The following is a 72,089-nucleotide window of genomic DNA, read 5'->3' on the forward strand; positions in this document are numbered from 1 at the left end:
CCCGTGAAACTCACCGGGTTCACATCCGTAGGCGTTAAATGGTTCCCAATTTTGCCCACAAAATCCTTCTTCCACACACCTTCATTAATTATGGTGTAAGGCGACCCTGAGTCCGCATACACATCAACCTTGATACCACCCAAAGACACCTCACAAATAGGTTTCCCTTCCACACAATTGTCTACCACATTCAACATATAGTTCGTTTGTAGGCTTTTAACGCAGGAGTCTTCTTCGGCTTCCACGTCTTCTTCCGTCTCCTCCTCCACGTCATTTACCATTTTCACACTGGTCCTCCTACGACACATTTTACTGAAATGCCCTATGAGTTCACATATGCCACATTTTTTCTTTAACGCAGGGCAACTCTTACTAAACGCTAGATGTTGTCTGCTATCACAACGATAACATCTTCTCTCCTCCCATTTCCTTTCTCCAAATGTACTCTTTTGCGACTGGTTGCGCCACTGAGCATTCACATTTGTTCTCTGAACTCTATTTTGACCTTGCACTTTAAACACTCCTCCTGTCTCTTTCTCTGACTCTTTGACAACTGTGGCACACCTCCCTGACATCTCAGCTTTCCTTACGATAGCCAAGATATCTTCCAAAGGTGCATCCCCATTCACCCACAACCGATCTTGTAAGGAGGAGTTTTTGCTGTGCATCACCAGTTGATCGCGGATCAAGTCATCATGTAAGTTCTCAAACTTACAGTCAATTGCCAGCCTTTATAAATCATCCAACCAATCATCCACCGATTCCTCTTTGCTTTGCTTCCTCTGAAAAAATGTATGCCTCACTACTCCGATGCACACTTTAGGTGCAAAGTACTTGTCTAAGTCTTTTAATGCAGCTTCAAACACATTCTCCTCTCGCACTTTTAGACACTCTAGAATAAGTTTTTATGCCTACTGGACCCAAAGAATGAAGTAAGATCCTCTTCTTCTGTTCCGGTTTCATCTTCCCCGCTTCATCAACTGCTTCGATATAATTCACAAAATACTCCTTCCATTCCACACATTTGATGCTGGGCTGAGGACCACTTACCCAAAAAGCATGTGGGTTACTGATAGTAAAATTCTGCTGAGCCATAACTTCCTCAGTTACTTGGTCTCCTTCATCCATGTATTTATATATTATACACAGTCTCTGTCCCTACTCCAAATTACGTACAGTGTTGTGGATCCAACAATAAAATCAACCAATATTCCTTACTTTTCATATAAAATCTCCAGTTCCTTATATGCTTCTGTGTATTATTATTCCCCTTCTTTTTTTTTTCAAAAAAAAAAAAAAAAAAATATTTCGACCCCCGACTCTCTCACCTGTTTCTTATGCCATCCCTTAGTGTTCGCATGGAATTAATTTATTTTCCGACATCTTTTCCGATTCAGTGCTTGTTACGATCTTGCCGTTTGTTTCCTCCGATTCCCAGCGCTTCCGTGTGAAGTAAACAATTAAAAAAAAATGGACGCCACGCAAAGGTCACGTACGTGACCCTGCGCTGTGACGTGTCTCACCCAAAGCGCATGTGCGGAACTCTGTGTGCGTTCTCCTCTCGCAGTGGCGTGTCAGTCTGTCAGTGCGCCTGCACCGAACTTTGCCTGTGTTCCAGCCTCGCACCCGGCAGGTCGAAAAATGCCGCTGTTGGTCTCCAAGGTAACCGGTAACTTGCTTAGTTTGCTCTTTAATCTTTATTCCTTTCGAAATTCACTCCGCATACATCACCGACATCACCAAAGATCCCGCGACAACACGATCCTTGCCTCCTGTGTGTAATTCAGTTACACAAGGTGCTTCACACGACGGCAATTAAATTCGTGCCTCTTCAATCGTTCCACGCTGTCCAAGATCACAGCCTTTCCTTTATCCCAGCTCGTCGCCAATTGTAAAGATGAGGGAATGCCAGAATAATCTTAATTGTAAGTTTATTGGCAGAAATAGGTGAGCGCCAGACAGTACAACCTTCAGCTCAGGACTCCAGTAGCAACTGACGCCCTGGCTGGAATGTAGGATATAAACAATGCACATTCTACCCCACGCTCCAGATAAAAGACATAAAGGAAGTACACATACATACCAGTGAACACCACATGTATTTTTACATTATCTCTTCACACATTACAATTATTCAATGCCAATACTACCATTTTGAACCAGTAATATATATAATATCTACAGGCAGTCACCAGTAGGTATTTATAGTTAGGACCTAGTTTCCATAGGAAGAGCGTTTTTTCATGTGCCAATAACTTTGGCCTCGTGTGACGAATCCTTGCGGATTTTTTAAAATGAATACCCCAGTCACTTCAACTCCTGCCTTAAAAATTTCGGGGTGATCCATCAAGCGGGGACCAAGAAAAATGGGAGGTCCCAAAATGCATTTTATCTATGTTAATTTCCATAGGAAAATGAAGACATGGATATAGCCCGAACTGCCAAACGGAATTACACCAAATTTGGCAAAAAGTTTTCTCTTGGTCCAGAAAGCGCTCTTTTTGTTCATGGTGTAAATCCGTTCAGTAGTTCTTTAGAAATTTAAATATTTTTCAGTTATACAACTTTTTTTATCATGTGTACAGCTAAAAGCAATCACAGAAAGAGGGTTACTTCAAACCAAAGATAGACCTGAAAACCAACATCTTCCATCCAACAAGTCCTTCCTGTCTACTTCATTCACAACTCCAAGGCTTAGTAAAACATAAAGCTCACACAATCTCTACCAGTCGCTCAAAGTGACATAAATAGGATAAGTAGTTCACTACTTACGTGCAATGCAGATTCCAACCCCCATAAGTAATCAAACTTTGCTACACCCAGGGAGTAGAAATCCTAATTGGCCCAGATGTATGTATTGTGTAAGCTCAAAACAGTGTAAAATCCAATCACATAGCCACAAAGAGTGTTGGCAATGAAACACATAAGTGCATACATCACATGTGCTAATTAGTTCCTTAAAAATGAATTTATTTATTTATTTATTTATTTAGACATTTGTAAAGCGCGAAACGAAGGCCCGTGGGCATCTCGGCGCTAGGTAACTGCAATGTTTAGCCAGAAGGGAACTGGGAGGTCAGTGATTAAAAAGCCAGGTTTTGAGGTTTTTTCGGAAGGACCAGAGGGACGTGCTGGTCTTGATGAAGTGAGGCAGTGTGTTCCACAGTTTTGGAGCAGCCACCAGAAATCTTCTGTCACCCCAGTTAACAGATTTGGTTCGGGGGATCACCAGATCCAGGGAGCTGGAAGAGCGCAGTGCTCTGGATGGACAATAGGGGATAAGGTTCTGAGTGAAGAACGCTGGGACAGCGTTGTGTAAAGCCTTGTATACCAAGCACAAGGTTTTGAACATGATCCTCTTCCTCACCGGAAGCCAATGGAGTTGTTTCATGGTAGGTAGAACCGGATGGAATTTGGGGATTCGCCCTAGGAGCCTGGCGGCCGCGTTCTGTATGGACTGCATTTTTGTTAACACTCTCTCCTGGGTCCCTAGAAACAAAGCGTTACAATAATCTAGGGTGGAAAGCACCAGGGAGCTTACCAGCGTTTTCGCCTTGTTTTCAGGTAAGAAGGGCAGAATTTTTTTGATGAGCCTCAGTTTATAAAAGGCTGAAGAGGATATTTGATTGGCGTGTGGTAGGAAATTCAGACGGTTGTCAAACATAACTCCCAGGTTTCTCACTTTATCCACCGGAACTGGGGGCTGGCCCATAGATGACGGCCACCAGCGGGAGGACCACTCCGGAGAGTGATTGCCGAAGATTACAACCTCCGATTTGTCGGAGTTTAGCTTCAGACAATTGTGCGACATCCAGTTCCCGATGGCCGACATGCCCTGATTGAACATGTCGGCTTTCTGAAGGCCGTCATTTTTGACGGCTAGGACCAGTTGAGTGTCATCAGCGTATGAAGTAAGGCTCATCCCATGTGCCCTGATGACATTGGCAAGGTCCGACACATAGATGTTAAATAGTGTCGGACTAAGGGATGAGCCTTGGGGAACTCCACAAGGTAGTGACAGAGGGGAGGATTCAAAAGGTCCCACTGTGACGACCTGGGTCCTGTTGGCCAGGAAGGAGGCAAGAAGATTTTTGGCGTTACCTTGGATGCCTATGCTCTCAACACGGTGACACATTCATCAAGGCCTTCACAATGGACTTGCTTTAGCACCTTTCCTGGGAAATACCAGGGTGAAAATATCAATGTACTTTCCATCAGTATTTTGATCAGCCAGCTCCTCACAGAAGGCAACAATGGACTCAGAACAGGCCGCAGGGATGCGGTTTTAAAACACGGTGTGCTTTTTCTTGGTCACATCCTTGAATCTGTCAATTCTCTGAGCAGAGCTTCTCCTTTCAGAACTATTCATGCTCCCTCGTACATCATCAAAATTAGACTCTTTTTGTGATGATGGCTAGCCGCTGTTGTTGGTTTCCTTAGCCATCAAATATTGAAAAGACATTGTTGGGACATATATATATATATAACACTATTGTAATTCACACAGTTACACTTTTGCTAACTTTGCACATTATATTAACATTGTAGGAGTTTATGTTATGTTGAGGATAAGGTCTTTTTATCAAAACAGTTAGGTTGCCCGCATCTTAAGTTAGCAAATATAGAAATCGGCACGGCTATTAGATCATGGCCGTTAACTGGCATTTATGCAGTAATATCAGCATTACCGGATCATTATGTATAGGTAGCAGATTGAAATGACAGCGACTTTGCACACATAGTATTATTAATAATATTACTGAATGGTTTTTAATATTCTTAATATATTTATATATTTATATATTTTATATTTCTATCTTGTTACAGATGAAATTTATATTGAGTGGTTGCAATGTGCCGTCCATACAACTATATATTGTGAGATTTATCTCAGGATCTGGTGTTCCCGATTATGAGAAGAAATTCAATATGAATTCTCAATGACTTTTTCTGCATACGATGTGTGGACATATATTAATTTTGTTTTCACTCTAACCAAATAAGATGTTAATTCAATATAGCAATACCATTGAATTAAGGGGCACGTTTTTGTAATGAAATGATATTACTGCAAAAAGACTGTGACATCCCTTGAGATATATACCTTTCATTCAAATGTATGCAGTATTTTGTCTATGTTTATTCACGTTGTGTGGTCACATGGGTGTAGCATCACAATTTAAAAATGGCAATTTTACCTCTATTTCGTTGATGTGAACAAGGGCGAGTGCCGCCCGAAACGCTTCTTCAAAGGATTCTACCGCTGAAATAAACTTATTGCTGCTTTAAATCCGTGGTTCGTGATTCCTTGGTGACTGGGCCGGCGAAAAGGAAAGCTGCAAGCTCACTAAGGACCGGGTGTGTTTATATATATATATATATATATATATATATATATATATATATATTCACTGAAAAAAACATAAGTTTCAGGGACGTTATAGTTGCAAATTAACATTTAAAGAACCTTTGAAATTCACTGAAAAAACCATAGATTTCAGGGACGTTATAGTTAGTTGGACATTTCACTCATACAAAACCATAGAAATTTCGCCATTATAGTTAGTTGAGCTAACAATAACGTGTACTCCCGCAATGCACTGCTGATGACGTCACATATTACATCATTCATGACATGGTCAGTGACATCACTGATGACATCTCAAATGACACCACTGATGACATCCACCAGTGAATGTGTTTTTCTTTAAAATTTCAATATCTATTATATAAATACCAAGCTGTATTGAAGAATGAGTGGATGTATAAGTGTCTGGATGGAGGATTTAGTAGGTGTGTGACTCACTGTTTCAGTAAGTGATTAAATGTGTCTTACTGAATACATGGGTTAGTGACTACTATGTGAATGTCTGTATCAGTCTGTCTGTTGTTGTATAACCCACTGAATCAGTTGGTCAGTAACTCCACGGGTGTCTATATGGGTTATTGATTAGTTGCCGGAGTAATTGTATGGGAGACTGAGTGTGTGTGTGGTTGGGTGGGGGGATGTGACTGTGCATAGATGTGTGAGTGGTTGATTGACTGGGTGTATGACTTTAAGAGTACATGTGTTAACAGTTCTATGGGTGAGTGAGTGTGTGTATGGATGTGTTGGTGAGTGACTGGATGTCTCAGTGGTAGATGTCCAAGTAAGTTCAAAAGTAAAAGGCAGTGTATGTGAGAGTTGGAGTATATAAATGACTATATGTGAAAGTCAGTGATTGTGGGAGTGGCTATATGGATGAGTGTATACTTGTATTAGTGATTATATAAGAGAGTATGTATGCGTTAGTATCTGTATGAATAAATGAGGTGGTGTGTGTATAACTGTGTAGGTGAGTAAATGGAACTGTGATTGATTCTTTGCATGACTGACTAGGATAAGTCACTGACTGACCAGTATGAGTGGTGGTGTGTGAGTGTCTGTATAGGTGTATGAGTGCTAATGATAGTGTTGTATTGGTCAGTGACTACATGTATGAATGGTTGTATGGATGAATGAGTGCATATGTCTGTAGACCTAGGAATTATTGAGTGCGTTTGTAGTAACTGGTATTGGTGTGTCAATGGTTTTGAAAATGGTAGTCTGTATTTTACAGGGGGTGTATCAAAGGTTATATTAGGGTATGAGGAGGTGTGAGGAGGTGCATCAGATTGTCACGTGTCATTTGAGATGTCATCAGTGATGTCATAAGTGATGTCACTGACCACGTCATGAATTATGTAATATGTGACGTCATCAGCAGTGCATTGCAGGGGTGCAGGTTATAGTTAGCTCAACTAACTATAACAGCGGAATTTCTATGGTTTTGTATGAGTGAAACGTCCAACTAACCATAGTGTCCATAAAATCTATGGTTTTTTCAGTGAATTTCAAAGGTTTTTTAAATGCTAATTTGTAACTATAGCGTACCTGAAGCCTATTGTTTTTTTCAGTGAATTTAAATGATCACTTTATTGTCAACCTAGTGAAAACAGCCAATAGCACCCGTTTTCCAGCAATAGCTTCCACAATTGTTTTTTGTCACAAATGAGAATAACAACTAACAGTAATAAAATACAGAGTAGACGTCCCGTGCAAAAATTAACATAAAAGTACCAGTTCTCGATATTTTCAACGAGCAGCCAAATCTGGAGTGTGATCCAAAAACAGGGAATAAGCCACATTTGCAGTAGGTATCTAACATCTGCATTTTACTGGTGTAAACCAGGATGACTACCTACAATGTGAAAGGGATCGCAGCCCAGAATCACATCTCAAGCGCAACATATGTCATAGAGTTACTGATCACGCAGCTCAAACACCCATGAAGGCCACAACACTCATTGCCACCAGCCTCAGGACGTCCCCCCGGACCAGCCCCCTCCCTACTACTGCCGAGGCAGTGCAGAACAGGACAGCAGACCTTCCAAAAACGGCATGGTCCCTCAGCCACACAATACTTGAATGTTGGCAGATATGTGTGAAGGACGCAACTCATCCATCAATAATAATAATGCACACAATACCAAGTGTAGTGGGGATGTGCTGGACAGACCTCACTATACAGATCATAAACCTCTCTATCTGTACATATACTGCTGGTGCTTGTAGTGTTGTGCACAATAGACGCAATCATGTTACCTCAGGCAGTGGGGAAGATCTCAGACATGTAGCTGTGTTGTCCTCCCCTGGAAGTGGACCGTAAGAGCTGGTCCAACCTACGCCACTCCAGCGTAGAATTATCAATAAATAAGCTGGGGCTCTGGGCATGGTTCACTTGTGAACTGTGAAGACCAACAAGTCTGCCAGAGCAGTGGGCCTCACCCTGCCACGTGGCTGCCGCCATGACCGTGGTTCTCCTTGACACAGGCCCCCTGCGAACCCAGCGGCACAGCACAGCAGACTTATGTCTGTTCAGACTACTGCCTTCGATCTACACTGCGGACAGCAGGCATCACAATTCAGATGGAGTAGCGATTGCAGATGATGCAATCCAGTGCTTCAGGTGCCACTAACTCAGTGTGCCACAAGTCATCGCCATGTGGCTTTATTGAGGCAGAATTCAATAGACAAAAGACATTGGTCCGAGTGCGGCCCTCCCGGACCAAGCATCATCGCAGGGTACATACAAACTGAGCGCCAAAGGTACTACTAACTCAGTGCATCATAATTTATCGCCACGTGGCCTTATTAAGGCAGAATTCAGTAGGCAAAAGATATTTCTCGCATTGCAGCTCGCTCGGACGACGCATCATCGCAGGGTGCGCACACGCTGGTTGCTTCAGGTGCCACTAAATCAGTGCACCACTTATCATCGCTGGCTGCACACACGCTGAATTGCCAATAACTGTGCAGCTCTACTGAACGCCATGTGGCTGTGGGCCCTTGCTAACCACTGCCTCTGGCCTACACTGCGTTCAGCATGATTCACAATTAAAATTGAGTGTTTATTCATTAATTACAGAATCCAGTAGGCAACTAACTACAACGTCTTTGAAACCTAAATACTATGCTTTTAGTATCCTTGCTTCAAGAACTTTTTTGATAACAATTATAGCTTTAGCACAATCACAAAATTCATCTTGCAAGTCCAAAGGAACACTGAATGGCAGTCTACACTGTGGCCAGCAGAGCTCACAGTTCGAATTCAGTCTTGATTCATGAATTTCAGAGTCCAGTAGGCAACTAACTATAACGTCCCCGAAACCTACACATTTCGACAATGTATTCCATACATATTTCATCTTTTGTTACGTACACTGCGGTCAGCAAAGCTCACAATTTACATTGAGACATGATTTATTAATTGCAGACAGAATTGTACTCTATGTCCTCGGATTTTGTCAAGAGGAAGTGACGAAAGCATTCCTCGATGTCTGTGCTGACTACTGCCTTCCATCCACATTGCGGATAGCAGGACTCACAATTCACATCGAGTCGCAATTGCAGATGACGCAGTCCAGTAGGCAAGAGACATTGCTCCCAGTGCGGCACACCCGGAACACGCATCATCGCTGGCTGCGCAGACGCTGAATGCTTCTGATACCCCTATCTCAGTGCAGCACAACTCATGCACCCTTTCTGATACAATATTTTGTGTATAATTTCACATCTGTTGTCCTACCTCAGTGTATCACAAGTCATGAACCCTTTAGGAAATAATTTTTTCTCTATGATTTCATATCTGGTACCCGTACCTACAATGTGAAAGGGATCGCAGCCCAGAATCACATCTCAAGCGCAACATATGTTATAGAGTTACTGATCACGCAGCTCAAACACCCATGAAGGCCACAACACTCACGGCCACCAGCCTCAGGACGTCCTCCCGGACCAGCCCCCTCCCTACTACTGCCGAGGCAGTGCAGAACAGGACAGCAGACCTTCCAAAAACGGCATGGTCCCTCAGCCACACAATACTTGAATGTTGGCAGATATGGCAAGCAAATATGTGTGAAGGATGCAACTCATCCATCAATAATAATAATGCACACAATACCAAGTGTAGTGGGGATGTGCTGGACAGACCTCACTATACAGATCATAAACCTCTCTATCTGTACATATACTGCTGGTGCTTGTAGTGTTGTGCACAATAGACGCAATCATGTTACCTCAGGCAGTGGGGAAGATCTCAGACATGTAGCTGTGTTGTCCTCCCCTGGAAGTGGACCGTAAGAGCTGGTCCAACCTACGCCACTCCAGCGTAGAATTATGAATAAATAAGCTGGGGCTCTGGCATGGTTCACTTGTGAACTGTGAAGACCAACAAGTCTGCCAGAACAGTGGGCCTCACCCTGCCACGTGGCTGCCGCCATGACCGTGGTTCTCCTTGACACAGGCCCCCTGCGAACCCAGCGGCACAGCACAGCAGACTTATGTCTGTTCAGACTACTGCCTTCAATCTACACTGTGGACAGCAGGCATCGCAATTCAGATGGAGTAGCGATTGCAGATGATGCAGTCCAGTGCTTCAGGTGCCACTAACTCAGTGTACCACAAGTCATCGCCACGTGGCTTTATTGAGGCAGAATTCAATAGACAAAAGACATTGGTCCGAGTGCGGCCCTCCCGGACCACGCATCATCGCAGGGTACATACAAACTGAGCGCCAAAGGTACTACTAACTCAGTGCATCATAATTCATCGCCACGTGGCCTTATTAAGGCGGAATTCAGTAGGCAAACGATATTTCTCGCATTGCAGCTCGCTCGGACGACGCATCATCGCAGGGTGCGCACACACTGGTTGCTTCAGGTGCCACTAACTCAGTGCACCACTTATCATCGCTGGCTGCACACACGCTGAATTGCCAATAACTGTGCAGCTCTACTGAACGCCATGTGGCTGTGGGCCCTTGCTAACCGCTGCCTCTGGCCTACACTGCGGTCAGCACGACTCACAATTAAAATTGAGTGTTTATTCATTAATTACAGAGTCCAGTAGGCAACTAACTACAACGTCTTTGAAACCTAAATACTATCCTTTTAGTATCCTTGCTTCAAGAACTTTTTTGATAACAATTATAGCTTCAGTACAATCACAAAATTCATCTTGCAAGTCCAAAGGAACACTGAATGGCAGTCTACACTGTGGCCAGCAGAGTTCACAGTTCGAATTCAGTCTTGATTCATGAATTTCAGAGTCCAGTAGGCAACTAACTATAACGTCCCCGAAACCATTTCGACAATGTATTCCATACATATTTCATCTTTTGTTACGTACACTGCGGTCAGCAAAGCTCACAATTTACATTGAGACATGATTTATTAATTGCAGACAGAATTGTACCCTATGTCCTCGGATTTTGTCAAGAGGATGTGACGAAAAGCATTCCTCGATATCTGTGCTGACTACTGCCTTCCATCCACATTGCGGATAGCAGGACTCACAATTCACATCGAGTCGCAATTGCAGATGATGCAGTCCAGTAGGCAAGAGACATTGCTCCCAGTGCGGCCCACCCGGAACACGCATCATCGCTGGCTGCGCAGACGCTGAATGCTTCTGATACCCCTATCTCAGTGCAGCACAACTCATGCACCCTTTCTGATACAATATTTTGTGTATAATTTCACATCTGTTGTCCTACCTCAGTCACAAGTCATGAACCCTTTAGGAAAGAATCTTTTCTGTATGATTTCATATCTGGTACCCGTACCTTAGTGCAGCACAAATCATTGACCCTTTATGATTGAATCTCTGTGTCTGATCCAATGCTTACTGTTGAACTTGATGCCAGCACCAACCATTCCCGGAGGGTTGGCTTACAAGCACCCCACATGCATCCACCACAGACATCACTGGACATGTGACCCTCATAATAAAAAGGAGTCGAGCGCACGTGTCCAGTTCCACTATCTATCTGTGTCCGTGTATTCATTATGTATGCAACATGCTGCCCCTAGGCCCTACCACATTACATAGTGCTCTGGACAGTGTATGCAACCATCTTACCTTTGACAGTGGAGAAAAACTTTAGTTATGTAACTTTGTCTCGGTCATTGTACAAGTAAGTATGTAGAGACTGCATCATTACAGTACTGCAAACAGAGTGTATAGTGAATTTGTAAGTGCGTGAGGCTCATCACAGTGATTGAATAAGTACAAATGTTGGCGCAGCCTAACTCCGACAACGAGCTTGTCTCAAATTGGCCGCCCCCATGTGCCAAAAACTGAAACTTCAACTTTACATTGCCCTGTATTGCTACAGCTGCAACACTCCACTGAATGTGCTATAAACATTCATATCCAGACAGATGTCTCATGTCCTCCATCTTGTATGGACCTATGGATGAATATAGGGTCAGTAATTCCCGTACCTTCCATGTTGGCCATATTGTTGGACTTGGCTCACAGAGTGACACTTTGGCTTTTGCAACCCGGGTGACGGAATCACTCCAACACGGACACCCGCATCCAGTGTTGTCAGATTTTTTAAGCTTTCTATAGCCCAAAGCCAAACAAAAAGTAGACCAAATTAGCCAAATATTGCTAGTTTAGGGAGGGAGGGGCTGGGACAGCGTCAAGCAGGTGGTGAATGCATTGGAATTGATGTTGCAGCAGGATGCCAAGTATATATTTGTCTAATAAACATACTACTTTGCTGGAGCGCTGTATATATATTTATAATCTAGCAACTAGCACAAACCAACATTTTACCACACAAAAGGCAAAATATAGCCCAACTGTGCGTGATCTAGCCCAATCTGGCAACACTGATGCCACAGCCACTCCCTCATGGCTGGTATACACCCACACCACACCCATCCAGCACAGGCGTCACAGGACATGTGACCCGACTAATTAAAAAGACCGGGCGCACGTGCTCTACACCATTTTAGAGTTGCTCGCAACGCATGTACTGCGGCCGGCAAAGTCACATCACCACAGTGATGGCCCGTCCCGGTGGTCCAGACACTTGATGTTTTGTGTGCTCTGCTGCACCGCAGTGTAGGCCTGAGCCCAACAGCGAGGGCCTACCGCCTCATGTGTGGCCTCACTTCTCACTGAGTTAGTAGCACCGTGACCGTAAAAAGTTGAACAGTGAGGCCTTGGTGTGCAGCGTCTGGCAGATACCTCTGGGTGGATGGGGTACAGCAGCCTGAATACAGAAAGAAGGCAGAGCGATTTAGGCATATGCACTTGTATATAGTCTGCCACAGCGTCGGATTGGTAATGCGGGCACTGGTGCAATGCCCGAGGAGCCGGTGCCGAGTTCCAACTGTGGGCTGCTTTTTGGAGCAATCTGGGGGGCACATTTGGCGGTGTCGCTGCTGTTCGGATACAGCCAGTGGCCCAGTGGGTGTCTGAATGGCCTTTTTGGAGACCGATGGGCGTCATTACCTCACGTTTAGCAACAGGCAGAGGTGTCACTTTCTTTCTCCCACAGGGCCGCCCATTAATGTATGCATACCAAGCAGGGTAGGGGGCCTGAGCAGAAGAGGCCTCACTTGTTTTTAAGTCACCAGTGTAAACAAATCTGTTTATTTGTTTGTATCTCCCCCACCCCCCTTTTTAAAAACAATTTCGCCAAAGCTGTGTTTTGAGGAAAGGCAATATGCAAATGTGGGCCACTTTGTGTTTTTAGGGTGCCCGGGCCGATTTTGAATTCTAATCCAACGCTGCTCTGCCATTACTAAATCTGTACTATCTTTCAGATGTGGGAACTTGAGAGTTCCACTAGGTCGTGGCATGTGGTTGGAGACAGAGCGGTGGCATAAAGGTAAGCTGTGACGGTTTTGTACACAGTGTGGGCACTCTTTCTTTCTTTTTCTCTCTGTCTTCCTCTCACTCTTTCTTTCTCTCTCTATCTCTCTCTCTCTCCTTTGGTGGACGCATGATGCACAACCTTATCTTGCTTTTTGTCTAGCAGTCCTTTGATGATGCGTGGCCTTCCTGCAATCAACACTCAAACTGAATCATGAGCTCCGCTGTGCCGCGTGTACACAATGGGTGAGGAAGTTTCTTCAGCACGTGGTGGACCCTCTTTGACACACACCGGTGGCAGAAAGGTGAGCTCCACAGTGTAAACACTCACTCTCCCTCTCCATCTCTTCCTTTCTGTCATTTACACTCTTTCTCTCTCTTACTCTCTATCTCTTCCTTTCTTTCTCTCACAGTATTTCTCTCTTTCTCTGTCTCTTCTTCTCTCTCTCATTCTTTCTTTCTCTCTCTCTTCCTCTGTCTCACTCTTTCTCTCTTTCTCTTCTTCTCTTTCACACTGTTTCTCTCTTTCTCTCTCTCTCTTCTTTGTATCTCACTCTCTCTCTCTCTTTCTCTCTCTCTTCCTCTCTCTCTCTCTTTCTCTCTTTCACTGTCTTCCTATCTCTCTCACTCTTTGTCTCTCTCTTCCTCTCTCTCACTCTTTCTCTCTTTCTCTCTCTCTCTCTGCTTTGCTGGACGCATGATGCACCATCTTATCTTTCTTTTTATCTTGCAGGCTGTGATTCACAAATTGTGCACTTGTATGTACTCATCCATTACTGATTCCATACTATGTTTCAGATGACTAAGCTTGAGGGCTGCCCTATATCCTGGTATGTGGTTGGAGACTCACTGGTGGCACAAAGGTGAGCCATGAAGATTGTCTCCAGTGTTGAGGTTCTGTAGCGATCCGAACCCGTGATTTCGGTATCGTAGTACTGACACGATTTCGGTACCAATGAACCGCAAATGATCCATTATATGCATGACAGTGTTTTCGCTACGCAACTAGCATGAATTCACTGAGAAATAGGGCATTCTGTTGTAAGTCATGGCATCCATTTTAGTTACGGCATCCATTTTGTTTCTTGCCCTCACATAGTCAATGAACGGGTGATGACCCCGGCAGAGTCACCTTGTTAAGGACACGTAAGCTCGAGCCCCGAAAAAGGCTGACGCTGCATGACTAGGCAGAATCAAGCTGCCTCCCTTGCCTGAGGGCAGTCCTGCTATACTGGTTCTCGTGTCCGTTGTCCTAACTGAAAGGCCGAAGATGGTAGCCATGCCCGTTTATGATCCATAAACACCTCTTATCCTACTCTTTCAATCCTTTGCACCTGGCTCTGCTCCTCTCCTTCTGGGCTTTTACAATGGGGAGGTAACGATTTTTACGATGGGGAGGATCGGGCAAAGAATGGAAAACTGACAAGGGGACCTGATCGAATACCGAAAACCTACGATTAGTTATTGTTTGATATCTATTTACTGTTTGTTTGGGATACCGGGTTGGGCATGAGAAATATTCGTGTAATGTTGCCTAAAGACATTTTTCGTGTATTTAAGGAACAACCCACTTAATACAATTTGAACAGTCTCGTAGATTCTGCCTCTGTGTGGTTCCTATGATTTCTGTGTCCCTGCAGTAAATAAATCTTGGTCTCTGACGCCACCATCGAGAAACCCGCGTCTCTGTTTATTTGTGCACCGAGACAGGAAGGAACTCAGGGGTCTTCGGGTGTTGTTTCCCTGACACCTCTGGACTCTTAAAAGTCCAGAACCTCAAATTGGCGCCAAACGTGGGGCGACGTCATCCGGTACCGGTCCAAAGCCTGAAGAGTTCGAGAAGTTTCGTGTGAAGATTCCGGAGGGAGGTACCCCGCTTCATCGATCCCTGCATGTCGTAAAAGTGGCCCGACGATCTCTTCCACGAGGGTTCCCGTTCCCAGACGGCTACAGAGGACCGCTGCCCTGACTGTCGCCCTGTCTTGGACCCGAGGTGCAGACCTTAGTACGGCGAGACGTAGACGGGTTCTCCTTGGTGACGTCTTCCACATTTCAGTTAAGTATTAAGTGGGTTACGCTCAGTTTGGTTGTTCTTTGTTGCTCTGGTTTAATTCGTAGATTATCATTGGTTGCTCTTGTTTAGATAATCTTTGTTTTGGTATTAGTTTATTTTGATAGGCCTAAGTTCTCTGCGCATTTTGCTTTGTTCGTCATGACTACCAGTAGTAATTGTTTCCTGTCCTGGTTACGTTGCAACGGGGATTCCCGGTTGGAGGATTTGTGTTCGGTTCCTCCGATTGGAACTCCTACATATGAGCTCTATTGTAAACATGGTGTGGGTCCTATTACGTATAATGAAGTATGGGTCCGTTATACCAGGAAAGATGGTGTCCTTAGTTGGCCACCGCATGGTAGCTTCGAAAGCGAAATACTAGACAATCTAGAAATGAAGTTGTTTAAGAAAAAAAGCCCGGCCGGCAATGTTTGATTCTTTTCGCGTATGGCGTAAAGAAGCCAAACAGAGAGAAATTAGGAAGACGAAGAAAGAACGGAAAGAGAAAGGGTTGACTTTAATGGAGTCTGCTAGGCAGTTTCATGTCAACGAGACTGAGAAAGCAATAGAGATGGCGAATAGAAAATATAATTTGGCAATTGATAAATGTTACCCCATATTGCCATCTTGTCCTACTAAGCCGAAGGAGGATCATGAAAAGGATCCTCTGTTGTCTTACCTGTTGAATTCACCTCCACCGTATGCACAGGGTATTACAACACCACAGTTACTACCTGTTGTACAGCCAGCTGCTGGTCAGCCTGGAATAGTTGCTCCACTTCCTTTGATTCCAGCTCCTGTCCTTCCCTTGGTTAATGTTCCTTCGGCACCCCCTCTTCCTGGGTCGCCTGTTCCGCCTTTGCCTGTCGTTTCGCAAACTGCTTTACCTGCTACTCCCACCCTTACTACTTCATCTGCTTCAGCTGCCCTGTCCCCGAACCCTGTGAACATTCTGACTCCGCTTTCCATTCGTCGGAAAATAACCGACTCTGTAACTAATATCTTAACTCCTCTCTACAGGTCTTTAATTGGGACCCCCGTTTCTGACTCTATACAGAGATGTAGCCAGCTTCCTGGTCCCCAGGAACGAGAAATGTTAGATTCGACAGCTCTTAGGTGGATGTCGAAAGCTGTAAAGTATGATGCACGTAGAGTGTTAGATACCTTTATGCAATGGAATGAGCCAACTACACGTTACGTTTTTGACGTGATATGTTCTCTTGTGCGTGAAGAATGGGAAGATGATGACTTAGATTCCGTCCCCTCTGATCTGATAAATGTTCAGCAGAAATTCGCCGCAGGAATGGTGATAGGTTCAGAAGTAAGAGGGGCGATAGAACTGATTTTAGCTTATAGGGATGATTCCCCTCTTCGAACGCTAAGGGACCCTGATGGTTCACCGTTTACTAGGAAAAGACGAGGTCAATATCCGATGAGGGAAGTTCCACCGATATGGCGTGATGCAGTTCAAGCTGATGCGGCTCAGGGTATTTTAGCTGCTCCGGCACAATTCCAGAGAGTGTGGATACACATCCCTTGGAAGCGGGCCGAAGTATTAGCAGTAAAACAGGCGTTGCCGGACCCGCGTAAAAACCCTGCTGGTTATTATAAAGAGTTAACGCAGACAGTTCAAGCGTGTGTCATGAATCTGGCAGACATTGAAATGCTATTTGGCAATGTAGTGCCACAGCCTATATGGGCCAAGATTCGGCAAGAGAACCACCCAGTCGCCTTAGGAGGTGATTGGCCAGCTATTGTAGCAGCAGATGCGCAACAAGTTGGCGGTGCTAAACCTGAACCTCTGATTGCTGCCTTACCTGGCAGAATAATTAATCTGATGAAAACGCTGATGCCAGCGTTACGAGTAAATTGGGATAAACTATCGGCATGCAAGCAGAAGAAGGACGAAAGCGTCTCTGATTTTTTCACTAGATTTGAAGAGACCTTCGTAGACCACAGTGGGCAAGATTTGAGTACTGAGGGAGGCCAGAGGTTATTTGTCGACAAGTTCGTGTTTAATTTACTACCTGAGCTTAGTAACAAGTTAAAGGATTCTGAAAGTGCATGGGCAGTGTCGACGACAGCACAGATACTTGCAACTGCTCAGTATTACGAGAATAGAGAGAAAGAAGAGAAGGAAAAGTCAGAAAAGAAAACGAAAGATTTAAAGACTAAAGTTCTATTGCAACAGGCGTATCCGCCTCGCTCGAATCAGTCAGATTCACAGCAGCGACCCCAGTTTCAGCAACAGCCACAATTCCAGCAAGGGACGTCCCAAAGATTTAATTATGGTTTCTCCCGACAACAGTTAGCATGGAATCAGTGTGCCTATTGTAAAAAGGAGGGTCACTATAAGAATGAGTGTCCGGTATTGCACGCACAGACTAGTGGTGTCCCAGCTCAGAGAGGTAATGTTGGGTTTATGCAAGCTCCTAGAGGTAGAGGACGTGGTCAAATGACACCACAGGCTGATCGCCCTTCAAATTATTTCGATCAGCGAAATGTACAACCTGCGCAACCAGGTAGATCTCCACAGTATCATGTTGAAGATTATTATGATCATAATGAAGAGATTCAGAGAAGCGTGTACTAGGACAGCCACAGGCAAAGAGAGGGAGTAGTATCAGTTCCAGTTGATCAGAATGGACCTTATGTCGCAGTAGTTACATCAGGTGTGGTCGAACCGTTTCTGTTGGATACTGGTGCGGCAAAAAGTTCAATTATGCATGCGAAACTCCCTGGCGCACCTTTGTCTGGCTTAACGAACACTTCAGTAGGTTTCTCAGGCGCCCCTGTTCACAATCCTGTTTCTAGTCCTTTATCAATATCTGTTGGGCCATGCAAACTAGAAGCACCCCTTATTCTAACAACCGGTTGTAATGAGAATCTGCTTGGTTTAGATCTGTTGAAACGCCTGCATGCGACACTGTACTGTTCTCCTTCAGGAGTACAGCTCACATTAGGCAAAAGAGTCATCTCTCCAATGTATATGTCGATGGATAAGCTCCCACCGGAGCTGCGTTCTCTCCCTGATACTCTTTGGGCGACTGGTCCTAACGATGTAGGCCTCTTGGAAATTCCCCCTTATGTGGTAAGTCTGAAAGCAAACGTTAAATTCCCACGAATCCCACAGTATCGGATTTCGAATGAAGGTGAACGTGCACTCTTACTGATTGTGAAAGACTTAATACAGAAAGATGTGATAGAGGAAACTAGAGGAAATGTCTGCAATAGTCCTGTTCTGCCGATTTTGAAACGCACTGACCCGTCCAAACCTCCAATCTACAGATTTGTGATTGACCTCAGAGAAGTTAACAAAATAGTGATTCCGCAGTTTCCTGTGGTACCAGATATCACTGCATTATTGACGTTGATTCCTGCCTCAGCCTCATGGTTCACAGTGATCGATTTGAAGAATGCCTTTTTCAGCATTCCGATAGCTGAGGAAAGTAGAGACATTTTTGGTTTCTCCTTAGGAGGTCGCAGTTTCAGATTCAAACGCGCTCCACAAGGTTATTGTGAGAGCCCTTCAATTTACAGCCAAGCATTGAAGAGTCAATTAGATGCTCTTGTGCTTCCTCCTGGCGTTGCTCTGATCCAATACGTAGACGATCTTTTACTGGCTGCTGATGACAAGGAAACCTGCAAAATAGCTACAATTTCTTTACTACGTCATTTGTCAGACTTACATCACAAGGTTTCACCTTCCAAACTGCAATAGTGTTGCCAAGAAGTGACCTACTTAGGTCATCTTTTGTCAAAGGAGGGAAGAAGGTTGACCCCAGAGAGAATCAAAGCAATTTCGCAGATGACTGTACCAAGCACACAGAGAGAAGTACGTGCGTTTTTGGGTATTACGTCATACTGTAGGCAATGGATCCCAAATTTTTCTCTCATGGCAAAACCATTGGTAGCCCTGACTGGAAAAGGTGTTCCGAGCCCTTTGCCATGGTCTGATGAATGTCAACAGAGCTTCTCCGACTTACGTGATGCGCTGTGTTCAGCTCCTGTGTTGGGTACTCCTGACTACAGTAAGCCGTTCACTTTATATGTCCATGAAAGAGAAGGTTGTGCGTTGAGTGTTTTAACGCAACAATTCGGTGACAAACAGCGACCTTGTGCATATTTCTCATCCACATTAGACCCGGTAGCCAGAGCATTGCCAAGTTGTTTGAGAGCTACAGCAGCAGCTGCTGTGTCTATTCGACAGTCTGCTGGACTAGTCATGAACAACATGTTAGTAGTCATGGTTCCACATGCTGTAGATACACTCATGAATCGAACAAAAACTCAGCACCTCACCAGTGCTAGACTATCAGGCTATGAGCTGACGCTTTTGGCAAGTCACATTCAGATCAAGCGATGCAACATATTGAATCCAGCAACGCTGTTGCCGACTACCCAAGAGTCGAGTGATTCAGAGCCTCATGATTGTTGTTTCAGAACTGAGGAAGAGACAAAAGGTAGGATTGATTTAAAAGATACTCCGTTGCATTAACAAGAGCGTGTGTTTTAGCTGAGGGAAAGAGAGTGAATGTGTTTACTGATAGCCAATACGCCTTCGGCGTAGCACATAGTTTTGGACGTCTCTGGAAAGAAAGAGGTTTTCTCACGTCCCATGGGACTAGGATCCAACATGGACAGTTAGTCAGCGATCTATTGGAATCCCTGACCCTACCGAATGAAGTTGCGATTGTGAAATGCAGTGCACATCGAAAGATTACGGATGATGTTGGCCGAGGGAATGCGTTTGCTGATGAGGTCGCTAAAGAAACGGCCAAGAACATGACGAGCCGAATATACGTTGCAACGTCTGCGAGATGGATTGCTGAAACAGGGATGTGTGAGAATACTATTGAAAGTGTGAAGGCAATCCAGAATGAAGCAACTGAAAATGAGAAGAATGAATGGAAGGAGAAAACGGGTAAAATGGATTCAAGTGGATTTTGGGTTGATTTGTCTGAGCAGCAGCGTTGGATGTTACCTGATGCGTATGTGCTTGCAGTAGTCACGATGGCGCATGGAGCGGCGCACATCAGTTCGAAAGGGATCTGTAAAATGTTAGCTCCAATATGGAAGAATGATGGAATTACTAAGTGTGCGGAAAGAGTGGTGAAAAACTGCATGATATGCCTGATGCATAATCCTGGCAAGGGAACCCCAACCCCAACTGGTCATTTTGCTCCCCCTTCTTGTCCCTTTGAAGTGATTCAGTTGGATTTTATCCACATGGACAGGTGTAATAATCTTAAATATGTCCTAGTGGTAGTCTGTGCCTTTTCAAGATGGATTGAGGCATATCCGTTAAAGGATAACACTGCTATGTCCACTGCCAAAATCCTCCTCAAAGAATATTTCCCCAGGTATGGTATGCCACGGATTGTTTGGTCGGACAATGGAAGTGAGTTTGTAGGGAAAGTCATGAAGAGTGTGTGTACGGGTCTGGGTATTACCCAGAAATTTCACAGTGCGAACCACCCACAGTCAGCGGGTTTGTTTGAAGGGTACAATGGCACCCTGAAGCTGAAACTTGGTAAAATTCAAGCTTCCACTGGTCTATCTTGGCCAGATGCACTGCCTTTAGCTCTATTGTCCACCAGAGCGACTGTACACTCTCGAGTAGGGCTGAGCCCATATGAGATTGTGTTCGGTCGTCCTGCTAATGTTTGGGGAGTCCCTAGGCCAAAGGAATTCAAACAGATCGAATACCCAATGTTGATTGATTACCTTTATGACCTGACTGCTAAACTAAGCCTTATTCATCAACAGGTATTCGAATCCTTGCCCAAACTGCCAGAGAGTCCAGGTCACACGTTGAAACCAGGCGACCAAGTTGTGGTGCGGAATTTTGAGCGAACTCGGAACCTCCAGCCAAGATTCGTGGGTCCGTTCCAGGTACTCCTAACAACGAGAACTGCTGTACGCCTAGCTGGAAGGAAGAATTGGATGCACGCTAGCCATACGAAGCGTGTCCCTCTCCCACTCCCCTATGACAACTGGGTTAGACAGGGATTTGGTGTATCCGAGACAGAACCTGTTCCTAGGCACATCCCTTTCAGTGATGCAGAGTACATGACGGACCCACGAACTGAAACGCAGAACTTTGACACCTCAGCAGGAACCGCTCTTTTGAATCCTGGACCAAGTGTTGTACAAAGTGAACATTTGTCACCTGTGGAGTCGAACATTTCCGCACCTGTAGACCAGCTATTTCAAGATCAGACAAGACCCGGAAAGTACAGATATAATCTACGTTCTCATGTTATGAACTAATGACATTGCATAATTACCTTCCTGTTTGAAAACTGTTTTGATCTTATTGCTTTCCATTCAGTCAGGAAGTTTGCTCTAAATTTTATTTTTTTTGTTTTTTCTCTCGCCTTGCCGTCTGGGTTACCGTAGGGTCGTAACGTGTGCCTTGTTTTAATTTGCAGGGAACCAGACACAAGGTCGTTTTTTTTCTGTTTATTTTGGGAACTCCCAGGGTAAACAGAGGCAAGTTTTTAACAGGTACAAACCATCCGTTGCGAACGGTTGTAGAAGATGGAGCTTCCTGAACTGCGACGGGTTAACGTCATAAATGTGCATAAGACAAAACTATATGACATATTGTATAGCAAATGTTTTCTAATGCAATGTACTCTGACACTTCTAATTGTTTTTATAACTGTGGTAGGCGGAATTATTTTTGGTATTCAGTTGATTTTTACACCTGTTACATCTACAGTATTTCCCCATGCTCCTGTTTCTCCGACTGTTGCTTCTCTTCATTCCTTCCATCCTTTTCCTGCCCACGAGCAAGCTCGACGCTCTGAGTTTATAAATAACACTTTCATTCAGCTCTTGCACCAACATCAACTAGTGGTTAACACAACAAACTGCTGGGTGTGTGGCTTGATACCACATACCATGGACAAGGGCATCCCTTATCTGGTTCTGCCCTTTAGTTATAATGGATCATTCTGGGCATTTCAGACCATGTTCGCTTATGCCCTAGAGACCTATCCTCCACGACCTCCGCGTTCCACTAGGTATAACTCTGCTAATAGAGCCTTGGTAAAAGGAATCACCGACATGGTTAGAGATGTCAATAACACTCCGTTCATTCCCAAGGATGAATTGCGAGTTTACATGGGTTGGAATGTTACGGAATATGGCATTACTTTGGGTGAGAACAAACGTAAAAGCTCGACTCCGATCTGGGTCGTACCCCACCAAGGTCAGGTCTGTTTGCAAGGAAATGGGAGGAATCCGAAAGCTCGACTAGGGAAGAGTGACTGTATCGAAACATATGTTTTCCCGTCACAATCTTCCCCTGCATTCTTAGCTGCTAAGGGTACCTATTTTGTTTGCCAAGACAGAGCATATACATGGCTGCCTGCTGACTTTTCAGGCTCATGTTATATCGCTCAACTGTTGCCTCCGACATACACTGCTGCACCGGATTATCACAAAACTAGAGTTGTGAGAGGCGTTTTCAGTAAAGAAGATACTGCTGGCCAAGAAGCAGGAGACTTCTTCAAAGGTTTCCTTCCATTCTGGGGGCCTATGGCCAACAGTAGAAACTTACGCCAACTAACACGGGTAGTTGAATCCACTATCACTGAAACTGCGGGTGCCCTTAGTAACCTGACAGCGGAGCTTCAAGCGGATCGCCTCATGACGTTACAGAACCGTATGGTCCTTGACGTGTTACTTGCAGATCGAGGTGGAGTATGTAAGATGATCCAATCGAGTTGCTGTGTTTTTATCCCAGATAATGCGCCAACGGTATACAAGGCCATCTCTAAGTTGCACAAAATCTCTGACTCTATTCACGTAGAGGAAGGTGACTGGTCATTAATGGGATGGTTCTGGAGCCTGTTATCTGCGTGGGGATGGAAGGTTCTAATAGTCACTGGTGTTGCGTTGGTATTTTTATTTTCGTGCTGTCTCATTGTTCAGTGTGGTCCTGCCTTATGTAATCTCTGCGTTTCAACATGCGTAAGAAGACCACCTGTCTTTAGAGATATGCCACGGGATAGAGTAATGCTTCAACAACATATCAGTGACCTGATGAACATAGAAATGGACTCTGACATAGACTAAGCTATTGCCTATGTAAGGGCAAAAGGACAGTCTGAGGTTCTGTAGCGATCCGAACCCGTGATTTCGGTATCGTAGTACTGACACGATTTCGGTACCAATGAACCGCAAATGATCCATTATATGCATGACAGTGTTTTCGCTACGCAACTAGCATGAATTCACTGAGAAATAGGGCATTCTGTTGTAAGTCATGGCATCCATTTTAGTTACGGCATCCATTTTGTTTCTTGCCCTCACATAGTCAATGAACGGGTGATGACCCCGGCAGAGTCACCTTGTTAAGGACACGTAAGCTCGAGCCCCGAAAAAGGCTGACGCTGCATGACTAGGCAGAATCAAGCTGCCTCCCTTGCCTGAGGCCAGTCCTGCTATACTGGTTCTCGTGTCCGTTGTCCTTACTGAAAGGCCGAAGACAGTAGCCATGCCCGTTTATGATTCATAAACACCTCTTATCCTACTCTTCAATCCTTTGCACCTGGCTCTGCTCCTCTCCTTCTGGGCTTTTACAATGGGGAGGTAACGATTTTTACGATGGGGAGGATCGGGCAAAGAATGGAAAACTGACAAGGGGACCTGATCGAATACCGAAAACCTACGATTAGTTATTGTTTGATATCTATTTACTGTTTGTTTGGGATACCGGGTTGGGCATGAGAAATATTCGTGTAATGTTGCCTAAAGACATTTTTCGTGTATTTAAGGAACAACCCACTTAATACAATTTGAACAGTCTCGTAGATTCTGCCTCTGTGTGGTTCCTATGATTTCTGTGTCCCTGCAGTAAATAAATCTTGGTCTCTGACGCCACCATCGAGAAACCCGCGTCTCTGTTTATTTGTGCACCGAGACAGGAAGGAACTCAGGGGTCTTCGGGTGTTGTTTCCCTGACACCTCTGGACTCTTAAAAGTCCAGAACCTCAGTGTCAACACTCCCTCTCCATCTCTTCCTTTCTCTCTCTCACACGTTCTCTCTTTCTCTGTCTCTTACTCTCTCCCTCATTCTTTCTTTCTCTCTTCCTCTCTCTCACTCTTTCTCTCTCTCTCCCTCTCTCTCCCTCTTTCTCTCTCTCTCTTCCTCTCTCTCACTCTTTATCTCTTTCTTCCTCTCTCTCACAATGTTTCTCTCTCTCCCTCTATTACACTATTTCTCTCTTTCTTGTATCTCACTCTTTCTCTCTTTCTCTATCTTCCTCTCTCTCATTCTTTCTCTCTCTCTCTTCCTCACTGCCACTCTTTCTCTCTCTCTCTTCCTTCATTTCGCTCTTTCTCTCTCTCTCTCTTCCTCTCTCTCACTATTTCTCTCTCCCTCTCCCTCTTCCTCTCTCACTCTTTCTCTCTCTCTCTTCGTCTCTCTCACTCTTTCTCTCTGTCTCGCTCTCACTCTTTCTTTCATTTTCTCTCTCTCTTCCTCTCACTCCCACTGTTTCTCCTTTGCTCTTTGTCTTCCTCTCACTCTTTCTTTCTTTTTCTCTCTGTCTTCCTCTCGCTATTTTTTTCTCTCTCTTTCTCTCTCCTTTGACAGACGCATGACGCACAATCATATTTTGCTTTTTATCTAACAGGCTGTGATTCACGAATCGACGTTCACCCCCAACACAACCAAAGATGAACGTGTGAAAAATCTGCGATGATGCCTGGCCATCCGGACAACGCCTCAGAAAGTTGCTTCGACACGTGGTGCATCCTCTTACACACACCAGTGGCATAAGGTGAGCAGAGAGGCTTCTTTCCGCAGCAGAGGGCAGTCACCTCTGGGCAGTGGGAGTGGACAGTGTGCAGCAGCCTGAGTGTGCATTGCCGAAAAAGAGAATTAGGCATTTGCAGTTGTATGTACTCTGCAATTACTAATTCTATACTATCTTTCAGATGACTAAACTTGAAGGTGCACGTGGTTGGAGACACACCGGTGGCACAAAGGTGAGCTGCGAAGATTTTCTCCAGTGTCAACACTCCCTCTCTTCCTTTCTCTCTCTCACACTTTCTCTCTTTCTCTATCTCTTCCTCTCTCTCACTCTTTATCTCTCTCTCTTCCTCTCTCTCACACTGTTTCTCTCTTTCTATCTTCCTTGTATCTTACTCTTTCTCTCTTTTTCTCTCACTCTTTCCCATCCTCTCTCACTCTTTCTCTTGTTGTCTGTCTTCCTCTCTCTCACTATTTCTCTCTTCCTCTCTCACTTTCTCTCTCTCTCTTCCTCACTCTCACTCTTTCTCTCTCTCTCTTCCTCTCTCTCACACTGTTTCTCTCATTGTCTTCTTCTGTGTCTCACTCTTTCTCTCTTTGTCTGGCTTCCTTGAAACAGAGAATTACGCATGTGCAGTTGTATGTACTCTGCAATGACTAAATCTATACTGTCTTTCAGATCACTAAACTTGAGGGTATACTATGTCCCACCACGTGGTTGGAGATACACCAGTGACACAAAGGTGAGCTGCGAAGATTTTTTCCAGTGTTTACACTCCCTCTCCATCTCTTCCTTTCTGTCACACTTTCTCTCTTTTTCTGTCTCTTCCTCTCTCTCATTCTTTCTTTCTCTCTTCCTCTTTCTCTCTCTCCCTCTCTCTCTTTATCTCTCTCTCTTCCTCTCTCTCACGCTGTTTCTTTATCTCTCTCTCTTCCTCTCTCTCACACTGTTTCTCTCATTGTCTTCTTCTGTGTCTCACTCTTTCTCTCTTTGTCTGGCTTCCTCTCTCTCACTCTTTCTCTCTTCCTCTCTCACTCTTTCCCTCTCTTCCTCTCTCTCACTCTTTCTCTCTCTCTTCTTCTCTATCACACTGTTTCTCTCTTCCTTGTAGCTTACTCTTTCTCTCTTTCTCACTCTCACTCTTTCTCTCTCCCTCTCTCTCACTCTTTCTCTCTCTGTCTTCCTCTCTCTCACACTGTTTCGCTTTCTCTCTTCCTTGTATCTTACTCTTTCTCTCTTCCTCTCTTACTCTATCTCTCTTTCTCTGTATTCCTCTCTCTCTCACTCTTTCTCTCTTCCTCTCTCTTGCTTCCTCTCTCTCACTCTTTCTCTCTCTCTCTCTATCTCCTTTGCTGGGCGCGTGACACACCATCTTATCTTTCTTTTTGTCTTGCAGGCTGTGAATCACAAATGGACCAGCGATGACACACCATGGCTGTACAAAGTTTTATTTTTTGTTGTTTTGTTTTAATAAAATGTTTTATATGTAAATCGATACATGACTAAGATTCTTATTTCTCCAACCTCACAAGCATCTTTTAATTAATAGTTCATAGAGGACACTTCCGGGCCCAAGAAGGTTGTTGGAGGTATGCTGGTGATGTGGGAAGAGGGTGAGTTACCTGATAATGTGGGGACATGAAGCGTGAAAGGGGTATCTCTCTCAGAAAGAGCTCCGATATGTTTTCAGGAATGCCTCGGACAGATGTCAGCTGACACACTGAATCACAAAATGGCTTTTCAATGCTCATATAGTGTGACTTATGAACAGTTCCTACCCAGGCTCACAGAGGGACAACTGCGGCCCGTCCGCTTGACTCAGAGAGGCAGAACTATGAGCCGTCCGCTCCCAAAGGAACAGCAGCGTAGTAGCTCGCAGAGGTACAGGCACAGCAGCGTACTATCTCGCAAAGGTAGACAGCTGCGAGTTCACGGACTGGCTTCTAATGGCATAGCTGCGAAGTGGTGATGTTGGGCACAGGGAGCGTGAAAGGGTTATCTTCCTACTGGTGTCCTGAAGTGGAAGTCGTGCTGCCTGGTGCTCACCTGTTTCTCCTTTATTGTTAATAAATCTTAAACCTTCAATGCGTCCAAATCATCATTACAGAGAGCTTCGCTCCCCCGGAACCTTTCTTTTATATTTTCCCTCGATGCGAGGCACAAGATGGCTGCTAACAGTTCCTGGTTTGAAGTGTTAGCAGCCAATTATAGGACACTTCCTGCTTTGAAGTGTTAGCAGCCAATCAGAGGCAAGCTTGTGCTCGGGAGTTAGGCACCGACCAGATATATATCTTGATTTTTCCTTTAATATCTCAAAAACTACTGAACGGATTTACACCATTTCTACAACACCGCACTTTCTGGACCAAGACCTTTCTCCCTGCCAAATTTGGCGTAATTCCGTTCAGCACTTTGACCTGTAGCCTTGTCTAAAGTTTCCTATGTAAAATGCAGTGAGAAAACACGTTTTGACACCCCCCTTTTTTCTCAGCCCCCCCCTTGACCAATCACCCCTAAACTTTCAAGATAGGAGCTGATCAAAAAATGTAAGCGTTTTGGAAAATTTAGTAAAGAATTGTCAAAGAACGCCAAAGTTAAGAGCAGATGGAGGGCTCCAGGAGGGGGGCCGCGCAACCGCCCTCCCAACATGAGTGAAGCCGCGAGACTGGGGCTTGGGCCCCCATAGCCCCGGCGAGCCCCCGCTAATATTTTTAAGAAATGCCCCCGGGACCTTGCCCACCCCAGGGTCTCATTAAAATAAAACACGGGAACCCGCGACCCCAGTACAAATTGTGGCGATTTTTTTTAAAAATGTTTTTTTTACCCTGGGGGTCCTTCTGGGACTCCCTGAGCAGGCCTAGGGGGTGTGGTTGTTTCTACCCCACCCCCTTCTCTTCTTTTCTACCTTTCTTTCTCTGTTTTCTAGCAACTCGCTTCTACTGAGCCACAAGATGGTTGCCAACACTTCCTGTTTTGGAGTGTTGACAGCCAATCACAGTGAAGCTTGTGCACAGGACTTAGGCTTCGCCCAGATATCGAAACTTTTATTTTTCTAATTTCTCAGCAACTATTGAACGGATTTACACCATTTGAAAAAAAGGTCGCTTTCTGACCCACGCTCTACCTTTGTGCCAAATTTGGGGTAATTCCGTTCAGTAGTTTCAGCTGTAGCCTTGCACAAAGTTTCAAATGGGATATTGATTTGTTGACTCTTATTTTTTGAATGTCTCAAAAACTACTGAACGGATTTATACCATTTAAAAAAAAGGTTGCTTTCTGAACCAAGCTCTACCTTTCTGCCAAATTTGGGGTAATTCCGTTCAGCAGTTCGGGCTGTAGTTCGTCGCAAAATTTCCTATGAAAATTAACATCGGGAAAACGTGTTTTGGGGCCCCCCTTGACGAATCACCCCCAAACTTTCAGGATAGGAGCTGACCTGGATAGACTTTTTTGGGGGATCATTTTGCAAAGATTCATCGAATGACGGCAAAGTTATTAGCAAATCAAAAAATGCTTTTCCTATGGAAACTAGTTTGTAACTATAACTATATATATATATATATATATAGGTATATATATATATGTAGTGATTAAGGCGGTTTGCCATCGAAAGGCGTCTAGGTCTATGTAGGATTAAACCTTCTTTGTTGTCACCATATCACGGAGTCAGTGCCTGTCTGTTCGCCGCCGTCAGGATTGGTACAAAATATATATATGTATATATCACTGTTAATTTAGTTTGTTGTGTTGTACCTGGAACAAATGGTCTTAGCTAGAGAGATATTTAGCTCTTTCTCTCACCTCAAGTCATGGAAAAAGTCATAAATAAAGAATACATACAAATATAAAGTGGCTTTGGATCAGCCCTCTTCATCTGTCATTCGCATTTTGCTTCCGTCTACTTCAGCACACAGCATGAGGCAATGGGTAAACCATTGGCACGCTTGCACTGTGAGTGATTGCATTTTGCTTGATCAACTGTGCACATCCCATAAAAAATAGACCTCAGTGTTAGAAGTCATGGGTCAGTACTTCACAATGTTAGTGTTTGATTTTTTGTTCATCTTTGTATTTTCAAACTATTTCTTCACATTACAATTATTCAATGCCAGTAGTACCTTTTTGTAGTTGTAATATATATATATATTCATAGTTAGGACCTAGTTACTATAGGAAGAGCATTTTTTCATTTGTCAATAACTATGGCATTGTTTGACAAATACTTGAGGAATTTTCAAAACGAATACCTCAGTCACATCAGCTCCTGCCTTATTAATTTTGGGGTGATCCGTCAAGTGGGGAGCAAGAAAAAGGGGAGGTCCTTTTTCTCCATGTTAATTTCGATAGAAAAATTTAGACACGGATACAGCCCGAACTGCTAAATGGAATTACACCAAATTTGGCAAAAAGGTGGCTCTTGGTCCAGAAAGCACTCTTTTTGTACATGGTGTAAATCCGTTCAGTAGTTCCTGAGAAATGTAAAGATTTCTCAGATGTACAACTGTGGCCACGGTTGATCCGCGAACCCTCCCGATCTTGTGCCTGAGATCTGTTTTGCTGCCAACACTTCAAAGCAGGAAGTGTCGGCAGCCATCTTGTGACTCGGTTGAACCGAGTCACAAGAAAAAACATTAAAACAGATAAGTGGGTACGGTAGAAACACCCTGACACCCTGGGCCTCTTGGGGAAATCCCACTGGGAAAAAAGCATTTTTTTAAAAAAAACAATTTGTCTAGAATCATGGTGGGTCTGTGAATCCCGCCAACATTTTTTTAAAAAACAAAGCTCTGGTTTCTGCACATTGTTTAATTAGGCCCCCGTGTGGGCCAGGGCCCTGGGACAGCTACCTACCTGGGGTTAATTGATTGAAATGCAGGGGAGACTTGCAGCTCCCCACAGCCCCTGGGACCATCACATCCCTGGGGCTAATACATTAAAATGCGGGGGCCAGGCTCACCCCCACTGCCCAGGGGACCACCACCTCCCGGGGCTATGACAAAATATAATGCATGGGGGCTCCAGCCCCCCACGCAGCCCCAGACACTGCCATTTCCCTGGGGTTCTGCAGAAGATAGGAGGGGGTGCTTGCCCCCCTCCAGGAGCCCTGCAAGGCCCTGGGGACCACCACCCTCCAGGGCCTGCTCCAGTGATATCCCAGAGTGCCCACCCCCGGCAAAGTGGAGTTTGCTATGGGAGTGCTCCCGCCATCCCATAGCAAACAGTTTGCTCTGTTTTGCTCTCGCTTGGTCAAATCAGAGCACACTTTACTTTTTACACACAGGGAGCTGCAAGTCAAATGGGTGTAAAAATCAGTTCCCAACCAGCTGTCCATGCCACAGGGAAAAGAGTTACTGGGCCGAAAATGGCACAGGAGGTGGGCCATTCGGCCCACCTCCCTCTTCAGATTTGTTTTTTTAAATGGCCAGGCCCAGGGTGATGGGGTCCCCGGGGCCAAAAATGGTCCAGGAGAGGGGTCACACGGCCCCCCTCCCCTTTAAAAATATATTTATAAATAAAGAACTAGCCCCAGGGGATGGGGTCCCTGGGGTTGAAATTGGGCCTCCTCCCATTTCATTGAATTAAAAAAGGAAAGAATCGCTCAAGGTAGTTAAAGTTAGGACCTAGTTTCCATAGGAAAAGCTTATTTTGACTTTCTTATAACTTTGGCGTCGTCTGACCAATCTGCATGAAATTTTCCAAAACAAGTGTCAAAGAAGGCTGTGTGTCATGGAATGTTTGGGGGTGATCCGTGCAGTGGGGACCCAGAAATAGGGCACGAAATAGGGGTGCATTTGTAATGTTAATTCCCTTGGGAACGCATTGTCAAACCTACAGCCCGAACTGCTGGATGGAATTACACCAAATTTGGCAGAAAAGTAGATGTTGTTATGCAGATTGTGCTTTTTATTATTTGGTATAAATCCGTTCAGTAGTTTTTCAGAAATGTAAGTTGAAAATTATAGTGATATCTCTAGTCGCAAAGTCTTCGTGAAAAAAGACGTGAAAAAAGACGAGTTTGTGCAGGGATATGTACAGCTCTGATTGGCTGCCAACACTTCAACCGGGAAGCGTTGGCAGCCATTTTATGACTCAGCTTCACTGAGTCCAAAAACAAAAATATGAAAATAAAAAAAAGGGGACAGATTAGGAATACCCTGTCCCCAGGTCATGGTGTTGGTGTCCCATCCTTGTATTTTGGTCATGTTCGTGCTATATAAAACCTCAAATAAAATAAAATACAATAAAAAATAAAAGCATTTTTTAAAAATACATTTTGCTGCGAAATCGTGATAATTGCTCCCGTGCTCGCTTCACAATAACCCCCAGGTGGGCCAGGTATCGGGGGCATAGGATCAATATAGGAGGGGGGAAGGGCACCCCTCCTTGGGCTTATTAAAGCCACGGGGACCGCCACCTCCCTGGGGCACAAAAACACAAAAATTAAGGGGTCTGTTGTGGACCACCCACCCCGGGGACCAACACCTCCCCGGCGCTTAGTTACCATTGGAAGGGGGCCATATGGCCCCTCTCATGGAGTCAAAGATGGCCCTCGGGACCGCCACCACCCAGGGCCGGCTCCAACAATGTCACTGGGTGTCCACACATGGGACATTGCAGTTTGCTATGCCTTGGCAGGAGCACCTCTCCAGCCATGCCATACATAGCTGCTCTTCTTTCAACAAACACGAGCAAAAATGCTCTCCCTTGTTGAAAGCACAGCAGGTCTGTTTCCATGTCTGCTGTTAAGCAAGCAGGGAAACAGGACAATGCTTTGGGAACTAGAGAGTAGCATGTGCGAAGAACAGGTCCCCAATGAAGAGGCCAGGCTACGCGGATGGGGTCCCCAGGGCTGATATCTGCCGGGGAGGGTGGCAGCACGGGCCCTCTTCCCCATTTCAAAAAAAAGATGTAAAGGCCTGACCTGGCAAATTTGGTCCCTGGGGCCAAAATCAGCCTGGGAATGGGGACCATGCGGCCCTTCTCCCCTTTAAAAAAAAAATATATATAAATGCCTGGCCCCAGGGGATTGGGTCCCAGGGCTAAAATTGGTCCGGGATGGGGGCTGTAGCCCCCATTGAAAAATAAAAAGAAATTAAAAAAGAAAGGCCCCATCCCCCTGGGCCAAAATTGGCCTGGGAGGATGGTGCGCGGCCACCCTCCCTTTTTTTAAGGGGAAAAAGTATTCAAAAAAAGGGGAAAGCCCAGGGTCCCTGGAGCCCAAAATAGCCCAGGCCCCCTTCCTAAAAATGTTTAATTAAAAAGCTGCAACTCACCGGAAGCCCCATCCCCATTCCCCACAACTCTGCAAATGTGCTTTCTGGCACGCTGCTGGTTGGGGATGAAGTCCACTTGGTTGCTGAGGGTCTCTGTACTAAAGTGGCCTCCAGTAAGCCCCACACAGTGGGATTGCAGAGAGGTGGCCCGAGGCCATGACCCCTTTCCCCACTACTCTGCATACTTGCTTGTCAGTGCACTGTTGGTGGGAGGATGAGGTCCCCTTGCCTTCTGAGGGACTCAGAAATTAAGTGGCCTTCATCCTCAAGCAGCAGTGTGCCAGGAGTAGCGTTTGCAGTGCAGAGGAGAAAGGGGATGTGGCCTTTAGCCACGTCTCAGCAATCCAGCAGTGGGGGTCTTACTGGAAGTAACAAGAGGCCTAGTTGGCACCCAAGGACCCTAGCCAAGGGGACTTCATCCCGCTGCTAGAAGTGCACCAGGAGGCACATTTGCAGAGTGGTAGAGAAAGGGGGTGTTGCCTTCTACAAGGTCTCAGCAATCACGCTGTGTGGGACTTCCTGGAGATAAAAGGGGGGTAGTTGGTCCCCAAAGGACATCCTTGTGAGCAAAATACCACTCCGTTACCTCCAGTAAGTCCCACACAGTGGAATTGCTGAGAGATCTTCACAGGCCATGCCCCCTTTCTCCACCACTCTGCAAACTCGGCTCCTGGTGCAATACTGATTGGGCGACGAAGTCCACTTTACTCCTGAGGGACTTGGTGGCCAAGAAGCCTATACAGTGGAATTACAGGGAGCTGGTCAGAGCCCAGCCCCCTTTCTCTACCACTCTGCAAACAAGACTACTAGTTAAACAACTATAGATATTCACTGAAACAACGTAAGGTTACCGACTCATTATAGTTAGGAAATGGAATTAAAAAAACTTAGAAATTCACTGAAAAAAACCAAAGGTTACAGAGATGTTATAGTGAGGTTAGGTTTCACTCATACAGAAATTCATCAGTTATAGTTAACTGAGCTAACTATAACTCGGGCCCCCGCAATGCACTGCTTATGACCTCACATATTATATCACTGATGACATGGTCAGTGATATCACTGACGACATCACTGATGGCATCTCAAATGACATCACTGATGGCATCATCCAGTGACTGAGAGTGTTTTTAAAACGTTTATGAGTGATAAATATATATACCAAGTGTACTGATGAATCAGTGTGTGTATAAGTGCCTGCATGGATGATTCAGTTGGTGTGTGACTGACTGTATAAGTGAACGATTAGGTGTCTCAGTGAATGTATTGTTGAGTGACTAGGTTTTCTGAATGTCTGAACGAGACTTTCAGTTTGTATCTAAGTGGCTGCATGGGTTGGTGAGTGGGTACGTGAATGGCTTTACGGGTGATTCATTGGTTATCTGAGTACCTCTATGGGTGTATGAATGTCTGCATGGGTGAGGGGGTGTGTGACTACCTGCATGGATGAGTGAGTGGGTGAATCAGGGGCTGTATGGGTTACTGAGTGCATCTATGAGGAGCTGTATGGGTGACTGAGTCTGTGTATGGTCTTGTTGGTGAGTGAATGGCTGTGTCAGTGATATGGGTGAGGAACAGCACATGTGAAAGGCAGTATAGGTGTGTGGTGGAGTATAGGAGTGACTGTATGAGTGAGTGAGTGATTGTGAGAGTGGCTGGAAGGGTGAGTGTGTGCTTGTGTAAATGACAGTATAGTTGGAGTGGGTCTATGAAAGGTTATAATCGGGTGTGAGTGGGTGCGTCAGATATTCGGTAGATGATGTCATCAGTGATGTCATCAGTAATGTCATTTGAGATGTCATGATTGATGTCTCTGACTATGTCATGAGTGATGTAATATGTGAGGTCATAAGCAGTGCATTGTGGGCGCCCGAGATATAGTTAGCTCAGCGAACCATAACTGTTGAGTTTCTCTGGTTTTGTACGAGTGAATCCTAAGCCTAACTATAACGTATCTGTAACCTTTTGTTTTATGTGTGTATGTATATATATATATATTCACTGTAAAAACCATAGGTTTCACACACGTTTTACTTAGGAATTAGCATTTTAAAAACCTTGCAAATTCACTGAAGAAACTATAGGTTTCACACACGTTATAGTTAGGAATTAGCATTTAAAAAACCTTGCAAATTCACTGAAACATGTTATAGTTAGCTGGACATTTCACTCGTACAAAACCATTGAAATTCCCCCGTTATAGTTAGTTCAGCTAACTATAACTAACGCGACCGCAATCCACTGCTGATGACGTCACATATTACATCACTCATGACATGGTCAGTGACATCACTCATGACATCACTGATGACATCTCAAATGACATCACTGATGACATCATCCTTGTGTAAGAGTGGCAGACCTCCTCTTATCCTAATATATACTTTGATACACACATTGAAAACTTCAAACTAAAGTTTTGAAAACTATAGAGATACCAATACCAGTTAGAACAACCTATTCAGTAATTCCAAAATCTACATGTGCATCCACTCATTCATCAACACTTCTATATAGTCACTCATACATGTACTCAGTCATCATATGTACTCATACACCTATACATCCTGTTACACGCCTACACTCATACATAGAGTGACTCACACACATACTCACACATGCAAATAAACATCCATTTACTTGCATATACAGCTATACACACACCACTACACTTACTTCTACAGAAACGTACACATACTTACTCTCTTAAACAATCACTTATAGAAACACATACTTATTTATACAGGAACTCTTCCAATCTCTCACTCTCATATATCCTCACTTATATACATCAATACTCACATATACTAGTTTAAAACATATGGACTTACTCATAAAGACACTATTGAGACAGTCATTCACTCTCTTACTCACCCATACACACACTCATCCACCCACACTGTCTTGCTAACATACTGTCTTCAAAACACATACAAACAGTGAGTCACTCATTCATGCATCTATACGCTAAGTAACATCCCCCACTGAACCATACAGACACTCATACTGATACTCTAAAAACGAACTAATAACCCATATACACACTCATGTAGCTACTCACCAACCAATGCAGCCACTTATACACAAAGTGAGACACTGATACAGATATTTGAATATTTAAACATTACTCACCAATACTTGTATTCACTAAGATACTGTTAATAAGTAAGTTATACAATTAATTTTACAAAAAAACCCATCCGTTTAGACACTTATTTACCCATTTATTCTTCCATTAACCTTTAGAAATACATATATAAAACATATTTATTTTTCAGAAACACACATATTCACTGGATGATGTCATCAAAGATGTCATCAGTGATGTCATTTGAGATGTCATCAGTGATGTCATGAGTGATGTCACTGACCATGTCATGAGTGATGTAATATGTGACGTCATCAGCAGTGGATTGCGGTCGCGCGAGTTATAGTTAGCTGAACTAACTATAATGGGGGAATTTCAATGGTTTTGTACGAGTGAAATGTCCAGCTAATTATAACATGTGTGAAACCTATGGTTTTTGCAGTGAATTTGCAAGGTTTTTTAAATGCTAATTCCTAACTATAACGTGTGTGAAACCTATGTTTTTTTCAGTGAATTTGCGAGGTTTTTTAAATGCTAATTCCTAACTATAACATGTGTGAAACCTATGGTTTTTACAGTGAATTTGCAAGGTTTTTTAAATGCTAATTCCTAACTATAACGTGTGTGAAACCTATGGTTTTTTTAAGTGAATTTGCAAGGTTTTTTAAATGCTAATTTCTAACTATATCGTGTGTGAAACCTATGGTTTTTTTAGTGAATTTGTAAGGTTTTTTAAATGCTAATTTATGTATGTATTATTATATTTTTTATATATTTATTTTACAATAAACTGCCTATGTATATAGTTATAGATTGACTGAATCCTGTAATATGGAATGGCTCAGCTCTTTTTTTTTTATTTGGATAAAGTTGAACAGCATAGTTAATATCTTCTATAAACTTATAAACAGTTTAAAATGTTATTTTTTAAGGGTTTTTCATTAAATGAAATGTTTTTTTTTTATTTACGAGGTCCTTTAGGGACCCCCTGAGAAGGTCTAGGGGGTCAGGGAGTGGCTTCCCTGCCTCCTTTTCATGGTTTAGAAATCGGGTTAAAAGTAATTCATTCCTGATGCGTGTGTGCAAGTCATGTGATTACGAAACAACACTTTTCATTGGTTCATAGTAGTTTCTGTTCCAGAATCTTCAAACACCACACCCACTCCCCTCACTATTTCTTCTTATTTCCTGGGACAACGAGCTGAACAGCTATTCTAGTACAATTTTACTTGAAAATGGCAGAACAGCAGTCCACTTCAGGGAGTGAGGAGGAGACCTTTGTGGTACCACCAAGGCAGACCAAACAAAAAGACTCTTTTATCTGGAAATTCTTCACTTTTCCAGAGGGCCAAAAGAAGGTCAATGCCCCGAAGGTGACATGCACTATTTGTGGAAGTGTGTTATCCAGAGGAGATCCCACCAAGAAATACTCGTTTAGTATTTATTCAATGTTGAGACACCTCAAGACAGTGCATCCTGTACCTTATGCTCGAGAGTCAACTAGAGCCCTAAGAGACAACCCTCCACCTGCTCAGCCGAGCACATCATCTGCGGCCGCAGATTCTCCATGTACCAGGTCACTGGACATCCGCCCACTTTTCCAGAGGGTGCACATACATTGTAATGTGTGCAATGCTGTTCTTTGCTTCGCTGAGAGTAGTAATAACTTGATCGAGAACAAAATACAGCAGCACACATGCTCCAGCCCATAATTTTTTTCATTTATTGTTTTTGTTCCTGTTGAACAGTTTTTCATTACCAGTTTTTTTTTGGTGCTCTAAAAAAATCAAAAAAAATACAACATTGTTAAAAAAAAAAAATACAAAACAAAGAAAACAGTTATTTTCAGAACTCACTTCACTTCTCCAAGAAGCGCTATATTCATACTATACTGTGTTGTAAATTTATTGAATGAATGTGTAGTGTATACATGAATGATTGAAATGACTGAGTGAAGAGGAGGAAAGGACAGACAGAATGAGTACATACACGGGGGGTTCGGCGCGTACAGTTCGACACGTACTCGGGTGTACATACACGGGGGGGTTCGACACGTACTCGGGTGTACATACACGGGGGGGTTCGGCGCGTACAGTTCGACACATACTCGGGTGTACATACACAGGGGGGTTCGACACGTACTCGGGTGTACATACACGGGGGGTTCGGCGCGTACAGTTCGACACGTACTCGGGTGTACATACACGGGGGGGTTCGGCGCGTACAGTTCGACACGTACTCGGGTGTGCATACACGGGGGGTTCGACACGTACTCGGGTGTACATACACGGGGGGGGTTCGGCGCGTACAGTTTGACACGTACTCGGGTGTACATACACGGGGGGTTCGACACGTACTCGGGTGTACATACACGGGGGGTTCGGCGCGTACAGTTCGACACGTACTCGGATGTACATACACGGGGGGGTCGGCGCGTACAGTTCGACACGTACTCAGGTGTACATACACGGGGGCGTACGGCGCGTACATGCGGGGGCTGGGGGGGGTACGGCGCGTACATGCGGGGGCTGGGGGGGGGTACGGCGTGTACATGCAGGGGCTGGGGGGTACGGCGCGTACATGCGGGGGCTAGGGGGGGTACAGCGCATACATGCGGGGGCTGGGGGGGGTACGGCGCTTACCGGGCCACCTACTCTGGTCGTTTCGCGACGTACTTCGCATTTCCGGCACTTTTTGGGTGCCGTAAAAATATTGCCGTCCGGACTGCTGTCGGTTCGATTCGTAATTCCTGGGTCGTGAAACGCTGCCTGGAAGTGTCCCGACGTCACGTCGCAGCATTCCCGGATCACATTCGTATGCATTTTTTTGTCGGTCGGTGTTTTTTACGATTCGTACGGAAATGGTGTTTCTGTGCGAATCGTAATTCCATGTTTGTAATGTTTTACAACCGGGTACGAGTCGGACGGAGAATACGCTCCGACCGACGGTTCGTACCCGGTTTTTACCGGATCGTGATCGGCACCAATATGTCCAGCAAGATGCACAGGAATTCCTAGGTGCCGATTACGATCCGGTAAAATAATTCCCCGTGCCGTGTATGTTCGAGTCGTACCCCCACCCGTGTGTACATACACGGGGGGGTTCGACACGTACTCGGGTGTACATACATGGGGGGGTTCGGCGCGTACAGTTCGACACGTACTCGGGTGTACATACACGGGGGGTTCGACACGTACTCGGGTGTACATACACTGGGGGTTTGGCGCGTACATGCGGGGGCTGGGGGGGGGTACGGCGCGTACATGCGGGGGCGGGGGGGGTACGGCACGTACCGGGCACCTGTTTGGACGTCTCCATGGTTGCTATAGGAGTTCGGTGCGGACGGTCTTTTAACCATACGGTTGTACATTCGGACGCCCGGGATGGATCGTGATTCCCCTGTCGGACTTCGCTTTTCACGTTTGTACGGTAAATCGTCCGAGGACGTGTCGGACACTTTTTCCAACCCGAGGACGTGTGGGGAATTATTCCCAATGCGACTCGTATGGGCTTTTTACCATGCGAATCGTGATTGCCAGTTTGTACGGCACTTGTACGATTTGTACGGTAAAAAGAACGGATTCGAGTCGTACGGGGAATTATTTTACCGGATCGTAATCGGCACTTTTGTGTAAACTGTGTACATCCAGAACATACATCTAAAAGATTTCTAACATCAGAAGCACTTTCTATTTTAGTTTTATCATTACTCAACTTCTCATAAAGGAAACTCAGCAGAGAACAAAATCTTTTTTCATGATTTAGTATTATCTTCTCTTGCAAACTTTCAAGATAAAATACAACATTCAGCACTACATTAGCGTAGCAGTTGACACCAGAGCTATTTTCAAAATGACAACCAACAACCTCTTCAACATTGTCCTTTTTCTTTTTGCTTGCAATCACATCACTCTCTTTTTGTTTTCTCTTCTGTACATCCTCATTACAGATATTCTCAATTTTCCTTTTCCGACAAACAATACGTTTTTCAAACACAGGATACTGACCTAAATAAGGAGCATAGCTTCTTCTTAATCTATTATACTCCTTTACACAATTTGCATCAGCACTAACTTTTGAGTCATCAAAGTCTATCATGAATAAACCAGATAATTTTTTCACTCGTGATAAAGCAACATATGCCATACCTTCTTTAAACACACTAGATCCAATGTTTACAAAAGCACTATCTACAGTTAATCCTTGAGATTTGTGAATAGTTACAGCATATGCTAGAGAAAACGGAAACTGCTTCCTACGTACATATAAGTCTTTCACAAGCAAAAAACGAACTGAACAACGACTAATGTCTTTAACCTCTTCAATCTGATCAAGTTTTATTTTTAAAAATTCAATTCCATCTTTTTTCTGGTAATTAACAAAACCCACAACTTTACCCATAGCTCCATTCAATAAACCTTTTTCTACATTCAAATTACGTCTTAAAATTACTCGACAGTTCATACATACATAAAGATTCTTTTCTAAACCAGCTGTTTTCGATATGTTTTTCTCTAGAGAATCCAATTTAGTTTTCAATTTGCCTGTCAATATAATAGTTATTCCTTCATGCTGTATTTTATCCATGGCTTCCATTTTCATAATCTCTTCATTTTCCAATTTCAAAAGTTCTTCATTGAATATAGAGCATTCATGTAGTGTTGGCATTAAGCAGATTACAGTACTTTTTTCTGCAATTTTCTTGTATATTTTCTCTGGAACTATTTGTTCTGTTGGAAACAAATTACATAGCAATCAACTCTGTAAAGCTTTTCTGCCATGTTCTGTGAGTAGTCCAATTATGATATCTTTGAGAATACTTGCATAATCATCATCATTTGCTTGCCGCATATTGGTAATGAGTTCTTTGCATTCAAAGTATGACCAAATATTCACATTACCTATTCTTCCTAATGACTTTATCGTGTCTTCATGTGCAAGAGTATTAAATACTGGTTGTCCTATAACTGGAGTGAGCTGCAGTAGATCCCCAAAAACTATAACATGTTTTCCTCCAAATAACACGTCATAGTCTGTCTTTAGAATTTGCTGCATTCTTAAATGCACAAAGGCAAGCATTAAGTTTGATACCATGCTTACCTCATCAATAATGAGAACTTTCATTTTCTTCAACACTCTTGAAACTTCAAAACATGCTTCTCCTGTTAGCTTGTGGTATTCTATTTTGTTCTCATGCTCTACTGGTAACATTAGCAAACGATGTAAGGTAATTCCTTTTATGTTATATGCTGCTAACCCAGTTGGAGCAGTAACAACACAAGACAAAGTTGAATCAGTTTTTTTCTGTAGGTAGCTTCTAATTACTTTAATTAAGAAACTTTTTCCAGTTCCAGCTTGTCCACTCACATACATTCTGATTGGTTCAAATGATGTGCATGAGCACTCTTTATTTTCATGTAGTAATCCATGATCAATTTGTTTTGTGATTTCTTCATAAATTTGTTGTTGTTCATCATTCAGTTGTTGTTCCAAATTTGGTAAGTCTATTAAATCTTCCATAGCTGTTTCCACTTCAGTCATGGCTATTGCAGCTTCATTTTCTACGATTGGTTGTCCTAGGGGATCTTGACTGCGCGTACCAGAACTTTGACTGTCTTGAGAACTGTCTCTAGCTACTTCAGCTGCAATTGTAGCTTCTTGTTCAATTTCTTCTTTTAACATTTGTACATAATTTGTGAAAGTACTGCATTCTATGCTATCTTTACATGCATTAAAGGAATCTTCATAGCTCTGAAAATCTCCAAGTAATTCATCCTCTGAACGCCATGGTTTAAACAGCTGTAAAAGTGCTAAGTAGTAAAATACCTTTTTGTCAGTAGTGTCGCAACTCAGCTTCCTGTGATTAATCAAACTTCCTTTTGTTTGTTTCACCAAACATCCTTCCTCACCAATGACTTTATATTTTCCATTGTTGATGTCTTCTGTGGCATTCCGTGTAAAAATGTAGTTCTGCAGCACTTCATAGAGACACATGTTCTCAAGATGATGACTTCTGTTTGGGTATTATGTGTCCAACATATTTGTTTTCAAAATGTCTGTACTTTCTGGTTCGTTTTCTCTGCTAAATATTCAATTTCTCGAATAGATTTCAGTACCTGATTTCGCATTCCTGCAAGGCCTAAACGTACCCAAATTATTCTTCTGGATTTGGAGTACAGACTTGCAGATGATAACCTATCTGAGCATTCGTATGACCCAATTTCTCGATGCGATAACATCTTTAAACTGAAACTGTATAGCTTTTTACTGACAGTCTTCTCGTGAGAAATCTCTTCCCACATTTCTTTCAATTCCGTTTTCTCAGATTTAGTGATGTAAGATGTGACATACCGAGCAACAGCAATAGAATTGTCAGCTACATACTGAATATCCATGTTAGCATTCCACATGGATAAAATGACTGGGTTGTAGTCATTTATATATTTTGACTCTTCTTTTCTTCTTAGGTTGTAGGTATTTTTCGGAGATTTTCTTGTAATGGTATGTCGCACAGCTGACATAAAACTGTTTACTCTTTTGAGAGAACAGGTCGTGGAAATCCAAATCGACATTTTGTGTAGAATTTATCTTTACTCTTGTACTTTCGTCGACAGTATTTTCCACACCGATGACTTTGGAAACGTAAAACTTGCTCTTTGAAGTTTTTTTCTTCTGAGCTTTTAGGTATAGCACATGTTGCATATTCTTCAATGAAAGTTAAAACTGCATCATCAGAATCTGTTCCAAATTTTGGGGCATCCTTGATCCACAACAGCATATGAATATGAGGAACACCTCTTGCTTGGTACTCTTTTCTCCAAAAGAAATCCACAACTTCTCCAAGAGGTGGATTTTTTTTATTGCAGATGAAGGACATCATAGCCTCAAATCTATGACTGAAATTTCTGCAAACATTAACCCGATCCAATGAGCACAATTCTCCTGCTGTCTTGTATTGGATGTTTTCAATATTTAAATTTGCCTCTCGAAGAAAATCCAGTAAATCATCCCAAGCGTACTCAACACAGCTTAGGGTAAGGAACCATGTAGGAGTTCCTAAATTCCGTAACATACATTTCAATTCTCCATGGCGTCGGTACCAATATTCATTAGTTCCACGCTGACAAGCCATCAGATTAATCAATTGAGATTCCAAATGATCATCTCGCTGTTGCACTTTGTTCATAAAATCCTTTGCAGACACATTATGTAGATGTACTCCAGTTTTTAAAATGTGATTTACTGCATAAGATAGTGCAGACAAGTCACTTTCAAATAAAAGATGGAACAAATAAGGAATACTTTGACGAAATCTTGGATCTGCTGCATATAATCTTGTAGTCCGATACTCAGAAGCAGGACTCTGTACTGGACGTTCATCATATCGTCCACCTTTTCCTGTAGGAAACAGCTGGGGAAAACAACGAGCTTCCAAGCTCTCCTCCCATACACTCACAGGAGTTCCTTTTGCTTTTTTCATCTGAAACAGATCAACAGTGTTTCCCATAACTTCTTTAGAATGAAGAGGATGTATGCTGAAATGTTCATAAATTTCTTCTTCTTTTGACTTATCCACTTTTTCAATTTGCCCAGTGGGTATTCCTTTTTCTGCTAGTAAAACTTCTTCATCTTCATCCATATAGATTGATTCATAGTACTTATTATTTCTTTTCAAATATAAATTTGCTCTTTGTACTTTTCGTACATCTACTAGCTCCTGCCAACTTTTCTTATTCTTTGTAGGTACACCATTAACCAGAATAACTAATGGTTCAGTTTCCAAACTATCTGCATCAATTGTTTCAATATTTTTTTTCAAATCTAATGGCAAATAGACAACTCTTCCTTTTAAACCTCTTTGTAAATCTGAAGGAGGTAATTTGCCTGTTTTGGGCTCCATACGAACTATAGTCTGAAACGGATGGACACATTGAATGAGTATAGACTCATACGTATTTAAATCACTAAGTTCTGCAGGAATATCAACCAATTCTAATTTATTATGTACAGCTCTAGCTGGCATTTTATTTTCTTCTAACTTGTTATAACAGTATTTACAAATACGCTGATCTTCACCCAAATCAAAACAATTTTCCAGAAACAAATATGTAGCAAAATCCTTCCACTCATAATTATTTTCTTTTTCACTTTTTTTATAGAGATCAACATTCCTTGTTTGAGTTTTATAATGGCTTCTCCGGCAACAAATACAAGTAATATTTGGTCTTTAATTAGAGATGATAGTAAATTTTGTCATTTGATCTTCAACATTTTTACTAACAGTGGGTTCTACATTCTCTTCCACATTTTCTTCAATAACTGTGTCATTTCCTGCACTTTCTTGTTCTGGACCAAAGTAACAAAACTGAATATCATCAGTAAACTTCTCTACATCTGATACAGATCCACGCAACAGAGCACTATTCAAATCATTTAAATTTAGTGCTGGACTTTTAGCAAAATACAATCTTCTCACAAACTTTCTCATTTCAGTATGATGTACTGCCAGCATCCTAAAATGGTGAAAAACACTTTGACAAACTTTCCTAGATAGACAAGCCAGAGAATGTCCTTGCAAACCAGTATTATTTCTCACTCTGCATGGATCTAGTCTTTGAAGCACCTTAATCTTCTGTTTAACACTTTTTTTACTATATTCTCGTAGAAAGTCACGTAATTTATCAATAGATTCTTGTCGTACAGTACAAATACTACTACAATTCCAAGTGTACACTGGGGCTTTAGGACGTTTCCCCATAACCTCATCAGCTAACACATATTCCTCATTTCTTGGAACCATTTTCTCCTTTTCCATTACACAACCATCTTTAACTTCATAAGTTCGACCACTGGTGTCAACTGCATGCAGCAAACTATTACTTTGAAGATAACTCTCTTCATTAAAAAATGGTTCAGTACTTGAACTATAATTCCATTCTCCTAAGAACACATTACAAACGTTATTTTTTTTCACTACTCTTTTCCTTTTGCTTTTTGACTTCATTACATTGACTATTTTATCTAATGTACGGATCCTGTTGAACATTAAAATGAATAGTTTTCTTTTTAATTCCAAAGCCTTTGCAACAATTGATTCAATATGTTTCTTTTTCTTATAAAATATTGCTTTCTTCCTATATTTTTTCACATCCTTTAGCAAATTGAACACCACTCTTCTCTGAAACATTTTTTATGAATGTTTTGAAATTCTGTTTTTCTTTTTAAGTCATTCTTTCTTGCTTCTGATTGTACATTAGCATTTAGTATTTTCTTTCTATCGTCTTGTTGTTTTCTTCTTGAAACACTATTTGCAGTGGATATACTTTGTACATTTTTTCTATGTTTGAGGATATTTTTTAAAAAAATCCTTAGTCTGCTTACCAGAAGACTTTTTCTTTGTTCCAACATGAGGTTCTTCAACTAATTTTTGTTGTCCAGTTGTCTTCAAATATAGATGTTTTTGCTGTTCTTTTCTCTTTCTTGATTTTATAGGCATGTTTAATTTATTTCAGTGTTGATCAGCAATACCTAAAGGAAACCTTTATGTAATTTAAATATATTACTATATTTTTTTGAGCTTTTAAAATCTTATCATATGAGCTTCCCCTTTCCTATGAGTGCAAGTCTTACAGACCAAGAGCAAAACAAATTAAATCTCTGACAACAATTCCTGTGTGCAGACAGACTCATGGTGTGATTCTAGGCAGAAAACGATATTTGATTGGCAATTTCAAAGCACATTTACTACTGTGGTAGAGCAAGTGATAATTACTGTAACAGCCTGACACATTTTCCTTATAGTTTAGGGAGGCAGAAAAGAGAACATGTCCTAACAGCTACTTGAGACCATGAGCATGTGGAACCTGGGTGAGTGATTAGACTAGAGCAAAGGAAATGGCAACATTTCCCTCTCTTTTTTCACACATATACATGTTAACTTCAAATCACATTGCTTCCCACATTTTTTTAAATGGAAACACACATTTCTATTGGTTGCACATTTCAACCCTTTCCAAATGATTCCTACCCCCAACATGACTTCTGCCTGCTACCATAGCAACAGATCATGGAACACTGATGTGAGCAGAGAGGTCAGAAGTTCAGCACACAATGTTTCTAATCCAAAGAGTAAGAGTGCTTGACTTTTCAAACCTAACAGCATATCCAAAGTAATCTTCTGTGGGAACACATTTTTCTGAACCAATACAAAACATGCTTTTAAAAATTTAAAAATACAGCCTAGTTTTTAGTGTTGAATGGTCTGAAACAGCCAATGAGTTCTTTTTATTAAAAAAAGTATGCAAGCCTCCATTTTACAACTATCTTTCTTTTCATATTGCCATTCTACTGAAAGACACCTTCTGAGTGCATCCAGATCTCCTTGAAAGATGTTCACAGTGTGGATTGTAGGTCATAGCTATGTCTACTGGAGTGAAAAGTATGAGGAAAAAAGAGGCATTGTGAAAGACCTTGCTTTGCCAAATGTAGACATTAAATGGATTGGTCAGAGAGGGTTAAAGTGGCACCAATTAATGCCTTTGGTGAAATCCTTTCTACATCTCCCACAGCCTGACCTTATAATTGTGCACTGTGGTGGAAATGACCTAGGCACTTTAAATGGGCTAGGTCTGGAAATGCTTGTTAAGGACACCTTTGTGCAATTGATGTCACTGTTTCCACAAACTACCTTTGTATATTCTAATATATGCCAAAGGCAAAAGTGGAACTGGTCCAACCAATATTGTCCGCAGATTGAGAAAGCAAAAAAGCACGTCAATCAGTCTGTTTCTGCTTTCCTCAGAGACTATGGTATGGGTTCTATATACCACAACAACTTGCGTTACAACATGCAAGGCATTTATAGAGGAGACGGTGTACATTTCACAGATGAAGGGAACAGAGTCTTCCTCTTGAACTTTAGACTCTGCATCAGTACTTACTTGTAGGTACAAAAAAACACTCAATGAACACAACGGCTCTTTTTAGAGCCAACCAACATCTAAACACTTAAACTTGATTTTTAATTCTATTTTTGTAATGAATTATTTGCCGCCGTGCGCGCACCGCGCAATATTTATAAACATTTCTTTTTTTGGGGGGGACCTTAGGGTCTTTCATGGTCATTCTGAGAAGGACTAGGGGGTCAGGGACTCTCTACCCTGCCCCCTTTTCATGCTCTCCACTTGTGTTTTTAGCTCTCTTCTGTCTCTAAAACTCAAAATGGCGGCTGGGGGGTGCGCGCACCGTGCGCGCATCCTGCGATTTTTTGAAAAAAAAGAAAATGTTTTTTTCACCCTTCGGGGTCCTTCAGGGACCCCCTGACAAAGGCTAGGGGGTCAGGAACTCTCTACCCTGCCCCCTTTTCACGTTCTCCACCTTTCTTTTTCACTGTCACACACAAAATGGCGTCTGACACTTCCTGATTTCGACCGATTGGAATGTTGACTGACATCTAACCACCAATCAGAATTACGCTCGCGGACATTTGGTGCGCGCCCCGTGCGAGCACCGTGCGCGCACGGTGCGCGCATATAATTATTTATGTACATTTAACTGCAATTTTCTCAGGAACTACTGAACAGATTGACACCATATATGCAAAAGGCACATGCCTGACCTGAGGACTACCTCTTTGCCAAATTTCAAGTAATTCTGTTCAGCCGTTCGGGCTGTACCTTCAACTAAAGGTCCTATGGGAAAATGCATGGGGAAAACACGTTTTGGGACCCCCTTTCAGGGTAGGAGCTGAGCGGAACGCCCCATTAGTTTTGAAGATTTCGCGAAGATTCGTCAACCGGCGCCAAAGTTATTATTCAAAATAGAATTTTGAGATTTCCTATGGAAACACGGTCCTAACTATAACTGCGACCGCCAGTATATATATATATATATATATATATATATATATATATATATATATATACATATGAAACAATGGCCGCCGGCGCTGCTAGAAGCCGCGAGGAAGCGGCATCAGCTATGTTTGATGATTCACCTGTGATAGAATCGGAACTAATATGTTCTCAGGAGATTTCCAGGGTGGGAAATACTGATTTGAAGGAACTTTTTAAGAAACTTGAGAAAGCGATGCACATTGAGACCTCTAAATGGTGGGAGCATAGGTCTTTGTCACGCTATTTGGAAGTGGGGCGTATACCGCGTGGTTTACGCATCATGCTGGCACCCAGTTATGAGAACCCGGACCCTCAGATGTTGGTCGAATGGGCAGAATGTAACCTACAATCATCGGCTAACTTGTTAAAAATCTTGGTCAGATATGCTGAAAGTGACCGTCTGAAAATGCAAACAACAATTGACGATTTAAATGAACAAATCATTAAACTTGGTTCCTCTGACACGGAGAAAAAGTATCGTGAGGAAATGCAGACCCGGTTGGCCAGGGAGGAGGAGTCAATTAAGAAACGGAAGGCTTTCAAGTTTCAAAGGGACAAGATCGATTATCAGAACGGGCAAATATTTACTTTTGCAAGAAAATTTGTCACCCTCAAACAGAAAGCATGTCAGTCGGTTGCAGCTGCAGCAACCAACAAGACCGTGGGTCACTCCTCATCCTCTATTTCCGATCTAAGCTCGGTCCCGGGCAGTGAATCCGAGAATGAACAAACCTCCATGATCAAGGAGTTGGGGTTTACAAGGCTTACCCCGGCACAGGAGGTGGATTGCCTACGGCAAGACAGACGCCAAACGCTAAGACCCCGCGCACCAAATATGAGAGGAACAGAAGGAACAACATCAAGCAAAGGGAACGTAGGCAACAGCACAGAATCCAGCAGCGGTCAAAGAACACAGAACAGCAAAAGGGGCCAGAAGCGATGGGCTCGCAAACGCTAAACACGTCAACTGAACCCCGTGCAGTTATCAACCTTACCAACATGCAATTAAGTGCCAATGAGGAGAAAATCCTGGCCCTCAGACTTTCATTCTGCCCAGCGGATGACTTCAACTATGCGCAAACTCGCATAGACGTATACAAATTCATACGGAAGTTAAAACTCAGAAAGTTCTTTGAGCTCAACAAGGACAAAATGAGTACCAAACAAGGGGAAACGTCTACTGGGCTTTCCGGTTCTCCTGTGGGGACCGTGGGTGATTTCAATCTCCTTCGAGATCTCCAACAACTGCACGAAGAGGGCCGTACTTGTGACTCTACTCAAAGTGATGTTGCTCCCATCACCAACAAACCAGGTACAACTTCATTCAAACCTAAGTCCACCTTTAGTCCCGTCATGGTCCATGATAACATTGAAGTTTACAACGAAATGGTAACTGGCCAGCTGAAATCCTTGCATAAAACCGTCAAGAATACTCGGCAAAACCAACAACATTGGAACCATGGCTATGGGAGTTTGATGAAAAAGATCCAAGGTGATGACAATGTGATCGTCCGGCAATCGGACAAAGGAGGAAATGTTGTTTTATGGCCAAGACAGTTGTATGTTGAGGAAGCCCTGCTCCACCTGAATGACAGGTTGTGTTACAAAAGGAGTGAGTGGAAAGCAGTAAAAGCAGCTTGGGGTGACTTTTATAACAACTTATTGGCGTGGAAAAGTACAGGTCTCCTTAGTTCCGACGAATTCAAGTTCTTGAAAGTAAACCACCCGGTCATGCCAGTCTTCTACATTATCCCCAAGATACATAAGAACATAGCTAAACCCCCAGGGAGGCCAATTATTTCGGCCAGGGGCAGTATTTTGGAGAAGGCATCACTGTATATTGACTTCTTTTTACAAAAATATGTGAGGAGTTTACCTTCTTACATACAGGACACCAACGATTTTTTGAGAAGGATTAACGATATGGAGTGGCATGATGATTACTGGTTAATCACTCTTGACGTTGTTGCGCTATACACTAGTATTCAGCAACAGGATGGGATCAAGGCGGTGGAATACTTTTTAAGAACGGAACCCATGTACATGATGGACCATTGCAAGATGATTCTAGCCATGATTAACATCTGCCTTAACAACAATTTTTTTCTATTTCAGAACACTGTGTTCCAACAGTTAAGAGGCGTGGCTATGGGGGCTTGCTTCTCCCCAAGCTACGCGTGTCTACACATGGGCATGTGGGAGGAGCAAGTCCTCCGCAATGACTATAGCGATGTCATGTCAAACAACATCATTGCCTGGCATCGCTATATTGATGATCTTTTTGTCATCTGGAAGGGGTCGAAGTCAGCAGCCTCTGACTTTATTCAGGCTATCAATATTAATCAGTTGAATTTGCAATTTACAGCTGAGTTAAGCCAGAAGCATGTCAATTTTCTAGATGTTGAGGTTTTTGTACAGGAGGGCAAGCTTCAAACTAAATTATTCCGCAAAGCAACTGCAGGGAACACAGTACTGCATGCATTTAGTCATCATCCTAGTCATCTTATACGTAGTATTCCCTACGGGGAGATGCTGCGTATAAGACGCATTTGCAGTACTGATTTACATTGTTGGGAAGCTCAAGAGCAGAGTAAGCTTAGATTCTTGGCATGGGGTTATGCCCCGGCCATTATTGACAAGGCTATTTCTCGCACTAGATCTCTGGCTAGAGATCAGATTTTGAGTCCCTCTGTAGCTGATTCCCCTTCAGCAGCCACTCCTAGCCTTCCATCTGCCCAGAATGATGTACCAAGACTGATTCTAACTTTTAGTCACCAGCATTCTAACTTCCGTAGAATTTTTAAAAAGAACTGGTCACTGATTCGTCAGGACCCGGTTATTGGCAATGGCATACCCAATTCCCCTGCCATAACTTTTCGCAAGGCCCGCTCGATGAGCGATATGCTGGTTAAAAGTAGTCCTGAACTGAGCAGCAACTCCAGTAATTGGTTACAGGCCAGCAAGGGATTTATTAAATGCTCCTCTTGCAAGGCCTGTGTTTTAGGCAAGAGCACAACATCCTACATCTCTCCCTTCTTTAGTACCCCCTGCAAGATCAACAAGAAACTTACGTGCAGGACAGACTTTGCAGTTAATGTGCTGGAGTGTACTTGTGGCCTGCAATACGTTGGGAGCACCAAATTGCAGGCACACAAACGTATACTCCAGCACATGAGGGCTATCACCAATCATGACGCGTCTTATCCGGTGGCAAGGCACTTTAGTGATAAGCATAACAGCAGCCTGGAACATCTGTGCTACTTCGTCATAGATTCAGTACCTCCACTCAGATGGGGTGGTGATAGGGAAGCCTCCCTCAGAAAACTAGAGACTAGGTATATCTTGGAGCTAGACTCCAAGGTCCCTAATGGATTGAACTCTAGCGAGGACTTCTTCACTTGGCTCTAAGTTTCACTCTTGATGCAAGGTTAGTTCCTGTTATTTCATGAGATTTCCTGTTGTTGAATAACTATGCTGTGTGGCATAGGTTTCTCCTGAATCTTGAATCATGAATTATTATGATGTAACCGATAGTTATACAGGTTGAATTGTCTATTTTATATTTCATAGTTTATTGTTACATGTCTTTGCTTCTTCTTTCACTTATTATTTTTTCACGAATTTTTAACGTGTGTTCTTTTGAATCATGACATTCAGTACAGTGGACGATATCATGTTTGGGTAACCCTTGTGATCAATCTGGTTTACCTTGGGGCATCATGCTAGATATTGGCGCTGGATTTAACCAGACATTTGGGACAACCCTAATTTGCATTAGTTTATTGCAATAGACATCTGTAGCCAGTTTCTCCTTTTATCTATATTATACCTGTGGAGTGACGTCTATTTGGCACTTATGTTTAAGTTTTGAACTCTTCACAGTTAAAAACCACACTCGGCCTTTCGGGGTTCTAGCATGTTGTCTCATATAATTTTAACAGTAGGGGAATAACAATTTTTTATGTGCGAAATTTGACTCCTATTTGTTGTCCTCTCCAGGAATTATTACGTATTTTACATGTATAAGGAGGACTATGTTAAACAACAAATGTACAGTTGTTTGTGTATTTTGCACAGTTATTTTCATCCTACAGCGCTATTCCTAAGCTGTTTTCTATGTCCATTGTTATGATGTCATCAATTAGGTATGCACTTGCACTTTAAAAGGTCAGGCTTCTGACAGCAGCGTCATGTGAACAAGGCCTCCCGTAGGCCGAAACGCGTCATGGCGGCTGTGTAAAGTTTTTGTCCGAATAAAAATTTCCAGCACTTACTTTGGGTCCGTGTTCATCTCTGCGCATTGAAGCTGCGTAACTGATGAGGCGATTCCTGGTGACATATATATATATATATATATATCCACAGACAAAAGTTACGGGAGTCCGGTGCTTCAAACGCAGCGGTCCTGAACGGGCTCTGTTAACCCAATATTCATCACCAACTTTTGCTTATCCAAAAGAAATCCAGGACACACAGGAGTGTATGTTGCAAGGTTTAATGGGCAAGGTAGCGCCTCACCAACGCGTTTCGCTTTGCAGCTTTATCACGGTGTGGTTAACATTATGCACTTCCTGTATTTACATCCTCCCTAATTCAATGACATTGAAGAAGGACTTCAAGGATAGACTACGCTTACTGATACACATAACAGCGCCATCTTAGCATGTTGTAAAATGCAATATATCGTTGTTACAGTAGCCGAATGTTATCAACTACAAAAACAAAAAGTAATTATTGAACATCATATAAGTCAATAAATTATTATAACATTGTGCTCGCAAAATTTCGTATATGAACACTGATGCTAACAAAAACACGGGACTTCATTGTGTTTTGAACTAAAGCATTAACTGTCAATACATGGTTCTGTTCTTATACATGCATGAGTGATTCGTAGATTAATACTGACCAAGATAAATTGAAATCATGCTAGCTCCGATGGGCTGCAGTTCAAATGTCAAATGTCAAAAGAAACAAAGAAAATTTATCAGAGACTTCAAAGACTACCAGTCTGGGAGAACTCTGACGTTCCATAAGAAATACGATCACTTATTCAACGAGTCAACAACTTTGAAATCCATGGAGATTCCTCAGAAACCGGTAAGAGAAGAACTAACAGAAGAGAGTGATATATCGGACAGCACCGGTTCTGAGATCTCAGGAGAAACACTAGCACGCAATGTACAAGACCGCGATGCAGGCAAAAATAATTTCTTGAAAAAAATTCAAGATGATGACTAAAGCCAAAATGAATCCAGCACAAAAGGACCAGCATTTTCGACGGGGCCGAGGACGTGGCACACGAGGAAGAACCAGAGGGCGCGGAGGAACAGCAGGAACCAAGAAGCCAGGTCAAGGAGAAGAAAAAGGTGAGCCAATCAAAACAGTAGCATTTTTAACACGTGTGAAGAGGGGTGCCAAATGAATGTGGTCAACCTGTCAGATCGTAAGTTATCACCATTAATGTACTTTCCTTAGGATTGTCTTTTTGTCCAACTAGACATTTGGATTATGTACAGACCCGTATTGACATTTTCTGTTTTTTGAGGAAGCTCAAGTTAAAAAAATGGTTTCATACTCATACTGCCTCAAAGTGTAAAAACATCCCCAATGTGGACCCTGAGATACTATGTATTTCTGACATTGAAACTCTACACACCTTGGAACAGCTCAATGAAGATACAGTGCACCATGAAGATTGTGTGAGCAATTTAAATACACTAGACCTAGCAGTTGATTTGACTGAGTCAAGTGGATTCAAATCTAAATCGACATTTATGCCAACTGTGCACTGTGAAGCAATTGAGGTGTTTGAGAAAAGTGTTACCAAAGAACTCAAGAAAATGAGGTTTAATTCTAATGGTACTTCTAGATGTAATCTGGATCAAAAACAGTTTAAAGCAATTGAAAATCTACGTAACAACAGCTCCATTGTCATCAGATGTTCTGATAAGGGGGGTAATGTGGTGGTATGGAGCAAGACGGAATATTTGAAGGAAGGCTTAAGACAACTTAGCGATGCCACATGTTACATATCTAGTAACCAATCAGAAGTGTTAGCTTCGTACTCCCAATATAATGAAATGCTGGTGAACTGGCAAGATCAAGGTTTACTAGAATGGGATGAGTTTCGTAGCCTATATTGTAAACATCCTAGATTACCAATTCTGTATCTGCTCCTGAAATTACACAAACATGGTCAAAAACCCCCGGGTAGACCTATTGTGTCTTCTATGGGTTCCCAACTTGAAGTTACATCCAAATTCATTGATCATTATTTACGTCCTTTTGTTAGTGCTTTACCTGCATATCTCAAGGACACCACACATTTTCTAACACTAATTGATGGTGTAGTATGGGAGAAAGATTTTTTGCTGGTTACCTTAGACGTAACCAGCCTTTATACCAGCATACCACATGACCTGGGGATCCAGGCCATTAGGCATTTTTTAAGAGCTAGATCAATTTCATTACTGGCACATACTGAAATGTTGTTAGAGATGATAAAATATTGCCTGACAAACAACTATTTTTTGTTCAATCAAAACAGATACAAACAGACACAAGGAACAGCGATGGGCACCTGATTCGCCCCCAGCTATGCAAATTTATACATGGGCTGGTTGGAGGAGCAGGTGTCCCACTGCTGGGAAGCCCAAGGGGACAATATTGTCACTTGGGCTAGATTTATAGACGACATATTCCTGATCTGGAGAGGGGATGAAAAGTCGGCTAAATCATTTATTGATTCCCTCAATAACAATGACAGAAATTTACATTTTACTTCCCAGATCAGTCATTGCAATATTGTGTTTTTAGATGTGAAAATATCAGTATTGAACAATACGCTAGTTACTAAACTACATTGAAAGCAAACTGCTGGCAATAGCCTTTTAAGTGCCCAAAGTGCTCACCCATCTAGCTTAATCCAAAGTATCCCCTATGGGGAGTTAATCAGAGCCAAACGTAACTGTAGTACATCAGAAGAATATGAAGAAGAAAAAAGAACCATGAGTGCTAGATTTAAGCAACGGGGGTATAGCGATAAGACCATTAAACAAGCTATATCCAAGGCAGATGCACTGATCAGATCAGATCTATTATGCCAGAAACCAGTGCTACCTGAATCTACTGACTCAGTTAGGTTTATAACCACTTTTTCAAAATGTGCGTTTAAGCTCAGACAACTTTTCGAAAAAAACTGGCACATTCTAAAAAGTGATCGAGTTCTCAGCGGATATCTAAACGATAATCCGCAGATTACGTTTCGGAAAAGTAGATCCTTGAAAGATGATTTATGCAAGAATGCCATAACTGCCAAAGAATCAGGCCAGTCCAAATGTTATACAGGTTTCAAGATTTGTAAACGCTGTAAGGCTTGTGCTCATAGTGTAGACTGTAACACATTGAGTTTACCCAGGATGAAAAGAGATTTTGTCATCAGAGGGAATTTTAATTGTAAAACAGACTATTGTGTGTACTGTTTAATCTGCCCATGTGGCAAATTTTATATATACGGCAGTACAGTGCATCAAGCGAAGAAGAGAGTCCTGGAGCATCTACGTGCAATCAAAAAACATGATATTCAATATCCTGTAGCTCGTCATTTTTTTAATGTACACAAGCAAAATGAAAAACTATTATCTTATGTTATTTTAGATGCAATTGTGCGACAGGAAAGAGGCGGTGACAGAGAGCGCCAACTAAGATGTTTGGAATCAAGGTACATTATCGATTTTGACACAGTGATGCCTGAAGGACTCAATTCCAGTGAAGAGATGGCTGTACATCTGTAATTTTTACCATTGAGAGGTTTTTCTAATAAGATGATATTTTTGGTGTGTATGAAAGTACATGAAGTAGCATTCTATTGAGGATATAATGAGTTGTTGTTATATCACAACATCAAAAGTTGTGATGTATATAAGAACATGTGTTTCTTTTTCTCATTTCAAGGATAGTTATTTTGAGCTGATAATAATTAGACAAATTATGCGCCAGATTGTCAACATAATGTTTTTTTTTTGGATACAATTGGATTTAATTTGTTGGATTATACATTCTTCATTTAATGAAATTCAGGCCCACTGGGGCGAGATCCTTCTTTCTGCACTTATAGTGCGATGCTTAATGAATTGACATTTGAACTGCAGCCCATCGGAGCTAGCGTGATTTCAATTTATCTTGGTCAGTATTAATCTACGAATCACTCATGCATGTATAAGAACAGAACCATGTATTGACAGTTAATGCTTTAGTTCAAAACACAATGAAGTCCCGTGTTTTTGTTAGCATCAGTGTTCATATACGAAATTTTGCGAGCACAATGTTATAATAATTTATTGACTTATATGATGTTCAATAATTACTTTTTGTTTTTGTAGTTGATAACATTCGGCTACTGTAACAACGATATATTGCATTTTACAACATGCTAAGATGGCGCTGTTATGTGTATCAGTAAGCGTAGTCTATCCTTGAAGTCCTTCTTCAATGTCATTGAATTAGGGAGGATGTAAATACAGGAAGTGCATAATGTTAACCACACCGTGATAAAGCTGCAAAACGAAACGCGTTGGTGAGGCTCTACCTTGCCCTTTAAACCTTGCAACATACACTCCTGTGTGTCCTGGATTTCTTTTGGATAAGCAAAAGTTGGTGATGAATATATCTATATATATATATCTAGCAGCTCCTCACTTCACCTCCTCCGTGCACTCGCGGATTGGTACTTGGGTACTCCTTAGCGGGGGTGCATCCGCTTATTTGAAGAACTCATGTAATTTTAACTTGCGCGTGAACTTAAATAAATCTATTTGTGTCTGTGTATAATCTAATCTATTCCATGGACAGAATGTAAGGCCCAGTTTCAACAGAGACTCTTCACACTGGCACAAAGTTCTTGGTGTCAGGTTCACAATGGATAAATTCTCCTTTATCGATGGCATTACCTGCGCTTGTTTACATGCCCATTGAGGGCAGAAACATATACTGCTTTTTGGTGATTACATATTGTCTGGTAGATACATTTGCCCTTATGGGGCTTGGGAATGACAACAAACTGTGAATATGTAAATATGCTTTGTAACAATGTAGATGGGCTTAACAACACTATATATGAACGATCTCAAATAATGAGTTATTATCATGTTATAAGATGGCGGTGGTTTTCATTAATGTTTGGGCCCTCTTATTGTGTCGATTCCCATGTCGGGATATCGGAAATGCTTTTGACATAAAAGATGGCCGTTTCCGGCATGCCTGGTTACACCGAAGAAGGCGACTGCCGAAACGCGTCTGGTTTTGATTTCTGAATAAACTACGGTTGAACTCACACCCGTGAGTGCTTCATTTCGTACATAATAGCACGAGGTTGGAAGCTGTCATAAATATATGTATATATATATGTATATATAAATATATATGTATGCATATATCCTTAGAAATTCACTGAAAAAACAAAGGTTACAGGGAAGTTAAAGTTAGGCTCAGATTTCACTCGTACAAAACCATAGAAATTCAGCAGTTATATTTACCTGCATCAACTATAACCTAAGCCCACTCAATGCACTGCTCCTGACCTTATATATTACATCACTCATGGCATGGTCAGTGACATCACTCATGATATCACAAATGACCCTGTGAAACTAAAGAAATGTCGGCCCATTTCCCTGTTGCCTGTCCCAGCAAAAATGCTGGAGAAAAATTTGCATCTCCATCTTAGTACTCATTGGGAGGATCATCAGCTGCTCGATGGCTCGCAGCATGGGTTCAGAAGTGAGCACAGTACTGAGATGACGTTAACCGTTGTACTCAACAACATCCAAAATCAGTTTGACGCTGGTCATACCACCTTACTGATCCTTCTAAACCAGACGGCAGCCTTCGATACCATCTATCCTCTAAGATTGGCTGGGAGACTCAGGGAAATAGGGATTGAGGGCTCCGCCCTTAATTTGCTTACATTATTCCTTATGAAACGGTTGCAAAGAGTTAAGATGGGCCAATTCTTCTCAGCTCCCAAACAGTTGTTCTGTGGAGTTCCTAAGGGATCCTCATTGAGTCCTACCCTTATTAATATTTATGTAGCCCTGCTTGCCAGGGTTGTAAGATCTTTCGGCCTAGAAGTGTCATCCTACGCTAATGACATTCATGATCACCATTACTGAAAGTGTTGAAGCATCAGCGGCAAACTTTAAATACTGTATGCAGGGAGTGGCTTCATGGATGGTAGAGAACTATCTCAGACTCAATGGGGATAAAACTGAGGTTTTAATTTTTGGAGACAAACAGGAGATTTGGTCAGAGGCCTGGTGGCCTGATATTCTTGGATCCTGCCCTCGCCCTGGCCGCAGTGCCAAAAATCTAGGCATCATAGTTGACACCTTCCTTTATCTGGGCCCTCAAATAAATAGAACAGTTTCTACCTGTTTCGGCATGATAAGGACTCTTAAAAAGATCTCTCAATTTCTCTCCCTCCCCTCACGGAAACAGGCATTTGTGGCCCTTGTGTTGTCTAGATCAGATTATTGTAATGCTCTTTATATGGGGATAAATAAGGGGCTCGTGCATCGACTTCAACTAGTGCAGAATGCCGCTGCCAGGCTGGTGAGGGGCCTTCCCAAATACGACTCTGTCTCCCCAACCATCAGCAATTTGCACTGGCTTCTGCTGGGTCGGAGAATCGTATTTAAAGCCCTGTGCCTGGTGCACAAGGCCTTCTACAATATGAAGCAGAAGGCAATTAAAAGACTCTTTCGGAGATATGTCCCCAGCAAGCAGCTAAGATCTGCCAGCAAGAATCTGGTCATAGTCCCCAGGTTAAGGAAAGCCAGATGGGGGGATAACCTTTTCGCGGGCTGCAGCTAAATTGTGGAATTCCCTTCCTCTTTCAATTTCGGCTCCGGAAATACATTCTTTGTTCCATAAGGCCCTGAAGACCTGGCTTTTCACCAGCTTGAATCTGTAAGCCCTTTTACCTATTGGTATCTCTGTACCCTGATCCCTTTCCGCAGCGCCTTAACGCCCCTGGGCTAAGTTAGCGCTTAATAAAACTTTTATTCATTCATTCACATCACTGATCAACAGATGAAAACTCCACTTCTGCAAGCAGGTGCTGTTTGACAGCTCCCACTTGCAGAAGGTGGAGTTATACTTGCTTTTGCTTGTTGTGAGCAAGTAAAAGCAAACAGCTACCTCCTGAAGGTGGGCACCTTGGGAGGTAGCAGGAACTGTCACTGGAGGCTAGTGGTCCCCAGGGCCATCCATGGCTCCACACAGCCCCCCTCCATCATATAATTTGAGTCACTGGGAAGCGGTAGTCCCCTGGGATCCATGACAGAACCCCCTATATTAATTTATTTCAGCCCCGGGAAGGTGGCGGTCCCCGGGGCTGTTGGGTTGGCCATGGGAGCCAGTGCATGATTTTACAAAGATATACCCTTGGGAGGTGGGGGTTCCTGGGGCTGTGGGGGGGCAGCACGGCTGCTCCACACATTATTTTACAAAGGTGTGCCCTAGGGATATGGCGGTCCCTGGGGCTGCGGGAGGGCCGCATGGTTCCCCTACAATATTTTAAGATTATTTTCCCTGGGGAAGTGGCAGTCCTTGGGATTGTTGGGTGGGACCTCACAGGCCCTCCCACATTATTTTTCAGATGTGTCCTGCATTTATTTACATATGCCCCTGGGAAGTGGTGGTCACTGAGGCTGTGAGAGGGCCCTTTTGGCTTGCCCATACACATATTGTAAAGTGCCCTGGGAAATTGGCAGTTCCCGAGGCTGTTGGGGGGCTTCATGGACCCCCTGCATTAATTTACATATGCCCTGGGCAGGTGGAGGTCCTGTGGGTGGTCTGTGCTGGCCCCCGCATTATTTTACAAAGATGTGCCCCAGAGAGGTGGCAATTCCCAGGAGTGCAGGGGGTCATGTGGGCCCCCAGCATTGTTTGAAGATCATTTGCCACAGGGAGGTGGATGTCCCAGGGCTGCGGGGGCCATGCAGGCCCCCCTCATTCATTTACATTTGCCCCAGGAGGTGGCGGTCCCTGGGGCAGCAGGCAGTCCCTGTGGGCTTGCCCTCACACTTATTCTAATGTGCCTTGGGAAGGTGGTGGTCCCCAGGGCTGTGGGGAGCCACAAGGGCCCCCCAAAATTATTTTACAAACAATTGACCCAGGTAGGTGGTGGTCCCAGAGCTGCGGGGGCAATGCAGGACAACCCACAATATTTTTTTTAAAAATGCCCAGTGAAGTGGCAGTCCCTGGGGGCTGCAGGAGGGGTGCAGGGCCCCACATTATTTTTCTAAGCTGTGCCCTGGGGAGGTGGTGTTCCCTGGGCCTTCAGGTGGGCCCACTAGCCCCCTGCATGCATTTACATATGCACTGATCAGGTGGCGGTCCCTGGGACTGCGTTCAGGCCAGTGCGCTCACCCACACACATATTGCAAAGTGCCCTGCAGAGATGGCAGTCCCCAGGGGCTGGGGGGTGGCTTGTAGGCCCCCACATTCTTTTGATTACATTCCCCAGGGAGGTGGCACTCCTCGGGGGATGGGTGGGCCATGAAGGCCCGCTTGCATACATAATAAGAGGAACCCAAAGGAGGTGGCAGTCCCTGGGGCTTTCATAAGCCCTAGGAGGGGGACCTGTTGCAACCACTCCTACTTTTATGATATGCCCCCAGGACCTGACCCACCCTGGGGTTATTTAAAACCAAGCTTGCTTTTTTGCAGTGAATTTGCGAATATCACAATTTCACTGTAATTTATTTCTTTGAAAATGCTTTTTTGGCCATGCGGGATCATAGGGGGACCCCAAGACCAAGGATTGGGGGTCAGGGTATTCCTACCCTGACCCCTTTACCCTTTCTAAAACCTTTTTGGGTGGGACTTGGCAGACAGCCGAGCCCCAAGATGGATGCCAACACTTCCTAGTGGAAGTGTTGACAGCAAATCAGAGTTCTGCATTTCCCTGCATAAGCTTGTTATTGTTCACAAAATAATTGCGACCACAGATATCACTAACTTTTAACTACCACTAATATATAAATATTACCTACTGGTAGTTATAGTTAGGACCATTTCTCTAGATGAAAAGCCTTTTTTGACTTGCCTATATCTTTGGCGCTATTAGATAAATCTTTACAACATTTTCCAAAGAAAGGCCTCTACTGAATCTTGTTGCGCAAATAACATTCTGGGGTGATTTGTGAAGCAGGGGCTGAGAAATATATATATATATATATATATATTCACTGACAAAAACATAGGTTTCAGGCACGTTATAGTTAGAAATTAGCATTTAAAAAACCTTAGAAATTCACTGGAAAAACCATAGGTTTCAGGGACGTTATAGTTAGTTTGACAGTTCATTCATACAAAACCATAGAAATTCCCCTGTAATAGTTAGTTGAGCTAACTATAACTCGCGCTCCCGCAATGCACTGCTGATGATGTCAGATATTACATCATTCATGACATGGTGAGTGACATCACTGATGACATCTCAAATGACATCAATGATGACATCACTGATGACATCATCCAGAGACTATGTGGTTCTATAAAATGTAAATATGTTTTATATATATGCCAAGGTGTATTGAAGAATGAATGGGTGTATAAGAGTCAGGACTGATGATTTAGTAGTTGTGTGACTGACTGTATAAGTGAGTGATTAATTGTGTTTTACTGAATGCATGTGTTAGTGACTAATACAGACATTCACACAGTTAGTTTGTCAGTTGGTGTGTTAGCGGTTCCATGGGTTGGTGAGTACCTAAATGAGGATCTATATGGGTTATTGATTAGTTGTTTGACTATCTCTATGGGTGCCTGAGTGTCTGTGGGGTAGGTGGGTTGGATGTAACTGTCCATAAATGTGTGAGTGGATGATTCACTGGGTGTATAGGATCAAGAGTGCATCTGTGAAGAGCTGTATCAATGGTAACCCTGGGCGTAGTTCACGAAGTAGCACTTCGCGGAGCTACGCAAAGTGCACTTCGCACTACGCGAGCTACGCATAGCACTTTGCGAACTGCGTAGTACCTTGTTCGCACTGTGCCAGATGTCATTTTCAATGATTGCACAGTGCGGACAAGCAACCGGCACTGTGCAATCATTGAAAATGGCATCTTGCACAGTGCGAGCTGTAGTTTTCTGCTGCTCGAGTAGATTTTTACTCGAGCGGCAGCTTTCTCAACGCGAACTGGTAGTTTCTCATCGCGAGCGGTCGCGAGCATACGCGACCACTCGCAATGAGAAACCTGACCTCCTCGCGTTGGGAATCTCGCCGGGAGGTTTATTTTCCATGCTCGCGATCACCAACTTGATGTTGCTGATCGCGAACAAGGAAAAAGTCTCGCCGGGATGTCATTTTGCTTGCTCGCGGTCGCCAACTTGACGTTGAGGACCGCGAGCAAGCAAAAAATGACCACAGCACTACGCAACACTACGCTATGCGTGTTCGCACTGTGCTACATGCAATTTGCGTAGTGCAAAGTAGCGCGAACTTCGCAAACTACGCGAGCGTAGCGTAGTGCTTTGCCCAGGCTTAATCAATGGATGAGTGTGTGTATGGGTGCATTGGTGAGTGAATGGATGGCTCGGTGGTACATGTGTGAGTAACTGCATATGTGAAAGGCAGTATATGGGAGTGTTGGAGTGTATAAATTACTATATGTGAGAGTGAGTGATTGTGAGAGTGGCTGTATGGATCAGTGTGTGCTTGTATTAGTTATTGTATTAGAGTGTAAGTATGTGTTAGTATATGTTTAAATAAGTGAGGCGTTGTGTGTATAACTGTACAGGTAAGTAAATGAAAGTGTGACTGATTATTTTCATGACTGATTAGGTGTGTGAGTAACTCTATGAATGAGAGGCGGTGTGTGAGTATCAGTATAGATATGTGAGTGCATATGATAATGCCGTATTGATGGATGACTGTATGTATGAGTGACTGTATGAGTGAATGAGTGGATGTGTGTGTAGAGCTGGGAATTAGTGTGTGGATATGTACTAACTGGTATTGGTGTGTTGATGGTTTCGTAAATGATACTCTGTATTTTAGAGTGGGTGTATCAAGGGTTATATTAGGGTGTGATGAGGTGCATCAGATTTTCACGTGGATGATGTCATCAGTGAATTCATCAGTGATGTAATTTGAGATGTCATCAGTGATGTCACTGACCATATCATGAATGATGTAATATGTGACGTTATCAGCAATGCATTGCGGGGGCGCGAGTTATAGTTAGCTCAACTAACTATAACGGGGGAATTTCTATGGTTTTGTATGAGTGAAATGTCAAACTAACTATAACGTCCCTGAAACCTATGGTTTTTTCAGTGAATTTCTAAGGTTTTTTAAATCTTAAATTCTAACTGTAACGTGCCTGAAACCTATGGCTTTTTCAGTGAATTTCAATGGTTTTTTAAATGCTAATTTCTAACTATAACGTGCTTGAAACCTATGGGTTTTTCAGTGAATTTCAAAGGTTTTTTAAAAGCTAATTTCTAATTATAATGTTCATTAAACCTATCTTTTTTTCTGTGTTTTTAAATTATCATCCCATTCTCAATCTGGTGAAAACTGCAAATCTCACCACTTTTCTTTTTTGGCGGATATTTCCCGCCCAAAAAATCACCAAATATGAGAGCCACAACTAACGCTGATGATATGCAAAGTAGGCGTTCCCGTGGAAAAAAACAACTAAAACACCACTGCCCCATATTTTCAAAGACCAGCCAAATCTGCAATGCGATCCAAAAAGCAGGCGATAAGCCGAGTTAGCAGTAAGAAATTAACATCAGCCTTTAACTGGTGTAAGGAGGTCGACTATGTACAGCGTGAATTTGACCCAATTCACAGCCACATCTAAAGACCAACACGTGATACAGCTACTGATCATGCAGCTCCGACACCCAACAAGGTCACAACACCCACTGCCACCATCAGCAGGACCTCCCCCCCAGACCACCCTCCCTACTACCACCGGGGCAGCGTAAAACAGAACAACAAACCTTCCCAAAATGCTATGGCCCCTCAGCCGCACAATAGCTGAATGCTGGACTGACCTCACTATGCAAAGCACTAACCTCTCCATGTGGACATATACTACTGATACTTGTAGTGTTGTGCACAGTGGACACAACCATGTTACCTCAGGCAATGGGGAAGATCTCGTTCATGTAGCTGTGTTGTCCCCCCTGGAAGCATAAGCGGAGTGGGCTGGTCTAACGTACGGCACTCCAGCGTAGGAGTATGAATAAATAGGCTGGGGCTCTGGGCGTGGTTCACTTGTGGGAGGGCCAAAGCGTCTGCCTGAGCGGCGGCCCTCATCCTGTCTTGTGGCTGCTGCCATGAACATGGGACTCCTCGACACAGACCCCCTGCTTACCCAGCGGCACAACACCGCAGACTTATGTCTGTACAGACTACTGCCTTCGATCTACACTGCGGACAGCAGGACTCACAATTCAGATGGAGTGGCGATTGCAGATGATGCAGTCCAGTAGGCAAGATACATTGCTCCCAGTGCGGCCCACCCGGACCACGCATCATTGCAGGCTGCGCCATGCTGAGCACCAAAGGTACTACTAACTCAGTGCATCATAAGTCATCGCAAGGAAGAGTGAACAGTTTTATGTCAGCAGTGAGGCATACTATCACTCGAAAATCGAATTGAGGCAGAATTCAATAGAAAAAAGACATTGGTCCCAGTGCGGCCCTTTCGGACCATGCATCATCTCAGGGTGCGCACATGCTGAGTGCTTCAGGTGCCACTAACTCAGTGCACCACAAGTCAACACCACGTGGCTTTATTGAGGCAGAATTCAATAGACAAAAGACATTGGTCTGAGTGTGGCCCCCCGGACCACGCATCATCTCAGGGTACGTACACGCTCAGCGCCAAAGGTACCTCAAACTCACTGCACCACAAATCATCGCCACGTGGCCTTATTGAGGCAGAATTCAACGCAAGCCACCACACATGGTGCCACTAACCCTATTCAACACAAGCTGATTCCACATGTGGAACTGTGTCCTGAGTCCTGAATGGCAGTGACCCCAAGTCCGTGGCAGCGACCACAGCATCAGACTCCCTTTGATCAGTTATGCATATTTCCATATGCAAGGCTGGCGACAAGTGGTGCCACTAACCCTGTACAACACAAGGTGCGACACGTGGTGCCACTAACCCTGTTCAACACAAGCCGATCCCACATGTGGAACTTTGTCCTGAATGGCAGTGACCCCAAGTCTGTGGCAGCGACCACAGCACCAGACTCCCTTCAATGAGTGAGGCATATTTCCATATGCAAGGCTGACGACACGTGGTGCCACTAACCCTGTACAACACAAGCCGGCAACACGTGGTGCCATTAACCCTGTTCAACACAAGCCAATCCCCCATGTTAAACTGTGTCCTGAGTACTGAATGGCAGTGACCCTAACTTCGTGGCAGCGACCACAGCACCAGACTCCCTTAGTTTTATTTGTTGTTGTTTTCTTTAAATAAAATATTTTATATGTAAACCTATACATGAGTAAGATTCTTGTTTGTCCAACCGCACAGGGACACTTCCGGGCCCAAGCAGGTTTTCAGGGGTATATTGGTAATGTGGGAAGAGGGTGCATTACCTGCTGATGTGGGGAGAGGCAGCATGAAAGGGGTATCTCTCACAGAAAGAACTCCGATATGTTATCAGAAATGCCTCGGACAGATGCCAGCTGATGGACTGAATCACAAAATGGTTTCTCAATGCTTATGTAGTGTGAGTTATGAACAGTTCGCACCCAGGTTCACAGAGGGACAACTGCGACACAGTACTACGAGCCATCCGCTCCCAAAGGAACAGCAGCGTAGTAGCTCGCATAGGTACAGGCACAGTAGCGTACTAGCTCGCAAAGGTAGAGAGCTGCGAGCCGACGGACTGGCTTCAAACGGCATAGCTGCGAAGTGGTGATGTTGAGCAGAGGGAGCGTGAAAGAGTTATCTCGCAGAAAGAGAGCTCCAGTATATTAAATTGCCCGAGACCTTTCTTTTATATTTTCACTTGATGTGAGAAAGCGCCCTTTCTGGACCAAGACCTTTCTCCCTACCAAATTTGGTGTAATTCCGAACAGCAGTTTGACCTGTAGCCTTGTCTAAAGTTTCCTATGGAAAATCCATTGAAAAACACGTTTTCACACCCCCCACATAGCTACCTGTCGCAGGCGTACATGCTGTTGGTGTGCAGGTCAGTGGTCTAGTTGTCAACATGTCACTGCCACTCCCTGAGGGCAGGTTTGCACACACACCACACCCACCTGGCACATGAGTCACAGGCCATGTGACCACACAAATGTAATGGCTCGACAACGTCACATCCTTTATTGCCGGTGGTGACTGGATGGCGGACGCTCCACAGGTCTCAATCATAAAGAGTCTATGAAAAGTTGCACAGAGGGTTAGTCGCACCCTGAGCTGTATGGCCATCAGGAGCCTACTACCACGTGGCGCAGACTTGAGTTGAACAGTGTTAGTGCCACCCAAAGCTAATGTGGCTATCAGGGGCCTACCACCACGTGACGCTGACTTGAGTTGCGCAGGGTTAGTGCCACCCGAAGCTGATGTGGCCGTCAGGGGCCTACCACCACATGGCACAGACTTGATTTGCACAGGGTTAGTCGCACCCTAAGTTGTATGGCCGTCAGCGGCCTACCTCCACGTGGCGCTGACTTGCGTTGCACAGGGTTAGCAGCACCAAAAGCTGATGTGGTCGCCACCATTGATGACTCAGGACTCAGCAACATGTGTGAGATCTACCGGGCCACGGAGAAGCTGATGTGGTGTTCGCCATTCATGACTCAGGACTCAGCGACATCTGTGAGCTCTTCCGGGCCGTAGACCTTTGATGGGCACGTGGATTGCCCACTGGTAGACACTCCGGTGGCAGCAGGTAATTATTTGCTCATGGATGCGCAGGGGCGGCAGTATCTCTCTCTTTCACTTCCCTCTAGTCACTCTCTCTCACTCTCTTCCTTCCTTTACTTCTCTTTCTCTATCTCCCTTCTCCCTTTCTCACTCCCTTTCTTTCCTTCCCTCTATTTTTCACTCTCGCTTTTTTTTTCCTTCTCTGTGTCTCACTCCATTGATATGCGCATTACACACGTCCTTTTTTTGTGCTTTATTTTTCAGGCTGGGTCGCCGACATTCATGGTCCTGACAGGAGTCTTCCGCCTTGTTGTTTTGTGTTCATTTTTTAAAATGTAATTTAGTTTATCCTTTATATATACGTTTATGAAAAAATAAAGTTTGAAAAAAAAATCAATAAAGTTTTTGGTTATTACTTAAGTGCTGTGTGACTCTTTCTCGTTCTTATTACTGTTATTTCGTGGTGTCCACCATGGTGTTACATTTTGGGCAGTTATCAGGGGAATACTGGTGATGTCTGCAGTTTGCACCAGCTTCTGAATAGTGTGTTAGATTTATCGCAACTTTAGTTGCATTAAAGTGCTGATAATGAAATGCAGAGTAGGCGTTCCCGTGCAAAAAGACACAAGGTGCACCTTTGCGATTTATTCTAAATACTAAAATCCTGTATTGAATCGCACTGTAGTAGTGGGTGCACTTACAGTGTACACACAAAATCAATGAAGAAATGTCATTGTATTTATACTGATTGGGAATAGTGGGTCAGGGGCTAGATCTTGACGGGATACACTGCCCAGTTTGTTTATTTTTTTGTACACGAAAAAACCACATCACAACTTTCACAACAACTGCGATGCAAAACCAATTCCTGCAATAAGCCGCATTAGCACCAGGGATTTTACACCCTCTTTCTGCTGGTGTTAAGCAGGACGACTAACTGCAACATGAAATGGAACACAGCCAAGAGCCACACCGAAACACCCACAGGTGCCATAGAGTCAATGATCTTGATACACGGATACCCATGAGGTCCACAACACTCATTGCAACAACCCCTGGACCGCCAACGCCCCCCGAACCCGCATCTGAGCAAGTGTGTCCATGTGGTCATTGTGTTAGCATGATAGGCACAGGCCCTGCAACATCACAGTGTCAGCAGACGTTACCATGTCACCTCAACGTTGGTAGTGAGCCTGGACATGTAGCTACGCACGCATCATCCTGCATGCACAAGTGGCGTGTGCTGGTCCGGCGTACACAGGTCAGCGCTGGGATCTGCCTATCTGGCAAGGGGAACAGGGTGTCTCAGACATGTCCGTGTTCAGGAAGTGCGGTAAGTGTGTCTCTGTGTTCTGGTGTGGCCGCCACAAGGGCTGCAGCAGTCGATGTTGTAAAGTGGCATACATCACCTCCAAACTGCAGTTGGTTGGAATGCCCCAGGACATGCACGAATAGGCATTACAATGGTGTGCTGTAGGAGTGCACGGGATACAGTACACTGTACAAAAGTGTGGGGGCTCGTGGGAGGGAGGAGCAGCTGTTTGGCAACGTAACACACAGTGAACCCGCCCATGTGCCACGTGCTGGGCATCTCAGTCATAATGACCAGGGTCGCAGACATCCCACAACACCCACAACCGGCCTTTGTACAAATCCTGTATGAATGCAGCTGGAGAAGTTACTGTAGGGATGAAAGGTTCCTTGTCAGAGCTATCTTGTTCTAGCACATCTGCTGCTCTGAGAAGGAACTTGCAAGTTGCCTGCCCCCCTGACAGATATGATAATATTTTATCCGTCTCCCAAACTATGCACTGCCCGATTTGAGAACAACGACTACACATCCCAAACTCAAAAGTCCTTCGTCGTAGTTAGTGTGCATGAAATGGCCTTCACACGTACTCACACCACAACCCTGCCCTGCACCCATTACACACAGACCCAGCTCATTGCACCAAGTTGTGCCATTTCATCCACAAGACTGGCACATGGCAAGCCAGTGCAGCTACAAGCAGAGCCATTGACGCACTGGCAGAACATCCCGAACACATGGTCGACTCCATTCATGTCCACCTGTACCTTGCACGTCGGCTGCATGTCCTTGGCATTGCGGACGTCACCTGAGTTCAACCTGTATTGCAATGTCGCACCTGCCTATCCGAGTGGGGCATGGACATGTGCCTCTCCAACGAGTGGGTAGCTGACATGGATTACGATGGGTGTGTGTGCCCCCTGTTGGCCCACGACCAGGAGTGTCATGGTGATGCCCATTTATGGCATGCATGGATGTTTGGCATGCATGTTGGGAACTGGGCCTGGGAGATTGCACGTGTCATACTATGCAGTGAGCAAATTGACCCACTTCCCGATTCTGCGTTGGTGCACATTGGGTACAGTGGTTGGAGTCAGCACATCTTTCCCGGTCAGCTGATGGATTACGTAGACGACATGTCAAATATTGTGGCCAGCCATCACTCATTAGATATAGTGGCTTATGCAGCTGCACTCGCGTTCATGGACGAGTGACAAGGTACCTGCAACCACGACTCGATGTGCCACATTGCACGTGTCCTGCCGCCTCATTGCACGTTGTACATCTGGTCACATGTCCAAAAACAACAGTGGACATGGCTGCATTGGCGTTGAATCATGTCCAAGGCATGGACAACCAACACTGCTTGACACTGACGTGTGTTGGTGATGGACTACCCCGAGGTGAACATGGACGTTTTCCTACGTTCAATATTCAGGCATGCTGCTGCATTTCTCTGCATATCGTGGCACTGCTTTTGGCCGTACTGACACACACTTTTTTTAATAAAGTTTCCACATTTTCACTTGTCTCCAAATGTGTTCTGTCTTCAGTTGTATGCCAATGTGTGTGTCACGAACTCTCTGGCTGCCTGCCATATGTGAATTGCTACCCCATCCGGCTGTGGGTTTGTACTTATGCATTCTCATGTGCCTGTTTCGTACTTACGCTTTTGGACGCTTATCCGCCACAGGAGAGTGCATTTGCTTCCTGTGTTCGATTGAGCGAATGTTGGTGTTTGGACAACATTGTGTTGGATGTTGGTGTACTGTGCTTCCTATGTGTGTGTGTTGCATTGTGTGTGAGATGTCCCTTCATGTGAGCTTTTGTTCACCCTTCTCCCTTTCAGGCAGTGTGGTTTTCACTTCTATGCTTGTTCAGTGGTGTGATGTTGGCGGGTTGTGTGACTTGTGCTCCTTGTTGGTGTGTTTCATTTTGGCCATGGTTTGTCTATAGTTGTGCTGTACTTAATTCTGCATGTGTGCCATTTTGCCCATCTCCCCCCCGTCCCCCCACTCCCTGCTTCTTCCTCTTCCTGGTGCTGTTGTGTCTGTAATTTTGTTGCTCCACACATAAATACATATAATGAACAAATTAGAATAGTTTCTTGATTCTTTTATGTTTCAAAACTTCTCTCTATTTTTTTTTTTAATTGTCCATATAAACAGTTTTTTTAATATTCAAGGACACATAGAAGTCAGAAGTGCAACATATCCTATCAACACACTTTCTAGAACATTCTACAACACGTGCAGTTTAAAAGTTCATAATTATTTTTAAAACTAATGATATTTTTTTGAAACATTTTCTCGAACATTTAACGGCACATGCAGGTTAAAAGTTCACGATTGTTTTAAGTTCGAACAGTGCCTTCCAAATGCAAGTAGCAGGTGTGGTTGACTTGAGCAAATTTTATCCTATGATATGTACTCCATGTTTAATCTGCTTTCTCATAACCAATCACAACGATGCTTTTCCACAAAACGAATGTGCACCCTACTTTTAAAAAACAATGCTTTTCATCTCCAAATCAGGTATCGTTTTGTATGGCAAAAAAAGTAGTTCCCCATCTTTAAACATATCTCTTATTCTACGAACGGACTGCATGACCTACAGACATCTATCCATTCCTCCCAGCCATACCTTCAAAATGCTAGTGTGGATCATAGGACATAGCTATGTTTTCTGGTGCAAGAGGTATGCAGAACAGAGATGTTTTGACTTAGACCTAGGATTGCAAAATGTGGACATTAAATGGTTTGGACAGAGAGGATTGAAGTGGCAACAATTGGTACCTTTTGTTAAAATCTGTTTGCATCTCCAACACCCTGACCTCATGATTGTGCACTGTGGTGGAAACGACCTAGGCACATTAGCTGGGGTAGGTTTGGAAATGCTAATGAAGGACACCTTTTGACAACTGATGTTGCTTTTGCCTCAAACTGACTTTGTATATTCCAATACATGCCAAAGAAAGAAATGGAAATAGTCAAACCAATTTTGTCATCAGATTGAAAAATCTAGGAAGAATGTCAACATAGCTGTGTCTGCATACCTCAGAGACCATAGAATGGGGTCAATCTACAACCACAACATATGTTTTCATATGGCTGATATTTACATAAGTGATGGAGTACACTTCACAGATCAGGGAAATCGAGATTTTCTGAATAACCTGAAGCTGTGCATCCGCACTTATAAGTAGCTCCAACTAATAAACACAAGGGCTCTTTTTAGAGCCGCCTTATATTCCCAATATCAGTTCGCAGAGTGACAGCTGCGATCCGGCTAGCACAGGGAGACCTGCGGACCGTCGAGCAGCCTCGCAGAGGGACACCTGCGGCCTGTGGGCTCAGCTCGCACAGGGAGAGCTACGGGCCGTCGGCTAGCAAACGCACACCGGCGTGCTAGCTCGCAGAGGGAGAGCTCCAGTCTAACTCACAAAGGGACACCAAAGGGCCAACAGCCTTGCTAGCAGAGACACACCTATCACCTAACGGACTGACTCGTACATGTACATCTAGCAACCCTACAGCTCGCAGACGCACAGCTGCAAGCTGATGGAGTGATACTGTTTTATGCTTTAGGGTAGTACAGTGGTGTTTGGGTAGTGGGGGTTGTGCTGGGGGTAGTATTTTAGGGTTTAGGGTAGTGCAGTGGTGCTTGGGTAGGGGGTCGTGCTGGGGTTAGATTTGGGGTATTGGGTAGTGCACTGGTGTTTGGGTAGTGTAGGGGATCATTCCGGGGCAGTGTTTTAGAGTTTACGACTGTGCAGTGTTGTTTGGGTAATGTTTGGGTAGTGTAGAGGGTCGTGCCGACAGAGTGATTCACAGAGCTCCGAGCCGACGGACGGGCTTCTAAAGGCATACCCTTGACCTGGTGATATGAGGAGAGGCAGCATGAAAGGCATATCTCACACAGACACAAGCGCCAGTGTTGCCTCGCACAGGTAAAACTGCAGACCCGATGGCTTCTACACGGAGGGATGCTAGCTGATGGAGTAAATCACAAAATGGCTGCCAACACTTCCTGGTTTCAACCATTCACAGCCAGTAACCCCTCAGCCAATCACATGTTAGAATTCTCAAATTTCGATATCTGTAAAATTTGATATTCCTCAAAAGCTACTGAACGGATTTACACCATTTAAACAAAAGCGTGCTTTCTGGACCATCACCTTCCTTCCTGCCAAATTTGGCGTAATTCTGTCCAGCAGTTTCTCCTGTAGTCTTCTGTAAAGTTTTGTATGGAAATTCCATGGAGAAAACATGTTTTAGGACCCTCTTTTTTCTCAGCCCCTCCTACACCATTCACCCCCAAACTTTCAATATAGGAGCTAATCAAAAAAGAGAAACTTTTTGGATAATTTCATAAAGATTCGTCAAACGACACCAAAGTTACAAGCACATAGAAGACTCCAGGAGGGGGGCCGCGCAACCCCCCTCCCAACATAAGTGAAGCCCCGGGGCTGTGTGGACCCCAGCAGATCCCCGCAACCCCTTCGAGCCCCTACTATTATTTTTTAAGAAATATCCCCGCAACCTAGCCCACCCAAGGCCCTAATTAAAATAAAACGCGAGAACCCGCGAGAA

This window comes from Triturus cristatus, chromosome 11 (assembly GCF_964204655.1).
Source record: "Triturus cristatus chromosome 11, aTriCri1.1, whole genome shotgun sequence".
NCBI lineage: Eukaryota > Metazoa > Chordata > Amphibia > Caudata > Salamandridae > Triturus > Triturus cristatus.